We start from the raw sequence: 60,950 nt of genomic DNA on the forward strand, positions 1-60,950 counted from the left end.
ATGATCTCATTGTATATTTTTCCAAAAAGATTTTCTTAAATGAGTTTTAACTGAGGGAGTAAATACGCAAACAAAAAATCTTTACATCATTAATAGCTTGGAATTTAGTTTTGAGTTGATAGATAAAGCGGGGTTTGCAAAGAGCTATTTAATCCATTTAGAAGCAATAGACATAGATAGCATTGTGGCAATGGTAGTCAAGGATGGGTAGGCAATGACCTTTTTAATTCACTAAAAAGGCCATGAAGAGGAAGAGGAGGTGTAGAGAGAGAGAGACTTCAATCAATTAATCGTTAATAAAATAATCCTAGTAACCACCCACTTTGATGGAAATAATTTACTAATAATAAATTGTGTTATTAATAATAAATAATGATTCACTATATCAACGGTTTATTTGCAGTTTTTATATTTTTTAGTTTATTTTGTTAGTCTGAATATTTCTTTTTTGTTTCTGAGATGGTAAGTAGGAAAAGGTTTCCTCCCTGTAGTAGGAGTGGAATTTAGGATGTCGTGTTGTGGTAGTGGTGGCAATGAGATGGGTCGGACCCAAACTTGATCCGAATTCACCAAAGCCAATTAAAAAGTTAAAATATTTATATATTTAATTATATTTTAATATATTGGGATCCAAATATATATATATATATATATATATAAAGATTTTCGGACCGAGATCCGTACCCTAATAATGTTCGAGTCTAAGATTTGGATCCAGACCCAGTCCAAAATATTATCTAAAATTTTCCGTTATTATTATATAGATTTTATATCCGTTAGTACAACATTTTATTAGTACTTCGAAAATATGCCATCTCTGAAGATATCACCTTTAATGGAGCAAAATAAATAATCAGGATTCATGTAGCCGACCCCGATTAATTGGAAAAAATATGAAATGATGATGATGATAATAAGTACAACATTTTGTCAATATTTTTAAAAGATAACCAAATTACCCTTTTCATATTTTCAAGATCAACTTTTTTAAAAAAAATAGACAGTTTAGATAATATGTTGGAAGATGTACTATTTTTAAGACTTGGAATATTTCTTTCTATATATGGAAAGTTTAAAAAATCATCATCTAATAATCGAGAAAGTGCAACCGAAAAAAAAGAAAGGGGGTTTCTCCATATTTTGAAATCTTTTCTACAAGATAATCTATTATCCTTATACATAAAGATAATAAATTCGGTCATTGTGGTCCGACGCTATTATGGATTTATTACCACATTCTCTATAGGGCCCTTTTATCTCTTCCTTCTCCGAGCTCGAGTTATGGAAGAAGAAACCAAGAAGAAGGTATCAATCTCTTTTTTTCTCCATATCTATACGTTTTGATTCGAGATGATCAATTAGATTCAACGCTAAAATTACTTTTTCCCAAAGATTTTAGAGGTGCACTTTAAAGAGTATGATTAGGCCTCCAAATTTTGGGATATAATCTCGTTGACTTAGAGACCAACCTCCAAAGAAAAAAATAATAAAAAATGCATGAAGTATGTCGGAAAAATAATGTCCTACAATTGAACAAAGATCGTGAATTTTCGGACAATCTAATCTAATTGTTTAAAAACACAATTTTTTTTTTTTTTTTTTTTTAAATATTCATGTTGTTCTTCAGCAAATCGCAAACTTTCAGATTAAAAAATAAATCTTAACATCACCCATGAGATTAAGCATTCCGTATGCTCTCCATGAATCGCTTCAAAAAAAAAAAAAAGAAAGATAAACTATTAGATTTAAGGAAAACTAATTGGACAAATTTAAACGTAAAGATACCATGTGCAGCTGTTATTTTTATATTTTTGAAGGAAAAAAACATTAAAAATAGAAAAAAATTGAGGATGGAAGAAAGTAAGCGTGGGGTTTTTATTTTTGTAATTGAAGACATAGAACGAACAAATAAACCAAAAAAAATGGATTTCGATGCGCTCTCTTTCTAAAACCAGTGGATTTCGATGCACCGTCGACCCAATACTTTTTTATATGCACCTCCACAAACAGCTCCTACAATTTCTATCTAGCTACATGAACAACCAATGCGGCACTCTTTCCATCAACAAATCTGTCTTTCTCCAGGCAACAATGAGGTTAAAAAAAGGGACTCAATTCCCTCTAAATGCATCAATCCAAACTTTTTCCAACTTTTTTTATATCTTCTCTCGCAACCTTAGTCTAAAAAACCCATTTCATTGTGATTCTGCATCTTTAAAGCTAAGCCCAAAATTCAAATCGTAACCAATAGAAGACAATTTTTATTTTCTCCTTTTTTATCAGAAAATCATAGTGCAATCTTGGGACTCCATGATTGATCCAAAAAACACAGAGATTCCATGACTGATCCAAAAAACACAGAGATCAAAGAATTGGATGATTAGAAATTGTTTTAACACTCTACTCTATGGTCTTTTCTGGGTCACTCACAAGGGAATTGGTATCGGCATACCGGACAAGAATTTCTCAGCTCGAACCACGTGAATATGCAATTCTTATGGTATATGTGAGAGCAGGGCAGCACCGTCGCATCACCATAACAACTATTGATATTCGACAGGCAGATAATGCAAAGAACTTCTTCATCTACCCCGAGAACCGCCGTCGCTAAGGACTCTATTGCCATCTTAGCTGCTGGTCTTGAAGGACAATCCTCCTGTGATGAGGCCTCAAGCACTCTAAGAAATTCTGGATCATATGTTTGGCCGATAACATCTCCCTCCTGTTCGGTGGCCTCATTTTCAATTTCTACTTCATGGAAATCACTTTCAACTGGTTCTATCTCTTCATTACTAAAATCCACAAACACATTCAGTTCCAGCCCATGGGAGCCACAGCAGCGAGCCTCGACACACACACGATTGGCGATTTCCGAACAGAGGCTCGGAATGATCTGCCATGGTGCTTGTGCCTCCTGCAACTTCTCCCAGACAAAGCAATTTGCGATATCCATGGTTTGTAGTTCTCGGTTGGAAGCGGCTGCAGTGGCCAAGCCACGGACACTAATCAAATTTCGTGAAGGGATTTCTTCGCTCCCCATCATATTGCTCACATCCATCCACTCAGTAACAGTAAAATTGAAGTTCATGTTCCGATGGAGATGCGCTGAGTTGGGCACTCTGTCTACCCTCATTGAAAGGATGTAATTGATGTTGCTGTTGGATCCCATTGTAAATTGTTGCGTAATGAAGATAGAGAGAGGGAGAGAAGAAGCACCAGCTACAACAGAGAGTTTAAGGAAGAAAGAAGAGGAGAGAGAAGATAATCGATAAAGAGATGCAAAACGTCAAGAGAATGACGTTCTAAGACTTACAGTTATAGATTCTAAGACAGGAATATATAGAGAGAGAGTTAAATTAGGAGATATAGATGTCAAAAAACAAGATAATCTACTAGATTTTAGGAAACTAATCTGCATAAAATTAATTGTAAAGATATCGCAGGTGGTATTTTAATTTGTTTTTAAGAAAAAGAATATGTAAAATAGAAAAAAAATTGAGAAAGAAAAGAACGTAGGTGTAGTGCTTTTCTTGTTATTTTTGAAGAAAAAGCATAATAAAAATTGAAAAAACAATTATGGAGAAATAAATGAAAGAGAAAATCTAAAAAATAAAAATAAATAAATGAAATAAAAAGTGAACTGCAATATAGAAAAAGACTGCAGTTAGAGAGAGAGATTGAAGAATAGAAAGAGAGGAAGAAGAGACATACAAGAGATATAGACTTCGACAGATGGTGTAAGTACGTAGAAATCATGGTTAAATTAGAAATAAGGGACTCCATTTTAAATTAGAAGATATTCACATATTATTATGACCAACATAAATATCATATTAGTTTCTTAGCCCTAATTTAAATGTAATTAGGAAAGTATCAAAATTAGGGATGCATCCTAATATTAACGCTAATTTTTATAGCCAAAAACAAATTTATAGCCCTAATTTATTTAAATGCAATTAGTAAAGTATCTTTATAATTAACCATAGTTTGTACATCCCATATCCACTTGGGCTTCTTTGTTTTTACAAAAAAAAAAAAACATAAGAAAATTGATTTAAATGTAATTGGGGAAGTTTCCTAATGAGGAATGAATCCTTAGAATTAACCCTAATTTTTTGTACTCCATCATGAATTTTATATATTGGGTTCTTAGCCTAATTTAAATGTAATTATGTATCCTAAGTAAACATAATTTGTCGCATACCCACATGGATTTGTTGTTTTTTAAAATAAAAGACATAAGAAAATTGAGAAATTACATATATTAGGTTCACCCTAATTTAAATGTAATTAAGGAAGTATGTATCCTCGTAATAACCATATCCAATTTTTTCTTGAAAGTAATCATCTCGTTCTTAAGCATATCCTGAAATTTGGTTTGAAAAATAAATCTCGCCTAGCGACTGAGCATATAGTATGCTCTCCGTATGCTCCACTTTGTGTCTATGAAGACCAAATGATAGATATAAAATCCTTCTCTTACACAATTATCCTACGTATGGGCAAAATCTCTCTCTCTCTCTCTCTCTCCTTTATTTTTTTGGCCAAGAAATCTATCCACGCGTAAAATCAGTAGTCTGGAAAAATAATCTCAAAACAATGCATTAAAAGCAAAGAAAGTGCATGTCAAGATATTTGAATATAACACGAAGAAACTGCATGCAAGATATCTTACACAATTTTTTTTTTTTTTTTCTAGCATAAAGCCAGGCTTCAAATTCTTTAACAAAACTAGAGAGAGGGATCATATTATACTTGCAGGTAACACACAAAACAATTGATCATTATAAGATCACAAAAAATAAATAAGAGATGATAATCTTTCCTTAGATGGTCACATCAAGTGCTTTTTATAAAGCCAGGCTTCAAATTCTTTAACAAGACTAGAGAGAGGGATCATATTATACTTACAGGCAAAACACAAAACAATTGATAATTATAAGATCACAAAAAATAAATAAGAGATGATAATCTTTCTTTAGATGGTCACATCAACGGCTTTTCTCAATAAACGATGAAAATCCATAAGAACTAAAAGATTTGCCACACCGACCAAAGTTACCAGCAATATTGGTATAGGGGTAATTAGTAAGGTGATATTCGGTCTGTGTTAACGCAGGCCAGAAGGATGTCCAGATTGGTCGACCATGGAATAGGGGTGGGAAACAGGGCAGGTTGGACAGGCCCCATGGAGCCCGATTATTGGGCAAAGGTCACCTGATCGGGACCCAACCAGAGCCGGGTCGAGGTCCAAGTCATACATATATATTTATATAGGAAAAATCTTAATAGCGTGAATTTGAATAGCATTTAACCCCACAACAAACATAGCATATCTATTGCGGTTTGTATTGAAAAACCGCAACGGCCCTACAACAATCTTTGTGGGATCCCGTGTTTTTTTACGTGAAAAAGCCTCAGTGGCAATCTTTTTATCCACAATCTGAAAAAAATCAAACTGCACTGAGCCTATCGACGAAAATACTGTTCATTTTCGCCCATAGGCATTATAGTCTAACAGGTCAGGTCCCAATCCATTCAACCCAGATCCATCCTGGGTCTAGATCTAGCTTAGACGCAGTGAGGATCATGGAATACCCTATGGTGTACAATATATACCACAGGTATATGGTATCCGATCCCCTTAACATGAACACTCCATGCATTCATGGAATCGAAGGGGATAGTTCATTTTGAGAATGGAATCGAAAGGGATAGTTCATTTTTAGAATTCAAAGATATCATCCAACTTGTGATCATCAATAGAAAATGTACACCTAAATATACATAGAAATACAGTCCATGCTACTTCAAATATTCGTTTTTTCTTCTTCCTTTTTTTTTTTTTTTTGTTGTGGGCCCCGGATATCAGACTGTAAGAGATGCACCATTATCTTGTGCAGTAAGACCTAGTATCAAAGTAGTAGCATTTGGAGCCCTGATGAAATAAGGAGAAGACCCAAGTCAGCTCTTTTTCACAAATTATTCAGGGGAAACATGAGAAAGAATTAGAAATTACCAAGCATAACATTTTTACACAAGGATATCCAGAACAATGCATATGTGATAATAGAAAGATATTCAGGAAAACAAATCAATAACAGTAGCAGTTGGATGATAACAGTTTAAGACATTTAGAGTAAGAAAAGGGAACGTTATGGAGATGGCCTACCATCGCTTCAGGTTCATCCAAAATTTGCATCTGTTTTTCTATTTATTTATTTTTTAGGTGAGTGTGTTGATTATGAATGGAATTTCCCTCAAACAACTTAACAAAGAAGCAAAAGAGAGAAGTTTGTTGAAATATGGCATATTTTTATGATAGGATATTCTAACTTGAAGATAGAGAGCATCACAAAAGGGCCAAGGTGTCTCAAAATTATTTAATAACTATTTAACATCTTACCCATTTCCAACTATTCCAGCTGATGATCATGTGTATTTTAATGGGCTTTTTGAAATTAAATCAAAAGAAATTGGTAAAAAATTATCATCTCTTAAATGCATTTTGACAAATTTCCATATATACGATTTGTATTTTAGGAGACTCTTAAGATATAAAGGTCTCTTTCATTCAATGTAACCATGTCTTTTATTTACATGGGACTCCTTTATACAGAGGTATCTCTCTCCTTGGTCAAGATTTACACCTACTTTTTAGTAACAACACCCATATGTGCAATCAGACCATTCATCTATGTATATGATTGGTCTGGATTATATGAACAGGCGTGGTTCCTAAAAAATGTAACAGTTGCAATAACTAATATCTTGATTATAACTGTTTGCTAAGTATAATCAGTTAAGACATTCACAGATATTTTTGAACTGAAAAATCTCTAGAAATACCAAGGCAAGCAAAGTACCCGAAAGCCGAATGCAAATACTAGAAACCACATAAACAAGTAAATGATTAAAAAAAACTAAAAGATAAGGTGGAATTACCATGATTCTGGAGATGGATATACAGCGGCAGAAGAACCAAAGCAAGAGGCAAGCATATCAGTGTTTATTACACCAGGATTAAGTGCAACAACTGCCAATCCAAATGGCAGCTCCTTAGCTACTGAACCTGTCAGACCCTCAATAGCCCATTTCGAAGCACAATAAGGCGCAACCTGACAATTAAAAGTATGATACAAATTACAAAGCTTTTCTTTTTTCAACTTAAAGCCTTGCTTACATGAACCTTACCAAGCTCTAGTAGAGCTATAACCTGGTGCTGGTCCCGCCTACGCAGAGTTCCGGGAGGGGTGAGCTGGAGATGGTCCTAACCTTTGTCTATTTATGCACAAAGTGTCCGCTCTCAGGACTTGAACCCGCGCTGTTGCGCTGGCTACCTGAGCTTTTTACCATCACACCAAGTGACGGCCCCTTCTTAACAAGATCTGGTAAATTATATAATTTATTTTCTATAGCTTTGCAAGCTATAGTAAATTATATATTTTATTAAAAAAAAGTTGTCATAAAATCTAAGAAAAGAGAGATTTCATTGCGTAATTAAAAAGATGGTCATCAGCAACTCAAATTTAAAGTGCAGCTGAGTATAAGGTAGCTTTTGCAGCAAACTTTCAAGAAACCAAATGCCTTTCCACTAGACAAAAGCCTAAGGGACTTGAAAATCAAACATTAATTTGAAGCCTCATGATGTGTCATGACACCTCATGCACTGACATAGATGCACAAAGCTTGATTCTCGAAGCCTCCCAAATGCAACCGTGCACGCACACACAGTGTCTATTAGAGCCCATTTAACTAGATTTTTGTGATCCCTTCCATAGGATCAAAGGGTTTTTGTAATTTCCAAACCTCAAAACACTTTTCTTTCTACATTTTTATTAGAATTTAGCACAAAGAGCGTCTTTGAATAAACAAGAAATATTCATGACAGAACTGATTACCTCTGCAGCTGAAGACCTTCCCCAACCAGAGGATAAGTTAACAATGAGCCCTTTCTTGTTTTGTATCATAAAGGGCAAGAAGTGACGTAATATGTTGGCTGTACCTTTCACATTAGTATCAAGGACAGCATCAAACTCCTCCGAAGAAATTTCCCATATTTTGTTGTTTTTGTTGATAGTACCAGCATTGTTTACTGGGCAAAAACAATAAATTTCAGTTGGGGTCTAGTGTACCATCACTAAGGGATGACCAGGAGAAAGCATAACTGTAAATAAACATATCACGTACATCCATATTTCTATTAGAGCATATTACTACAATATTTGATATTGAAAAACTATAGCACTCAACTCGTTTATGAAATATGGTACAAAGCCAGGGACTCCATCTTTCGCCTTCAACGACAGACAACAAGATCATTCATACATGCCATGTAAATGCCAGTACTCAGGAACTACAATTAATAGTCACCAACCTAATTCAAAAACGGGTGGTGGATGCTCCAACGGAGTACCATATAGCAGAGACACATTGTGTGTGGTTTGCTTTCCCTTCAAGCGGTTAAGCAGCAAATCAGCTTAGCCATTTCATGATTAATGGTTAATACAGCCATATGTCATTACATATTGTATTGAATTGTATGAACCATATAAATTTATAGTATAAAAACTTAAATATGGAAGCATCAGTCATCAGACATTTACATACTTGTTAAACATCTTAATGCTTACAAATTCATCTATCCCAAATTCTTTAAAATGACAGGACATCATAACCAAAAGATTTTGACTTCAAAATTAATTTTCATAATCATATACCGCAAAAGTAAATTAAAAAAAATACTAACGAAAGATCAACCCTTCAATAATTTAGAGCATTAGGATTTCAGAGATTTGAAATCTGAAGTCCTTGCTGAACCTACGTAAGTACAACCTTCAATACTTATTGTTCCAATTAGTCATGAATAGATTAAATCACTTACTTTTTCCACAAATTTCATTCTTTTCAATAATGTGACTTTTTCCACAAATTTCATTCTTTTGAATAATAAGAAATTAGTCAGTATTGAAAACTACACAAGATCATCAAGCTTCACGATCATGACATAAATATTCCAATTATAAAACAAAAATAATTATATACAAACTCTGTTTAGATAAGGGAGCCCCTTTCTACCACCTGACCTTTCGATACCTTTCTCCTTTGTAGTTTGTACCTCTTTTGGTTGCATTCTTCATGCAGCTTGGTTGAACACTCCTCTTATCATTATCTATTATAGAAAACCTTTTTTTTTTTTTGGTAAGAAATAGTTATTATTTTGATGGACAATAGATGAAGTGGCTTAAACTTTAAGAGTAAACTATAAACAAAAATTAATAGAATTGGCTTACAAAGAGCAATAGATCAATCAACAATATCATTCATCTTGAAGCACAAACACCAAAATATTCACCAAGCATCCAAAGAAGATATCGCTATAGTCTCATCATACAACTTGTACCATACATGTTAGAACATTCACGAGTAATTGTCATTAAGGTCACAAAAAAAGTTCCAAAAGCCATTATGCCTTACAGTTCAATAACTTGCTAGTCAAAAAAAAACATTCATCTACAGGATAGAAAAAAAAAAAAGGGAGGAACAATCACACTAAGAAAAAGAACCATAAATAAATGTACGAGCAAACACCTATTATATCAGGTATACCCTTGGTGTCCACCATGACCTTTGCTAACTCCGCCACACTACTATCCGACCTCTACAATAAACATAACACTAATAAGATCCCACATGCATGTTGCAGCCAAAGAAAAATCAACTTCAGATACTACAAATAACAAAAGAAAACTAAAAAAGTAAAATGGAGAACAAAAATTGAAAAAATCCACAGCAACAAGAGATGAAACACCAGAAATTAAGATCAAAACATGGTATCAATCTAGAAAACTTGCATTCCAAAAGATGATCAGGCCCACCATAAAACAATGTGGATTACTTCATATGTTATTCAAATGGCAGAAACAATACTTGCTTTCTTATATCTCAAACTTTCAAAAAAACACAGGAATATACAGTGTTTGATTGTAACATGCCCCTTATAAGGCGGGGCCCTCTACATATCTGTAGTCATGTGCCAAGGAGGACTACAAACAAAGGAAATCAAATAGACATTTTGAAGGCATCCAAAACAGGAAATACCATTTAAAGGATGTGTATGCTGCAACTTCCCTACCAATATATACTTCTCCCATTAATGACTTCAGCATTTATTAAAAAATTAATTGGCCTGATAACTTATTATTTCACCCAAATTAAAAGAAAACATGTAATTACATATGTTCCCTTGCCACAAGATTGGTGACGATGAAATTGATCACTAGAAAAACCACTACCTAATAACCCAGATTCGTCCCACCACCCCTATATCACATTGGTCTAAATAGATCACATTGCAAACACCGACACCCCAGTCTTTCCTAAGTGCCACAACTCAAAATGGGAAAACTTTCCAGAGTTTCAGATGTAATCATTATCCAGGGCTTACATGTATTTTTGGTGCCTCTTTAGCAAGGTAAAAGGAAAAAAAGAAATCCTTTAAAAAGAAAAATAAATCCTTTAAAATCCTTCAATAATCAGTAAATTGATGGTATTGGTAGTATGAATTTCATTTTTTAACATTTAGCTATATAATATTAAATGGTAACTATGGAAACTTGCATGTTTAATAGAATTATTTCTCCTTTTTATAATCATTATAGCATTTCACTCAGTGTAGACAGCAAAGTTTTTCACATTACGTGTAAGCTCTTGATGTTGATCACCATAGAACATGTCCAAGCAATCTCCAGCAAAAGAACAGTCAAATTAATGGAGCATCCATTTTATACCCTGCAAACCATTACAAAATACTTATACCGCTCAAAATAAATTGACAATTTCTAAGGGTCCTTTTATATCACCCCAAGACGGTCATTTATATCCTTAGAAAATGACATAAATTGACCATATACAAAATAAAAAAAATTGCAACTTCATCACCATCATTGGAGCCTTAACCCAACTATTTGGGGTCGACCACATGAATCCTCTTTTACTACTTTGCTCTATCAAGGGCCATACCTTTAAACCATAAGTCCCCATATCTTTTCTCACTACTTCCATCCATATCTTTTTGAGCCTTTCCCTTGCCCTTTTAGAACCTTCTTCTTGAACTAAATCGCACCTCCTAACCAGTGTTGTATTGGGTCTACATTGTACATGGTCAGCCCGCCTAAGTCTACTTTCTCTCATCTTATTGCCTATTAAATCCACACCTAAGTTCCCTCGAATGTATTCATTTTGAATTCTATTCTTTCTTGTCTGGCCATTCATCAATCTCAACAACCTCATCTCAGCTACACTCATCCTATGGGTATGTTGTTTCTTGACTTCCCAACATTTTATACCATAAAACAAAGCTGGTCTCACAGTATTCCTATAGAACTTCCCCTTCAAATTCATTGGCATACAGCAATCACATAAAACTTCGTTTGTACATCTCCACTTCGCCCACCTAGCTCTATTCTATGTGCACCATCTTCTCCAATCTTTATTTTCCTAAATTATCAACTCAAGATATTGGAATACTTTTTTTTAATATTTTTGACCATCAATCTTAACTACTTCTTCATTTCTACTCTTATTATTACTAAACTTACATTCCATATATTATGTCTTAGTGCGCCTAATTTTGAAACCTTTAGAGTCTAGAGCATCCCTTCAAAGTTTTAACTGTGTTGGCGCCGCTTTTAGTCTCATCGATCAAAATTATGTAATCTGCAAATAACATACACTGGGCCTAGTTAACTCCTCCATAACTAAAATAAAAGAGATATCGGCTCAACGAAGAGCCGTGATGTATACCTATTATCACTGAAAACTTACTTGTCTTTCCACTAGTTGTCTGCAAACTAGGTGGCGCTCCCTCGTACATACCTCTCACCATGCCAACATAGAATCTAGAGACTCCTTTTTTTTCCAACACCCACCAAATTAGATCTCTAGGTACCATATTGTAAGCTTTCTCTGAATCAATAAAGACCATGTGGAGGTCTTTTCCCTTCTCCATGAACTTCTCAATCAATTGCTTATGTAGGAAAATAGCTTCAATTGTTGACATTGCTGGCATAAAACCGAATTGATTTTTTGATATATTCGCTTCATGCCTCAGTTATTGCTCAATCATTCTCTCCCACAGTTTCATAGTGTGGCTCATAAGTTTGATCCTTGATAGTTTGCACAATATTGTATGTCTCCTTCGTTTATAAATAGGTACTACAGTACTTTTCCTTTATACGTCTGGTATTTTCTTTCTTCTTAACACCTTGTTGAATAGTTTACTTTGCTCGTCCGATACAACGTGTTGCTCATGAGGAACGCCTTAACATGAGCAAAAAACATAGATTCAGGATTCATAAAAAGTTGAAGCAAAGTTTTACACCAGATGCCTAACTAACACAACCCTCCTCCGTTACGCAGGCTTGGGACCAGCATGTTCGGCAAGGGGCCGACCAAGGAAGAGTTAAAAAACAAAAAAAAATAGTTGCAACGCACACTTGAAATTTGAAATATTATATATTGAAACAAGATACACACACATCTCTAATGGCCCAGATTGAAGCTCCGGAAACAAATGGCTAGCATTATTTCTCACACATGTATGCTATGATACAAAGGCATTGATATGTGTCAACTTCGGACTAGACTGTATAGACACATCTAATGGCCAGATTGAAGCCATGGAAATTGAAGGCCAGCATCACATATTGAATTTTTTTTTTTTATGACGAAACAGGAGTTTAATGGACACTAAACTTCGCATACATGTATCCTATGATGCAAAAGCACTGACATGTGCATCAACTTCTGACTAGACTATGAGTGTTAGAAAAACCAGCCCTAAATTTGCCCTTTTAGACACAACACAACACACCACACCATCTAAAGAGAGGGGAGGTGAATTTTATGCAACATTAGTACTTCTATAGCAAGATTTCATGAACAAAGGTAGAAGTTTCTAAAGCATCAAATACGGATGTCGTATCCTTAGTGTGTTGAGACACGCAAAAAGCCATAGAGACATGTGCCCATGTATGCCTTGCTCCACATAAAATTAGAAGTAATGGATATGAACCAAAAATGCTTCCCATAATCGATGAATGCAGGCCATCCAGATCGCCTCCTCTCCTTCAAATTAGGCCATCGAGCCTACAGTGTTCTATAGGTCAGGAGGCTCATAGGAAAACAAGCTTACAATGCTCCTTATATATATATATATATATATATATATATGAAAATGAAAAAGGCACTCATGAGTGAACTTCTAAAATATTTCACTCAAGGTTCATCATCGTCTAAAGTCCATTAGACGGTCATGACTATCTAACAGTATTTGAATTTTAATATTTTTTATTTATTAGATTAACATCAAATTTTGTATGTATGTGCATCTCAATGAGGCACAAGTAAACAAAATATAAAAAAATTCAAACCACAAAAATGACCAAATTATCCGTAGTTATATTTTAGGGGTATTTTTATCATTTTATTTTTCAATAATTACATCATGATATTTTATTTTCGTGCGAATTTGTTAGAGGTACACATACCCCAAATTTTAGATAAATCGAATTCATAGAAAAAATATTGAAATTCAAATACTATTGGATAGTAGTGGTCATCTTATTTGTTACTAGTCCATCTCCTTTTTTGCTCTGGACCTCTGCAGGTGCACTCTTTGTTTCTTTTGTACAGTTTCTCTCTTGTAATTGGGCGCATCTTATAAGCACTCCATTTTGCATAGTTTATGTCCTGTAATTGGGTGTCTTATAAGACCTCCATTTTTTGTACAGGACCACTGCTACGTGGCCTATTTTTTGGTCGAGAGACCTGGTCTGTGGGTACTCTTGGCTGTTACTGATGTACACTTCTTCTTTTAGCAATACAAGTAGTTAACTTCCTCAAAACAATAAAAATCGTGGTCGTCTTATGGACTTTGGATGCTAATGAACCATGAGTGAGGTGCTGTAGAAATTCATTCAAGTGTTTGTAAAGTGTCATCCACACACACACATACAATGATTAGGAACTCCCCTCAGTTAAGGGACTCCACCCTTGGCCAAGACAAGTTACTTAGTCATGTCCTATACAAGGCCAAAAGCCCTAGATAAATTAGAAAAAGTAAAAATAAAATAAAATGACGCTAATAAAAGTTAAATAAAACCAAAAACAACTTTGAAAACACCAAATAAGCTTTAAAAAGTATTAAAATAAAATATAAAATTAGGGATTATGCTAAAAAAACTCACCAATCTTTGCAAAAAATTCCAAATTACATATAAAAAATTTATAGAACAATCCCCTATTTTTACATTTTTTGGGATTTTTTGAATTTTTTTTATGTACCCTGAGTTGTATACACAACTCATGGCAATTTTGCCTACCCATAGGGCAGGCCGAGTTACTAGCCCTAAGTCCACTTCCAAGACGGCTCGAGCGAGTCCCGTAACACTATATAATATATGTATACACATATATAAATGATTCACAGCAGAGGAAATTCCTAAGGCAGTTATGGACCTTGACAAGGACAAGCCCCAGGGCCAGATGGCCTCCCCATTGTTAATTTTCACAACTTTTGGAGTGTAGTAACCCCAGATGTTCTTGCTTTCTTTAATGAATTCTATCAATGGGGTCGCCTAAACTTAGCTATGAACTGTACCTTAATTTTCCTCATCCCAAGATAGAGGGGGCCTAAAAAATGAGAGATTTTCAACCAATTGGCCTCCATAATTCCTTGTACAAGATTTTGGCAAAGGTCCTTGCCTCGCATCTCCAAAAAGTTCTTGGAAAATGATATCTATCTCCCAATCGGCTTTGTCGCTAATAAGCAAATGCTGGATGGTATGGCACATGAGACCATACATTTTATGTCCTTCAATGGTGAGAAGGGTTTAGTCATTGAGTTAGATTGGGAAAAGGTTTATGATCATGTGGACTGGGATTTGCTCAATGAACTTCAGCAACATGTGTTTCAGTAGTAGGTGGAGGTCTTGGATTTGGGATTGTATCTCCAACCCCTCATTCTCTGTTATGACTAATAGTTATCTGGTTGGTTTTATCGCTAGTTATAGTGGGCTGAGACAAGCTGACCCCAGTCTCCCATCTTGTTCACCTTCATCGGGGAACACTTTTCTAGATCCATCTCTAGATTGTAAACCTTAGTTCGCTTACGGGTTTTAGAACTTCAGCTATCCACCCTACTATTTCCCACCTATTGTACGCTAACAACACCTTAATCATATGTGGTACTGCCCCAATCCAATTGAACCTCTGGATTTTTCTCAGAACCTTTGAAATTTCCACAAGGATGAAGGTCAACATGACCAAAATTAAGATGTTGGAAGTTAAGATGGCGAACTCCGAAATCAGTCTACTTGCCGATAACCTAGGTTGTAGGACTGATAGCTTCCCAGCTAACTATCTTGGACTTCCCAGACTTAGAAAACATTTTTTGGACAACGTTTTGGAGAAGTTTAACAGGAAGCTAGCCAAGTGGAAGGGCAGGGTCCTTTCTCTCAAGGGTAGAATAACTCTCAACAAGGCCACTTTGGCTAATATTCCTATCTACAGATGTCCCTCTCCTAAATTCCCTCTTCTATGCCCCTGCAGTTGGATAAGCTCATGGGAAATTTATTTCAGGCAAGGCCATTGAGGGTCATAAGTTTCACCTTGATGCTTGGGAAAGAATTTGTAAGCTAAAAGGCTAGGAGGCTTAGCGATCGGAGGATCAAAGAGAATAATTACCCTCATTGGGCAACTGATGGTGGAAATTCACAAGACCTGATGACATCCTTCAGAAGTAGATGATCCAAGCCAAGTATGGTCCCAATACTCTTAGATACAGAACCTCCGCAGCCTGAACATTATCGCCGGGAGCAAGACGGCTGTTAGGAATAACATTAGATTTAAGGTTGGTAATGGGGAACGACTCAGATTTTGGAAAGAGTTGAATGGGAGTAGTGCCCTTGGAAATCTGTTGTTCCTCCCTTATACTATTGCCTCTTCTATGTAGAGAAATTGAAATCCTTCAATCCTTGTCTCATGCCTTCTTTCCCCCCACAGGCGAGGACACTCTAATTTAGTCTCCTTCCCCCCAAGTAAATTTGATGCCTCCTTTTATTCTATTCTTGCCCCCTCTACGAAGTCCCTCTCCTTCTCAAATAGGTTCATAGTTACCAAATCTCTCACCGAAGGCCACGACCCCGATTTGGAACCTTGATTCAACAATTCCGACTAAGAATCTTCACGAAACCCGTTTTCGTGAAATCTAGAATCTTGATTCCTTATTTTAAAAATCTCGATTTCCATACTTATAAAATCTCATTTTCAATATTTGCTGATTTTCAATTCTGCAATTGGTGAATCTCAATTCTACACTTGTTGAAACTAGTTAGTTTCACATTTACTGAAATTCTACCACTCCCCCCCCCCCCCCCATCTTTTCTTTTTTTTTTTTGCTTTTTTATGAGAAGTGATGATTACAAGTTTTCAAGGCATCAAAGTACTCGAGCTAAACATCCAATCTCAAGCTATAGTCATCTTTTTTGGCATGAAATAACCAATAGGAACCAAAATGGTGGCCCACTTTTTTTACTTAATTCTTCAAAATATGCATGGAATTGATCCAAAGGGAAGACTGCAACTCCAAGATGTTAGAAATAATGTAAACGTGCATGTGTGGCATGTCGGTCAATGAATGGCATTGAAACATGTATTGTTTCCCTCTCAGTTCCCTCTCAATTCCAAAGATGTCGAAATCTCGACTCCATAAATGAAGAAATCTCGATTCCATATTGGTCAATTCTAGCTAGGTCGGAAACTATTCCAAAGAACCAGGAATCTAAATTCTATCTATGTAGGGATCTTGATTCTATTTTAGTCTAATCTTGATTCCTAAACATAAGAATCTTGTCCCCCACGTACGGACGTCGATATCAAAAACAAGAACGTTCTAGGCGGCGATTTTGCTCTTCCAATTCCTAAATTGAATTAATTTCTGAATCGCTTCACGTAACTATGAATAGGATATGGTTGTTTGTTCCTATACCACACAAGTTCCAAGCTTTTGTGTGGATTCTTTCTTAAGGGAAGCCACTCCCCATTGACAAGCTCCAAAGAGAGGGCCTGCCAATGCCAAACCAATGTACTCTATATCAAGAAGAGCAATCTGCCTCCCACTTGTTTCTCCATTGTCGAGTAACATACTCTCTCTAGTCGTATTCCCTCCAACTTTTCAGCCTTCAATGGGCTACCCCTCCTTCCATACCATAGTTGTTTTTGGCTTTCCTGTTCCCCCTTTTTCTTAAAAGTGATAGGAATTTGTGGATCATAGGAGTCTTCACCCTCTTTTGGGCGATTTGGAAGGAGAGGAATGCAAGAATCCTTCGTAGTACATCAAGACAATTCCATTCTCTCAAAGATTCCTTACTCTCAGACATTTATTTTTGGGCTACAAAATAATTCTAGCATATTGTAATATTACAATCTCCCATGCCCTTCATGATTAGGAGACTTTATTGTCTTGGCCAATATCTCACCTAGACTTAGCAGTGTAGGTTCCTCAAACTCGATACTGATGGCTTTCCTCAAACTCGATACTGATGGCTCCTCCCTAGGTAACCAAGGTTTCCTCTCTTTCTCAGGCTCCATAGGCGTCACCGACTGTACTAAGGCTAAAGCAGTGGCTTTACTTAAAGGCATAAAGAGAGTCATTCATCTAGTATCCCAACACTATGGTCTTTCAGTTGAGGTTGATTCAAGAAATGTCATAGCCTGGGCATTTAATGACATTCAGCCCCTTTGGACGTTATCATGTATTTTTTAACATATATCTTTTCTGTGCAGAAGAATCCTAGTGACCTTCAAACATATCCTCAGAGAAGCCAATTCTACTTTAGATAGACTGGCTCAAGAAGGCGCTCAAGAATTAGTAAGAATAAATGTCAGCCCCATATGACTTCTTTCTCTCTGTGTCTTTCCGCATAATATACCATCATTCCTCTCTCTCTCTCTCTCTCTCTCTCTCTCTCTCTCTCACACACACACACACACAATTTCGACCCTTTTGTCACACTCCTAGCCTACGAATCCTTTACTCTTTACCTTTTCTCTTACCCTTACCACTACCAAAGAAAAAAGAAGGAAAACAAATGAGAAAAAAAAAGAACAAAAACAAATTATAGAAGGGGGAATAGAAAACACAAAACTTTAGGTTGTTATGTAGGATATTCGGGGAATAGAAGACATAAAAATTTCACTCTTTCTTTCTCCCCTCCTTTACAATTACTTTACTTTTTCATGTTCTCTTTAACTGTATTGATGTAACTTCTTTATGTATCTTCTTTTTCCCTCTTTTCTCTTCTCTTTGCTCTCATATTCTTCCTTTCTTTTCTTTACATTCTCACTAACTCAGACTTCACCACTACCTCATTTCTCTCGTTCTTCTGTTCTTCTCCTAGTTCTTTTTCCTTTATTTTTTTTTGGGGGAGTACACACATATAATCCTTTCCTCAAAAAACAAGTAGCGTGATGATAAATATATATATATATATATATATATATATATATATAGGAATATGTTTTAATAGGGCTGCAGCCCTATCAAAGAAAGTAAAGCATCACTTTAACATTCACCGAGAATTGCAGTTCTGACATCTAAAAACCTTCAAATCGATCACCTCGGTCTTGACCATTATGATTGTGAAAAAAAATAGGATTTTAAGCCCTAAAAATAGTGCACATTGTAATACATTATATAAACACTCCATTTCACCCTAAAAATAAGTGTTCATAGATTCACAAGATCTGTACTATTTTTTTAGCTTCAAATTTTACAATCGGTGTTGGAAATTTATTTTAGAGAAATCATGGGAATTTCTGATGCCCAAAGTGCTTTCCAAACAAGGATTCACGGTGAGGTTTACTTTGTTTTCATAAAGCCTAGGCCTTATATAAACTATATGCATATGTGCACTTTGTGTGTGTAATGAAAATATGAGATGTGTATATAAATATATAGGCGATTTAACTATGAATCTTCAAGATGAGACCTTGTAGTTTATCTTATTTGCGGATGACATAGTTTTGATTGATGAGACTATTAACACAAAGTTAGAACCTCGGAAGTTTGCTTTAGAATCTAAAAGTTTTAAATTAACCAGATTAAGATCATATGTGGAATGCAAGTTTAGTAATAATAGGAGTAGAAACGATGAATTAGTTAAAATTGATAGTCGTGAAGTAATTAAAATATATTATTTTCGATATCTTGGGTCGATTATCTTTAAAAAATGAGAGATTGAGGAAGATGTTACTCATAAAATTAGAGTTGGGTGGATGATGTGGGAATGTGTTTCTAGAGTTTATGTGATCGTCCCATACCAATGAAACTGAAGATGAAATTCTAAGGACGGTTATAAGACCCGTCATGCTCTATCGGACAGAATATTGGGCAGTCAAAAAACAACATAATATCCATACAATAAGTGTAGTTGAGATGAACGAGTGGAAAGACAAGGAAGGATAAAATAATATATTCGTGTGAACTCATGGTGAGCTCCAATAGGCGATAAAATGAGGGAAAGTAGATTTTAGTAGAGCATCGACCTAGACCAGAACTGATTAAGTAGGGTGATTAAATTCAAGTGGAATGATCTAAAAGAAGAGCTAAGGGGAAGGACATAGATGGAAGTAGTAAGAAAAGATATGGTGGGTCTCACTGAGAGTATGGCCCATGATCGAGAGGAATGGCACAGCAAGACTAGTGTAACCAGAGAGTATGGCCCATGAACGAGAGGAACGGCACCGCCCCAAGACTAGTGTAACCTGATGATGATGAAAATGAAATTAACAAGTAAAGCAATGAAAATCATTGCCATGAGAACAAAATAACAAAGCCCATAAATAATAAATAAATAATTAAACGATTGAAAATGATGATTCCAGAAGGTTCCACTAACCACATCGGCAAGCACGAAAAGATGCTTGGAAGGATCATCAGGCGATAGTTGGGTAGAGAGAGAATGGAGCTTTTCCTGACTTCTGGAGCACCCAACAATGGTGTGGCCCCTTTTGGCCATTTCTAGAGCGAGAGCGCGCCCGAGCCCTCTGCTAACGCCCGTTATCAGCACCAGCTTTGCTGACCCGCCAGAGCTCAACGCGTTCACCATCTTATTATGGCCAGAGAGAGAGGGATTGGGTTGTGTTCTTAGTTATCGAAAAGGGGGAGAGAGAGAGACAGAGGGATTGGATTTTGTTCCCTGCAATCAAAAATGTCAGATAGAGAAGGGATTGGAATTTATTCCCAGTTACCACAAAATGAGAGAGAGAGAGAGAGAGATGGGTCTTGGGCAGTTGGAAGAGAGAGACGAGAGCTTGGAGCCAGGCGGAAAGGATGGGCCTTTTTGGCGGGAGGGAGAAGCGTTATGCGGGTAAAAACTTGTAGAACAGAGGAACCAGGCGACTGAGTTTTTAGAGAGAGAGACTCAGTTCTACAGAGAGAGACTTGAGTGAGATGGAGAAACCGACCCAGCGAGAGGCGCCACTCCCTTTCGGAAACGTCGGTTGCATATTCGAGGGAGGGGCCCAAAGATCTCATGCTCCGGGTGGAGCATAGTGTCCATTTACTTTCTTGGGCAAAACTCAATATTTTCCCAAATAAAAAGTTTATATAAACCCTTACAAACTTTTTTTGATGCTCAAATATCTTTAAATTGATCATCTCGACTTCAAGATACATGGTCATAAAAAAAAAAAAGTTTTCAAGTTTTGGAAATAATGTATATTTTAATATATTTTTTGGACCATTAATTTTTAAGATTTTCAAATTTTTATAGATTTACTCAATCTACAATATTTTTGAAGCTTTACATTTTATAATTAAATATGAAAATATATTTTAAGACTATCACAAAAAATTTCAATATTGAAAGATAATTCTCAATACTATTTAAGATGCATTTTACTTTGATTGTTTAGAGCCTAGGCTTTATACAAACCGCACATTTTTTAGAAATGAAAAAGTTTATACAAGGATGCAACCTTATAATGTACAACTACGGATGCACTTCAAAAATCGATCGGAAAACGTAGTTTTAATGTTGAAAAAACATTTGATTGATTATCTCGACATCAAGATGTATGGCCATGAAAAATAAAAAGGTTTTTAAGTCTCATAAATAGTGCATTTTACAATATATTATCTACATTGCCCATTTTCAAGATTTTCATATGTTTATAAATCTACTTGATTTTAACCATTTTTTAAATTTAAAATTTTATAATTAGCTATAAAAATAGATTTTGAGATAATCCTAATAACATTTTACATCAAAATTATATACCTTGATAAAATTTGAAGGTGCACCTTACCTCTACAGCTATGGATACATCTATATGCCAATTGTACCCTTTTAGAAGGCTTAATTGTTTTGACAAAATCTTTTAAGAGAAATGATCCTATAGGACCCCTCTCCCATCCATGTGTGCAGGATCCCAAATGATCACTATTAAATTTAGCATGGATCTCTAAAAAAATCAAGTTTCACACTCATATGATAACTTTTATAGATATCCATGTCAAATTTAATGGTGATTCTTTTGGGTCCTACACACATGGGTGGGAGAAAATCCTATAGGATCATTACTCGTCTTTTAAATCCCATACTGTATGTCAATTGAAAATTTTTGTAACGCCTTAATATCAATAGAAGTTGTCTAATTTTTTAAAGGTGAAATTCAAGTGTTAAAAAACTCAAAACTATGGAAAAAATAAATTCTTTTGAATATAATCATCTATGATTCTAGGTGGCTCCCAAACTTTCAAATCAATAAATATTCCATTATTAGATCTCTATGAGACCGAGTAATCGTACAAAATTCCTCTAGCGAGAGCATAAAATACACACTCGAGGGACAATAAACCATGATCAACAAAACCATATGAGCCCATGCTTGTAAGTATTTGATACCTTCCAATGCCAATGTGGGGGGCAAAAAACAAACATTTGGTTGTGGAGTTCTTACACGTTTATGGTGGTGGGCCACTTTGGATTCAATTGTTATCTTTAAATTTGCATGCATATGGATCCCATTGGGTGATGATCATCATCATACCTTTTTTCGAACTAATTGAGGTCGACTATTTCGAATCCTGGTTGGTCATTCTGCATACTCTCATGAGGTCATGAGTTTCCATATCTATTATCACTACTTCCAACTACGTTTTTTTTTACCTACTTTTTTTTCTTTTTTAACCTTCCACTTGAGCTAACTCATAAGTGTTGTACTAGGTCTTTGCCGCACATAGCTAACCCCACCTAAGTCTAATTTGTCCCATCTTATCGTCTATTAGTGTCACACCAAAATTATCTCAAATGTATTCATTCCAAATTCTATCCGTTCGAGTCTTGCCACTCATCTATCTCTACATCATCATCTCAGCTACATTCATTCTATAGGGATGTTGTTTATTGACCACCCAACATTATGCTTCATAGAGCCGAACTGTCACAACTGTTCTATAATATAGATTCTAAATTCATGGTAAGTTTTGGTAAAATTTTACATTGGCTGCCTACCTACCACAACCCACATCCTTTATTTGGATTTAGGACGGGTTAAAATAAAGTTTAAGGTCATCACCTTTCTTAGACTACCCATTGGGCGATTAGAATAAAAAGAAAAAGGTATACAATAACATAAAAAGGAAAAAAAAAAATGAGCCTACCATCTTGATGATAGATTATCATTGATAATTGACTTTTATAGTTATCTATTCTTAAATAAAAAATGTAATATATTTTTGTCAAAAAAAAAAAAAAAACCCAACAGACTCATATTGCACCGTAAATCATTTGGCTTATAGAATCTTCTCCTTTGAGCTACACATGAATATATTGGCACATAGAAAGTGATATACTGAAGCACAAGGGACTATATTCCATAAGCCAATAACTTTATGCTCCAAAATAAACATGCTAGCTAAAATATATCGGTTGTATAAGGCATTCACCTTAAATAACCAAAGTAACGTGCACCTTCAAATTCAATGTAAATATGCATCTCTAGTGCGAGAAAACTTATAATAACTTAAAAATCTATTTCCATTCGTAGATGTAAAATTGCAATTTCAATGAACGATACAGATGAAGTTGATCTATAGAGGTTTTATTTTTTTTGAAACTAACAATCTAGATAATGTGTTATATTATACACTATTTTTGGGACTTGGAATTCATTTTTTTAAAATCTATATATTTCTACGTCGAGATGGGTAGTTGGAGGATTTTCCGGCATTGAAACAACCATGGAAAAGGATGCAAATATTTACACGGTTTGCCATACACACCACAAAACTACAAATATTTACATGGTTTGCCACAAATAGCAACAACCATGGGGAAAGAGGCAAGCAAATTCACCAAACAACGAGGATTACAAGATTTAGTGAAAATACTTATCTTCCCAAACATATTGATGGATCGAGATCAGGGATCCTCCCTTCCTTCTCTTTCTCTCGCTACACTAAAAAGAAACAACAATGAGAGATATTGTTGGAAAATTGGTGGGTGAAATGAAACCTAAAAATGGAACGATTTTAAAAAGATAAGAAGGATAATTAGTCATTGGGATACGGGAAAATGAGTAGAGACAAAGGTTATCCCACTTGTTTTCTCGTATGGGAAAAAATGTTTTATAGAGTCACAAGGTGATTACACATTACTATAGTAGTGACTATATATACTACCAACAACTATAAGTTACATGTAGCCTCTTAAGTGTAAAGTGCATCATCAAGTGCTTTTGCGCCGACGCCCTCGCACACTCACATACGCATCACACGCTTTGTGTGCTCTGCACATGCATCATCTCTCTCACATTTGTACTAAGAGTATAAGGCATGTGAATGCCTACTCTTAAATATGCTCGTAAAATGATCTCCTCTTCGATATGGGCCAAAGAATCCACAACTTTATCTATCTACAGAATACAACTTCTAAAAAAACTACAAAACCATTTTGTTGTTTTGAAATACAAATAGGTAATTTTTAAACCAAAAATACTAGCAGATATTACCTAATTGGAGCTTACTTTCTCTAGCTTTCCTTCATCAATAAGATCTCTCTATTGGCCTCCTTAATTTTTCAAGATACTCTCTTAGTTTCCTTCATCTTGGCGTCCTTCATCGATAGGCGCTGTCCCTATTGGTTTTCTATATGGTGACCCAACTAGGGCACACAAAAATAATGATTCGATAAAAGATCGTGATTTTACATACTCACAATGGGAAGTAATATCAACCAAGTCTCTATAAGATAAGAATAAGCATAATCATGCATATTCTTTGTTCAACTCAACCTTCATTTAGGAAATAAACCTTTTATGGGGTGGTGATTTTGGTGCCGCCAACACCAACACACACTCCCCCATAATCCCATCTCCCTCCCTCTCTCTCTCGATCTCCTACTTTCTATCTCTACATTAGCTATGTGCCCTTTTCTCTTTCCCTACTCTTTCACTCGGCTCTCTCTCTCGTCGAACTCTTTCAACCCCATCTCTCTCTACCTCTCTCTCTCACACACATACACATACTGAAAATAGCTCGTTGCCCTTTCTTCCTCTTCTCCCATTATCTCCCTCTCTATTCTCTCTCCTTGAGATGGCTCTATACCAACTATCTCATCCCTTACATGGGACTCATCTCTCTTTTCTTTTTTTTCCTTTTCGTTTTTTTTTACTATATAAAAAATTGTAATTTTTACATGGTGAAATATATGTTTTAATGAGTATAATTAATAGATTTCTTGAGTTTTATATAGCGCATATACTATAGCTTTTTTATTTTTTTCGCATAGTAAAATCTACATGCTTTATTGTGTTTTACATGGTGAAATATATTCTATAGATTTTACCTTTAGCAAGGATTTCAATTGAGCAAACATTTCATCATAGACGGGGAGGAAAAAGCTTATGTAAGGTATCAAAGGTGTATTATATAAGTAAGAAGCGTATAAAAAATCAATCATAAAATGTTATTCCAATGTTGAGAAACCTTCCAATTGATAACTTTGATCCGAGATGAATAATATAAAAAAGGGATGATTACAAGTCCTGAAATAGTGACTTACCAAAAAAAAGTATTAAAATAGTACATCGTGTAATACATTTTTTGACCGTCTATTTTCAATATCTTAAAATGTTTATAGATCTACTCGATCTGCATCATTTTTGAAACTTTAAAAGTTCACAATTAGGGATGGAGTAGATTTTCAAACCATCTTAAGAGTTCCAAACACTAAAGCCACATCTTCTTATAGGGTTTAGTGGTGCGCCTTACTTTAATTGTTTAAGGTGGACGCTTAAAATAAACCGCATCCAAAATAAAATAAAATAAAGTCAAATAAAACCAACTAACCAATGAATAAAACACAATAATTAGAACGTGTTATAATGCAAATCTTAGACGATCAATAGGTTGTTAAGTCAATCTATCTCGTTACATGTACCATGGATGGGTGGGATATGAAAATATAATTGTCATTCTATATTTCAACTTCTTGCCGATTAGTTGTTCGAGGAATAGTCAGAACCATCTAATTTTGGAAAGAGGCTCAGGTTGTGATAGTAGCACACCCAATACCTTAGTTGCATATTGTGGCTATGGAAGCGACTAAAAGCTTAAAAAACTGCTAACCAATTAAAAAATGGCACTAACCAAATAAAAAATGCGTAGGAGCCTGTCATGCTCACCGAATTACCCAAAAAAAAACAAATATCCAATTTTCAGAAATTTAAGTTTAACTGAGGAATAAAATCATTGAAAACCCTAGGTGTCAGGCTTCCGAATTCTAATAGTTTTCCGGTTCTTTGTTTTCAAGAGTGCGCTGCATTTTTTTTCCATTGTTTTTGCCACAGTTTCTAAAACAAACAAACAAAACCAAAATCAAAACTCCAAAAAATAAAGTAGAGCTTGGATTGGTGTAGGAAGTAGCTCATTTGTACTTACCTTTTTTACATTTTTGGCAATTTTTCCAAACAAAGAGGCAAAATGGTACATTTCATTTATTTATTTTTTGGGTAATTTAGTTGGCAAGATAGGCATCCTACCCGTTTTCTCATATAGATTTATTAGTTACCTTTTCTAAATGTATTAGTAGGTGGTGTCTGCAGGATTGGAAACCACCTAGCCTCTTTCCTAAAATAGTCCCATTTCATTTGACCTTTGGGTCTTTGCATTTGGAAATAAAAAAGTTGAACCCCTTTTATTGCAAATGTGATTAATGTCCATTTGATTACACCCTTTTATGTATGACCAGGAGTTCAAAAAAATTGTGATTATTAACAATGAGAAGACGCCATTTATATGAAATGTGTGGTTTCTATGATAACTTTAAACAATCCAATTAAAGCGCACATCCAAATTTTATCATAACATGCAATTTTGGTGTAAAAAATTATTAGGACTGTCTGAAAATATATTATTATCTCTAATTATAAAATTTTAAGTTCTAAATGCTTAAAATCAAGTAGATCTATAAACACACGAAAATATTGAAAATCTTGAAAATGGATGGTCTAGATAATTTGTTGTAAGATGCACTATTTCTAGGACTCAAGATATTTTTTTTATTTTCATATTCATACATCGAGATGTTGAGATGATCAATTAGGGGGTTTTTCAATATTAAAACAATATTTTTCGATGAATTTTTTAAGTGCATCTTTAATTCTACATTTTATGGTTGCATTCTTATATAAACTTTCTCCTTATATGAAAGTCGCGATTGTCTATTACATTTATATGTCTAGATGGAAACTTCTACATTCTATATAAAGACAATGAGCATCTCATTTACGTGGGGAGTCGATAATATTTTTAAATATCTCTCTCCATTTCTTGAATTGATCTAAAGTGAATTTATATCACCTTTTCAATCATTAGACGCCAACAAATAATAGTTAGAATAATGGTTTTCATGGTCTAACAATCATGTTCAAATTTTGACAGACTTTGAGCAAATGAAACAACTGAGCGACACCAGACCCCAATGGCCCAACCATGCTCTCCTGGGGAGATTTTAATGATTTTAGTGCACTAATTGAATACTTCCTTAGTTTTAATAACAATAATTGTCATTGTTGGGGTGGGAACATGATGATTTATTAGTGATCATGTTGATTTCCCCTTAACTGGAACATGAGTGGGGATTAATGAATACAATTAAGAAGAGGAAGAGATTGGAAACATGAATATGTTAAAGGTTCATATGTGGGTTAGCAATATAGAACTACTTAATTATGCTGGTTGTTTAGGATTAGTAATACGATCTTTAGTTTTCATTGTAGACCCTTGTTCTGGACTGCTAGATCTCAATAATTAGGTTATTGTTGTCATTTGACTTGAGCTACTAGGGATGCCATATTATTGAAATGCCTTAGGGGGCGTTTGGCTGTACATACTATACCTATTAATACATTAATTTAACAACATTATTCTCTAGTTTATGTTGTTTTGTGGAAGGTGACTTATTGAATATGATTAACTGATGTACCAAGTGTACTAGACCTCCGTGGAGAATTTTTCTGATGTGGTTAGAGGTTATGGATATTTGTGAGGACTTGATGATTTCGTTCTTACATGTTTGTTGGGATGCCAATTACGTAGCTGATGGCCTTGCTGAGTTTGGTACGAGCCAAAAAATGTTTTTATTTAGGATGATTTGATTAATGTATACTTCCTTTATAGCCATTCAGTTTATTTATAAAATAACTTAACATAGTAAAAAGAAAAAGAAAACAATATTGTATAGAATACGTTCTCTGTTGTTTAGTAATATCTATTTTAAAATTATCTAAGATAAACTTATAGACAATTATAAGTTTATCTTTTTGAGAAGATGTTTTAACTTTTTAAAGATAATTTGTTGAGACTCGCATCTTTTTAGCGAGTAATAGCTAAAACTAACTAAAAATCACAAAAAAAAAGTTATCTAATTAAATATTGTTATAAAATACAAGGTACATACTGAACCACTAAGAAAACAATAATATTAATAATAATATATTAATTTCAGACAAAATAATATTATGAAGAAGAGAAATTTGTTTTTTTAAACATATTTTATGGCCGGTACCTATTTGAAATGGATTTTAATACCCACTGCTAATTTGAGACGAGGATAGATATTAGCACGAAAGGAAGTCTTTGCAATCTTTGCAGTGTGAGGGGTGTCTTCGTCAAAACTATGTCTTATTTGTTAATTTTAAAAGAAGTTTGGGCTATTTTAGGTATTTAGCTCCAAATATAAGCAACCTTCGCGGTTTCATCTCATCAATTTGCAGAGGGAGAGAGATCGCTCCTGTTTATGGTACATCTTTATCATCTATTTTCAATATTTATTTGATACTTTTCTCATATATGTACGCCTTTTTGCTCATATTTATACTGATTTATAGTGCATTAGTTATGTTTACCTTGATGGTTATTGATAACCTTCAAATGACCTAAATTTCACTGGTTTTTTTTTTGTCAATATTTGTATTCCTTATGATTTTTAAATTCTCAGCTTTGGAGGAAAGTTTCTGTTTTTTCTTTCTCTATCTCCAAAATCAGGGCTTTAGTCACTGGAAGGCCCAAGTTCTTGACTATGTGTAAATCATTTTTCAGCCGTTTTTAGTGTCCAGTCCATGGAAATTCGGACATATATATTGGCCCTGTTTAGGGCTTGTTTGATGCATGCTACTGATTTTCTGAATGTTTTTGAGTTTATTTATGTTGTTTCCAATTGTTCTGAGGTCATGGTAGTCATGGGGCTGTTTGCTGACACGTGTATATCTATACAACTATATTGTCTCATTGCTAGTATATAACTGCTTTTGTTATATTTTTTGTTTCAATCTTTGATTATTGAGAGTGGGATACCATGGAAGATGGTGTAGGTTGTAAAATTATGTAAAGCTCCTTTCTCCATTGTTCATAATTTTTAACGGAATGATTAGTTTTTTGGGACCTTTTGTCATATGCATTTCACACGCATTTTTGTAAAATAAGACAATTTGCATTTTTATTATTTTATTTATTTGTGTTTCACAATTACTCTCAAGATATATGGGTCCTTTTTTTTGGATAATTGCATGAAATGCTCAGTTAAATCCTCAATGAAACTATCAATTCCCTAACATGGATAAAAATTCATGAATTTTTGACTCCTCCCAGGGTAAAAGGTTGATCTTGGTTGGTTACCCTCTGGAAATTCACTACCTCTCCTTTGAATCTTTGCTTAACTCATTTCGAGAATAATTTAGACTTCCTACTATAAGTTCAATTGAATGGTATAAAAGAAATTTCACAAATTTTGACTCTTCTGGCCCTATTAGATTGATCTTGGCTGGCTATAATCTGTGAGTTATTTTTCTACCATTTGAATCTGTACCTAGCTCCCTTTGAAAATAATTTGGGCTGCCCATTTTAGGTTCAGTCTTCAGGATGCCGAGCTCTCTGACTGTAAACTGTCATTTTGAGCAAGAAGTAAACTAGGATTCTTTCTCTCTCTCTCTATATATATATATATACACACAAACACACACATACACACACACACACACACACACACACACACACACACACACACACACACACACACACACACACACACACATATATATATATATCTCCTGATTAATTTTCGTTGCCTGGTTCCATACCAGCTTCACTAGTTTCCTGGGCTACTACGATTAGCTTATTTTTGCGAAGAGAGATTGTAAGCACCTGTTTGGTGTGACTTATGATGGATTCTCCATCATAGTTTAACTAGCGAGTGTACTTTTTAGTATACATTACCAAGGTGGATGAAGCATATATGTAATGTAGCAAAATTTGGATGCAATTTCTGTGAGCCTGCTTTTTTTGTTTATCCATTTTTTGGGAATGGAAGTCATTATGATATTGGGTTGTAAGTTTATTGAATTGCAAGAAATTATTATTTTTGGCAACTGATCATAAAATTTGCTTTCTTGGATCTCGTTATCGGAACTGAACTGCTCATTAAATAAATAAATTATATAATGTTTTTTCTTTTCTTTTTATTAGGTAGTGCATTGTTAGGGATCGTGAACACCTTAACTAATCAAGTCCGAGCTGGATTCCTAAAGTAATATGATCCTTCCCTAAAATGTCCCCTGATATTATCTATATCAAACATTGTAATTAGTTATCTCAGCCTTCTTTCAGCCTCTAAATGGACAATTTTTTAAATGATTGATAGCCAACTCATTAAATAGCATAATATTTTTCCAAAATCTCTTTCAGACTACAGTATGGCCTCTTATATCTGCATGGCAGTATCGTTTGCTTAATACATTATCTTATAGACTCTTTTAAAAAATATACTTTTCAGTGATTCACTTGGAATTCCCATCCATAATTTTACAAACACATTTTTTGCCAGTATCTGTGGTTTTCTTGCATTTTTGGAACGGATTGCTTCATTTATTTGCTTCTTGGTCATAATTTTTTTTGAGTTTGATTCTGCAGGAAGCAGGAGGCACAATGTGTCAAGGGAATAAGAAGCTTGTGGTATGATGCATTTCTTTCTTGTCTTATACTTCTGGCATGTTATGCAGCTATCATGATCATAACTTGTCTTGGTTGCATTATTGCAGATCCTGGGTATTCCTTGGGAAGTAGATGATGAAGGTCTACGGCAATACATGAAGCAATTTGGTGAATTGGTTGATGTCATGGTGATGAAAGTAATATTTTTTCCTTTCATAAAAAATATTTGAAAGTAGTAGTAAATTCCCTCCAACTTATTTTCTACTTTTCATTATTACATGCTTTGAGAACTATGCGTTTCTATTTGATTTTTGACCCACAACCATCTGCTGATGACATTGGTTTCTTAGAACACATAATTTTTCATTATTTTGTAATTTTGCTTAATGCACTAGCCCTGGTTTGCTACCTATTTATTGTATTTGCATATTTGTTTTTTGCATGCCATTCCATAGAAATAAAAAGCATTGGAACAAAGTTGTATCGGGTTGACTAATATAACGAGGGATGGGCAATGCATCTATTTCTTGTCGGTTGGGATGAGCTGAGCATCTCAAAATTCATGTGTCATAGCCTTCGTTCATTCCTACACTTGCTACTTCATCCATTGGGTTAAGATAGTTAAGAATCTGAGGCTTGCTGGAGAGTGAGAACATGCCAATTGAGGCATTGACCATTGTGCAACCTTGACTATATATGGGCAAGAATAGTACAGTTAAGAGTGTAATATTTGTCCAAAAGACACCACAACTGGCCCAGAACTTATTGGGCTGATGAGGCGTCCTTAAGTTGTTTGAGCTCTGAAACTTAATTCGCATCCATTACAATCTCTATCAATAAACTTGAAGTGTTTGATTGCCTAGACTTGATATTATGGTATTGTCACAGACCATGATTCGTCTATTTTTTTTTATCCTTATGCGTCTCTATTGACATAATACATGCTGATCCCAATACTGGATGCTTTTGTAGCCATAATATTGATAGTTGATTCATGGTAAACCAGATTTTCATTGCCTAAAACATCAAACCTTTTGTAACTCGACTTTGGCCGACATTTTGGCCATTCATTTATGTAATGAAATATGAAACTTATATTCAAGTTTTTCTTTCTTTTTGTTGTGGACTTCTATATTTGCATGTAAACATGTGGAAGTTCGGAGCTACTTGTGTGGCTATTTGTCATTCTTTGTATGGCCAGGATTTGAAATAGGTTCTAGGATCAAATAGTAGCTGTTCCTTTCAAAACTTTAAGAATTGAATTTTTCTATTTTGAGAATTTTTTTTCTATTGGCTTATCACTCCAATTCACTGTGATGATTAGGATCGTATAACGGGGCGGTCACGTGGTTTTGGATATGTCACATTCTCATCTCCAGAAGATGCACAAGTATCATTCCAAGCGAGAAATATTTGTTTATGAAGGTTTCGTCATATAGTTCCTCATGTTGAATGTCTATTCTAATATTATGACCCTGTGATTTCAACAGAAAGCTTTGGCGGTAGAGCATTCTTTGAATGGGAGGACCCTCGAAATCAAAGTGGCAACCCCAAAGGTTTGTGCATCTTTGTAAAATAGTTCAAAAAAAGCTTGCACTTTCTTTACTATTAATCAATGTTCTTAGCAATATATGGGGTACCCATGATAATTTTGTATCCAATCTGTTTTTGCATCACTCTTTTGTGGGGAAATGTTGACACATTTGTTCTGTTTGTTTCGTCTGGGTAATGATTTGGCAGATTTGTGGATGTGTTTCAGGTTTCTTTCTTGACAAACCTGGATATGTTTTTCCATTCAACCCAATAAAACTCGCATATATTAGGAACATAAAGACATTTGAAAATTTAACCAAGCTTGCAATCCTTTGCAAATTATAGCAATGTTTTAAAATGGGGGATGTGTGTCCCGAGCAGTTGGGGGGCGATGTGGGTGCATCACCTTGATGCTGTCAATAAATATAAAAAAAACCAAAAAATCTCAAGAAATGGGTTAATGCATAGAAAAATATGGAGGTGATTTATGTGATAGTAGGTATTTAATTTGTTCATTAACTAGAATATTACATACCAGCTGTTAGAGACTCTGAATCTGATGATAAAAGATTTTAGAAATAGAAAGTAGAAAGTAGAAACTTGAAACTAACTTTATAGAAGGCATTATAACATTATCATAATTCATAATTTTTTCATTTTTTAAAGCTATCCATGTATTCTCTTATCTCCCTTTTAATATCTTCGATAACTTGTGGGCATGCTCTGCTATTCCCAGTAATACCGACTAGATATTCTTTTTTGTCGGAAAATACCCCCCATATAAATATTCAGAAAGAGTACAAATAATATAATTTCGATCTTTCAAATTTTTGAGTTCTGCGTATTTCCAAGTTGGATCCTTGTTACTCAAAGATTGTGAAGAAGACCTTGCCTCCTAAAAAAAAAAGTGTTTAGTTTAGGAAACAAAAACTTACCGATTGATTGAAATTTGGTTCAATATATTTTTGACCCTTGAAACCCTCGATAGGTCGACGAATCTATACTCAAACGTCTTCAAAACAATGCCCAAGCTAATTCCAATTGGCAACCCAACTAATAAGTAGAGCAAATCAACGATTTTTGTCAAAAACAATTTTCGCCAATTTTTTTTCCCTTTCAATTTGATCTAAAAACAGCCACATTTGTGGCTGTTTTTTTGTGGTTGGGGGCTGGTGGGGGACCAAGACCCTTCCCTCCCAAAAATACCCATGCTTGTGGGCACCATTTTCACCCACGAGCTATGCGGCGCATATGCGCTATGCACTATGAAACATATACGGTAGGATGCGGCAAATATGCGGGCGTATCCCACCAAAGTGCATATGCACCCCTATATGATGCACTTTTGGGGGGCATAGCGCATTATGGGCCGCATATGCAGCGATGCGACAACATTTTAAAACAATGAATTATAGATTGTTTCCTACTCTATAGTTGCAATTGTTATATTCACGAAGTTTTTCTTCAGCTTGACTTGCCTTGTTTGAGAGTATATCCTTGTTACCCAGTGCTTGAAATAATAAAATTCATTCAACTAGACCACCTTTCGCAAGCTAATTATTCAGATTTTTTTTTTTTGAAAAGAAAAGGTGATATTATATTAAAGCATAAGAGTATGATTTACCAAAAAGGCCATAAGATGTGGGTATCATTAGCCGTCATGACGATTGCTCAGTCATGCACTATCAAAAAATTATATCTTAAGTAACAAGTCTCAAGATAAAGCGGGGGAGGGACTAAGTTACAAAGAAGTTTGATGAAGAAAAAGTGGGGGAGGGGAAGGAGTGCATAAAGAAAAGAAATAGAGAGAGAATGAGGGGGGAATTGAGGAATGGGGGAGTATAAGGGAGGAAAGATATAGAGAGAGCATGGAAGCAGAAAAAGAAGGGGTCGGAGTGGGGGGAGATTGAGAGAGCATGGGGAGGAAAGAGATCCAGGAAGAGTTCTTTTTTTTTTTGGTCCTCTAGGTCGGGGGGGGGGAGGGGGTTGGGGAAGAGCAAGAGAGTGAATAGGGATGAGAAAGATAACATAGAGAGTGGGTAGAGATGTCGTCAAGAGAAGGGTAAGGAGAGAGAGAGAGAAAGTTTGAGAGGAGAGAAAGAGCATAGAGAGAGCGAGTGTAGATAGAGAGGAGAGTCCCCGAGGGGGGGGGGGGGCAGCAGAAGACGAGAAAGAGAGCCAATAAAGCATCGAGAGTTGGGGGAGAGGTGTGGGGTTTTGTGGCCTTTAGAGGCCTAGAGAGCTTGTAAAAATGATAACTTTATAGCGGAATATGCACTTCAATGGGAGTGTGTGCGTTGTCTGACTATGGGTTGGGCGGTTTAAGATATTGGTTATCTCTAAAACCCTTACCCCTGGGCATGTGGCATTATCGATAAGGGTTTACAGTGGGTCATCACTTGTTGAGGTTGGAGAGATGCTTAGGGATGATGTTTGTAGGTCAGGAGATCTGTGTGGTCTCATGTGTGCACTTGTAGGCCTCTAAGGGCAAGGGCCAAAACCTCAACCAACTTTTGTACGGCATATGCATGTGACAAATCGCATTACTAGGAAGCAGCCCTATAGAGGGATACGTGTACATGTGCATAAAGAGCCCCTTTTGCATTGTGGTGACAAGTGCTAGACTTGTTCTTAAACGAGGGGACTGAAATCCATATGTTAGGTTATAATTTTACTGTTTATTCACCAACTTTGACAAGCCAATTATCAACTCCTGCATTGAGATTGTAGGTCATAGGTCTTTGTTGGGTTGGATAAGAGAACAATAGTTGATCATTGTTCTTGGGTTAAGCGGAGTGCCCTTGTTGTCGCTATGTTTGACCCATTAGTACCAGTCTACTTCTATAATAATTTATTTTGATAATATGTGGGGATCAAGGATCCAACCCCACATGTGTGTGCCATCCATGAGTGGGACCTGTGGCCTTGTGGGGCATAATATCTCTAGGGTGGCATGCCCCATTTATTTTATGTACCACTTTTAGTTAAAAGTTTTCTAGTTTAGTTAGTTAGGGAATCTCTTAAAATTAAAATAGATTTCTTTTATATTTAAGTGGAAGTTTTAAAGTAAAAGATTATCTTTGACTTCTTCTAGATTTTGGAAGATCTAGATAATACTAAAAGTAATTATAATTTAAATTTAAATAGAAGTTGGACTTAGGCAAATTATAAGGGGATAAAGTTGCTAATTACTACCCAAAGTTATGATGGCTGATTTGTGGGACGGATGGATTATATTTATTCTCTCTCACCCCATAGATTCCTAATATTTTAATGTTCAAGTTGCGTAAATAAGATAAGGCATACTTGGAGAAATCCTTTACCAAGTGAGAGATAATTTTTTTTTCTAGTTAAACCCTACTTGAGCCTTTTTGTAAAAATTATGACATAACCTCTCTCTCTCTCACGCCATAATATATTTTTCTTTCTCACGTGAAGAAAGTATCCCCTCTCTCACATCAAGAAAATATCTCTCTCTCTCTCTCTCTGTCAATTTTAAACCACGAGTCTCCCTTCTCTTGCCTCATAGAGTCACCCCACCCTCAAGAAAGGAAAAAGGGTGGTGGCATTTTGACACCCTAAGTGAAGACGTTGCTGTTTTTGAAGAAGAAGAAAGGTACAACCAACCAAGAGAGAAATAAACCCTCAAGCCTAGCCCTAAATTTGATCCTATAGGGTTCCTACAAGCTGTAAATAGGTTTCTATGCTCTCTAAAAGCCCAAGATTGAAAGGTATTGTCTGAAAAGCTTCCTTATTTAAGAACTTCCAGCAAGGCCTAAAGGATTAAAAATGTGCAATGGCTCAGGGAATCGGTTGTGGGGTGTACCAAGCCCTGTGGGGGTGACTCAGGCATCATCTAGTAAGTCTGCTTCGTTGATTTAATTATTTTTCAGTCGTATTTTATATTTTTTCCTTGAATTTCAAGGAAGATATTTCGTACTCAAAACTATAGTGGAAGATTGATTGTTTCTCCTACATGGTGTTTGTTTTTTTTGCAGTAATAGTAAAGATCCCATGTTGTATTTAGGGTTCTAATTTTGATTTATAACAATGTATAACGGTTTATGTAAGTGGAATTCATGTATATTGAATAAAAAGAATTTTTTTTTTTTTTGAATTTACGACCTTGAGTTCCACATAGCCAATCCCTTCAAGAGGGGGCGAAAGAAGACTCATTACAGAGAGAAAACCGAAAGATACATGATTGGTATCCCACATACTGGACTCAACCCGAGAAGTTGGAACCTGGAGCCTTGTAAAAGCAAAAAATAGAACGTCTCAAACTCTCAGAGGTTACAATTGTGCTGCAGTGGGTGTGAGTATGGCTCCATTTTTTGCGTACGTGTCAGCTATCGAGTTTGCCTCCCACCAGGTGTTATGGAAGTTGACTTGAAGTGGCCTGCATAAATGAGCAATATGGACAAAAAGTATGGGGGTGAGTCTCCAAGGGCTGTGTGAGTTGCTAGGTGCCCATAAAATAAGATTTTTGGAGTCTACTTCAACAATAAGATGGTTGCCCCAACAAGTAATGCTCACCACAAGACCCTCCCCCTTTTCCTCACTTGAAAAAAAGGTTGTAACGTCAACATTCTCAAAAAATAAGATGGTTGCCCCAAGTTGGGTTGAATCTTTTGAGGGCTTCAAGGAGTCTTGTTGCTTTGGCCCAACATGAATCACCAAAACCAATGTGAATGGAAAAAGAGTATAGGTTAGATCCTTCCGAGTCTTTGCAAATGCCACCAACACCACATGGGCACGCATGCCCTATGGAGCATCTATCAATGTTGAGCTTTCTGACCCCATGGGGTGGGGAAGCTAAACTTTGGACTGAGATGGTGTTGATTGAAAGTTACCCCTCCAATTGGATTCAGCATTTGTTTTGGAAAAGCCCTTGGGATGCTTGCAATTGTTAGCTCAAAAAATCGTAAGATCTCTGGGTTTTTCTTCAGTTGCACTCTCACTATTCTTGATTTCTCGAAAAAATGTAAGATTTTTTCTCCCCCGATAAGGACCCGAGAGTAGCTTCAATGAAGGCTCTCCAAAGCAAGTGGCCTGCCGAGGTGTGGGTGGATGGGGAGAAGTAGGAAGAAAGGAGGTGTTTGATGGTCCTTGGGTTTATTCATTTCCAATCAAAGTCTCTTAGATGTTTGAGCCAAACATCGGAGGCGAGTTTACAATGGAGGAAAAGATGACAACGAGTTTCTCATTCCTCTCAGCAAAGAGGACATGTGCTTGTGAAGTTGTAACCTCTTCTCTTCTAAGGTAGTGGCGGTTGAAGATGGTTAGCCGTGTGATTTTTTATTTGGTCTTCGGGGGGGTGGGTGTGTGTTTGGGGTGGTTTGGGTAAGTCGGGCTTTATTTTGAGAGGTTTGAGGGTGTGATAAGGCAGGGTCAAGCGCTTTATAGGAGGAGGCAACTAAGAAAACCCCTATATGATCTTTAGCCGATATCACCCTGTGACCAGATCCATTGATAAAGAAAGAGGCTAGGGCCCTACAGAGAGATAATAGGTCCTTCCATCCATGGTGATGAAGGGCACGTTTGAAAGTGGGTGTTCAAGCTTTGCCAATGCTGTTATGTCAAAGTAATGGGCAACAATGGCACTGGGGTTGAGAGCTATTGCATACAGATTTGTCCAAGTTGCCCTAAAGAGTTGGTTGCCTATACAAGTTTGGTTCCAAAGAAGAACTTTTTCTCCTGAATTAAAACCTTATGAAAGGCATGAAAGCTCGTAGTATGCAAAAGCATTTTGTTTCACTGGAAACCAACCTAGTAAGTCATTGCCATAATTCTAAAGGATAAATTTGTGCCATAAAAGGTTTTGGTTGGTGGTGAAGTGGCAGCACCATTCACCAATGAGAGCCCAGTTTATCATCTCAAGGTTACAAATGCTAAGGCCTTCAACCTTTAGAGACTTACAAACTTGATCCATAGGTGTCAAGTGGATTTTATGGTTGGAGATGTCTCCAGCCCACCAATAATTTCTCATCACTTTTTTGAGATGGATGAAGATGCTAGTAGGCATTTTGAAAAGAGAGATAGCGTAGATAGAGAGAGAACGTAGATTGGGATGTTGGAGAGTGTGGGTATGATGAGAGCTACCCTCCAAGAGATACCCCCCTTTCCAAGAGGCAAGCCTTTCTTTGGAAATTTTCAACAATGGGGTCCCAAAAGCCGTTTCTAAGGTTTCCTAAACAGAGAGGGAGGCCAAGATATTTGGCTGCGATTTGGTCATTAGCACAACCCCATGTATTGGTAAGGAACGAAAGACGGTCGTTTGACAGATTGATCCCCATCAGTTTAGATTTGGACATGTTGATTTTCATGCCAAAATCGAGTTCAAAGCATCTTGGAAAAAGCCACAGGTTATCAACTTGTTTGATGATGGCCTTGCAAAATACCAATGTGTCATCTGCGTATTGAAGGTGACAAATCTCATCTCGAACCCTAGAAGGTTTGCAGCCTGAGCAACAAGAGGTCCATAAAGGATCTATCTGTTTTTAACAAGACCACTCTGGTTTTGGTAGATGACTTGGTCCAGGACGGTTCTCAGCCACGTGGTGAGAATTCGGAGATGATTTTGCATGGGGAGTTAAGGAGATTAATAGTTCTTAAGTCTTTGACGTCATCTGTGTTGTGCTTTGATACCACTTGTTGTGCGCGGAAACTCTAAATCCGACAGGTTGATTTTTGTCAAATAAAGTATGAGAAATAAAACAAGAAACACATACCACAAGAACACAAATATTTACGTGTTTCACCCTATAAGGGCTACATCCACAGGCACGACAAATTGAAATCCACTATACCAATGAAAGTTATATCCTAGATTTTGGAACAAACCTCAACAAGAACACAGTCGAGCAAACCCTTTTAAACCTATTCTCCCAAACGGCACCATGCCGATCTCTCATCTCTATTCCATAACTAGACCACTGTCTAGGAAGAGAACAACTTTGAGAGCAAACGAGATTTTATCTCACTAAAAGGGGAAACAACCCAAAATCTCTATGGGAACCGCTTCTCTACAAGAAACCAACCTCACTCTACAGGAGTCTTCAGGAGGCATCATCAATGTTTATCTTCATAGGAAGCTTCTTCTCGCAAAGAGGAAATTGCATCTTATGCACAGGAGCCTCTACCTCCCTCTCTCTCTAGAGGAACCACCATTACCATATGGTGACCCAAATTGGGCACACAAATTCTCTAGACTTTCATCCCATATATATAAGATTAGGAGTCCATACTAAGTAGGAAACTTCCTATTGATGTTATATATACTTCAAAAGACTAAGAGATATATCCATCAAAGAGTCCTAACATTATTGGATTTCTATTTCCTTTAGAGAACTTATCAAATAGCAATCTCAATCCCACATAACAAGGAAATATCTCAATCCCATATAATATGAAAATATCTTAATCCCGCTTAATATGGGAATTCTTGAAGTGGGTGATTTTGGATAGCACCAAATCCAACAATCTGTCGTCTCAATTTTGTATGGGGGATGAGGGCAACAAAGGTGGCCTTCATTTCTTTGCTAATGATGCCTCTGTGGAAGAACTCATTGAAGAAAACAGGGATGTTAGTGCAGAAAGAGTCCCAGTACCTAGAAAAGATGGCAATCGAAAAACCATTAGGGTCTAGTGCCTTGTCTTTGGTAAGGTGGAGATGGCTTGCGGGATTTCCTCCACTTGGAGTGGTCTTTCAAGCCTCTATGTGGAATAGGGGTCCAAGGTGAGAAAGATCAGCGAACTGAGGACAAACGCCATAATGGACCGTGTAGACTTTTTAAGATAAAGGTAATGGCAGAAGCCATTCGCTCTAGGTCCCACAAAAAAACTGCTCCTCAGTGCATCCTTGGTTCTACTTATAATAGAGAAAGCTACATTTAGAGACCCATTCTTGTTTTACTACAAATTTACAGCTTACTGGACATGAATGAATGACAGTAATCTTGAAATGGTGTGGATTACCATGCCTCTTCATATTCTGGTTTATAAGTTTTAAAGGGACAATTTTAATTACGCGAAGAATGTGGGTCTCTTGACATCAGCTTCCATGGTAGTTTATCTGGCATAATGGTATCCTATTGATCGTTGTAGCATTATTTAATCATTTACTTGTTTTTGTTTCCCTTTTTTCTTTATATGTTACTGAGATAAACCTTGCTGGCAGAATTTGTTGTGCCCTTGTTTGAAGTTTCTCTATAAATTTAGTGTTATGGTTCTGGTGCTTTATATGGGGTTGGCTGAAACTGATTTAATAGAAAACATAGAAACAAAACATTGAGAACACTTATATAGGAAACTTAAGTTCTACATTTTTAGTTTATCTTGTTCAATATTTGGTTCCTTGGCATACTGAAAGTTTATTATGAAATTTCTGACCCCTTGCAGGAGGAAATGGTGCCATCAGGAAGAAAAAGTACTCGCATTTTTGTAGCCAGAATACCTCCAAGTGTGACAGATGAGACATTTCACAGGTTTCTATGCATCCTGTGGTCTTTTATTTTTTCATATCTTGTGTGTTGCTGACCCCAAATAATTGGGATAAGGCTTGGATGATGATGATAATCTTGTGCATTGCCATTATGATAGTATACTTATTTATTTTGGGATAATTCAAAATATTGGCAACATAATTCCATGATTCACTAATAACAATATAGTAGGGAAACAATTGTAGGATGCAAAACATAATGAAATGAGTCCAAAATGTCATTCGAGAACTAGACTCTAATGCTTTGGAGGGCTCTGAAAGAAGGAAATTTCCACTGACCAAATCATTCTGTTGGTACTGAAGGAATCACCCTCAATGGTTAAGATACCTGACAATTTACGTGTCATGTCTGAGACCAATTCATGCTGGACCTCAACCACCTTTACGGTGATAACCACTGAGGCTACCATCAACATTGATTTTCTCGGATCCTTTGGAGCAGGATGCGAACTCGTTAAGTAAATAAAATCTGATTCTTTATTGGGAAAACAAAGTAAAATAAAGGTTGATCCATGTTAAAAAATTGTTATGTAGCGGAAGGAATCACGTGTTTGAAATTCATTTCTACATGGTTGTGATATAGCAAAAGAGCTTCACTTACATCAAAAGTGTCTGATCTTTGGTCTTAGTGATGATGAGAGTGGCTAAATTGAAGATGTTACACATATCTTATGTGCAAAAATTTCTGAATTTGTCCATGCTAGTAACGGTCAATAACAGATATCAAGGAAAATATTAAGCTCAAGTCTAAAAATATCAGTAATTGGGAATTCAACTCAAAATTACTGTTGATGGTCTTGGGGTTGAGAATTCCTTCAAATTTGATTACGTTAATTATGTTGCTAGGTGATAATTTTTTCACAATCATCTTTACAATGGAGTGGGGCACTCTCCTGTGCCATACGTCTCATGGTTTTGGCGCCTCTAGCAGGAGAATAACTGATCTTGTTGGCCTCTCCAAGAACGTGTAAAGAAGACACTAACTGATAATTAACAGATCTTCAGTTTTCCCTGTATAGCGTCTGCTGCGACACAATTGCTCTGTGCCTCATCTAATCTTATTTTCTTCCACTTTCCTTCAAAATTTTCTGAATAGTACCACACTATAATATCCTGATATTTCAGGATATTGCAGTATCTAATATAATACTAATCAGGAAAGTTTCTAGACCCTGTTTGATACTCCTGATTCCTATCTTCTAAAATTCAGATAATAGCTTCATATTTGAATTCTAAAAATTTCAGGTCTGATTTGAATTTTTGGTGATTTAGAAAATGCTATCTTGTGGGCTCTGGTTTCTCTATCGATTGAATCTAATGGGATTTGCTATTGTGCCTCCTAATGATCTAAATCCTTAAGCTTTCCCATTTCTCAAGGCTGGGGCTCCATATCCCCCCATTGCCTCTCTCTCTCACATTTATTTTCTCTCTCTAATATTACCTTTCGATATGCAATGCCTTCTGTAGTAAGCACAACTCTCTCTCTCTCTCTCTCGCCCCTCTCTCTTACATGGAAGTTCTCAAATGGTAGCTGTTCCTTCCATCTGCCTGCAACTTCTCCTCTGTCTGCCATTCTGCAAATGTATGGAAAGAGAGAAACACCAATGAATTAGGATTAGAGGAGTGGAAAGAAGGAAAGGGAATTTCTGGTAGAGAATTGTTATGCGATGAATGGGGTTGATTTAGGGAAATTATGGGTTTTAGTGGGATTTTTGGGGTTAAAGAAGTTGGAGAAAGAAGTTGTTGAAGTTATTGGCACAAGGAAATTGCAGGAGATGCATTGTGAAGTGAATGATATTGACAAGGACGAATTGAAGATTGATGGTTTGTCCATGTCCAAATTAAAAATGAAGAAGAAGAAGGGTTTTGAATGGGAAAGTGCTGTGAGTGAGATGGGAGAATTTTGGAGAGCATGTGTCTGCCGTAATTTATGAGGATAAGTTCCACAGTGAAAATTAAACGGCATGAGAGTTATGGGCATGATAGGAAATTTAAGTTGGAACCTTGGGATTGCATAAGGAGAATCTCATTGAGAGTAAGGGTTTACCTTCTTTGGCTGCTCATTCCCCTCTTGTTTCTTTAGTGTTGTTTTTTCCTCACTTCCTGTCTTTTACCAGAAGTTTTAGAGGCCGAGATATAAGGAAGATTCTTCTTGCTCTAGATTTTGTATTTTATTGTAATTGCAGGAAAATGAGAGAACATAGACCTTTTTTGGAAAGTAGTGATTGCTGATACTCATGCTTGGCTCAGGTAGCATTGCCATGGCACCAAAGTTGTTTGATAGGTCACCTGAGAGAAATTTAGTTTCATAAAAATCTAATATTTTGATGACCAAACAGTAAAAAATATCAAGTCTATAAGAATTCTGAAATACAGATTGATAGTCCAACAAACACATGAAAACATATATTAACTTAATAACTAATTTAAAAAATATGAAATCCAAATATCAAAATTGTGTTATGTCAAACATACCCTTAACTAGAGAATCTCATATTTTTCAATGAAATGCGTAATATTTTTCAATGAAATGTGCAATATTAGACTTGCCTTGGTTGGTAAAACTTTTGTTAGATGACCAATTTTCTGAATGTGATAGAAGCTGGATGGGTTTTGCAAGGTTACTATGTTGTGTATAAGTTCAGAGAGTGTTATATCCATAATTGGATGTGTACTGAGTTGCTAAAACTTGTGTTAGATGTCCAATTTTCTGAATGTGATAGAAGCTGGATGGGTTTTGTGAGGTTCTTTGTTGTATATGAGTTCAGAGAGTGTTATATCCTTAAAATGGATGGTATACTGAGCATTCTCGTAAAAAGTCTGGTTTCCCACAAAATTGCCTATGATAATAGGTGACCAGACATTTCGCTACACAAACCTCTCCAAATGTTGGGAACCTCGTAATCCCTTCATAGACAAGTCTTGAGCAACAACTTCTTTCCCAAGTACACACTCCACAGACATGCATAGAATAAGGGACCCCCTTTAGAATCTCACCTTTTGCCCATTTCAATTAATGCGATTACCTGCCTTTTGCAAGATCCATGTATCTCTGACGCATCTGATGCCCTATGCAAGTGCTGCAGCTTCCAATTCCCTGTTTCCCAGCCTTGACACCATATTTTTTGCAGCCACCTTCAGTTGCCATCTCTTTGGTACTCTTGTAATTGCAATCTTCAGTTCGGCTAATTGAGCAAAAAAAACAGAAAAAAGAAGAAACCTCCAATGCCACTTTTCCCAAAGAGTGACTTTTGGGCTGATCTTATCTTAAAGTTGAGAACAAACCCCAACCCCCAACACCACCCCCCCCACCCCACAAAAAAAAAAAAAAAAAAAAAAAAGCAAAAACAAAGACAAAATCCCCTTGGGGGATTTGTGAACCTCCTGTCACTCTAAGGAAATTGATAGTTCTTACCTACTTTCACTGAGGCCTACATATAGAATAGGACACGAAGTGGATTTGGTAATTGCTTTGTGTGGCCTTAAACAGGCGATCTGTCTCTTCTCGAATAGAGTGACACTGTTTATAGTGAGGATCTGGATTCACCTCAAGTTATGCATCACATGCTCTAGCGTAATTGCAATTCTGACCAAGAATTGGGATGTCAAGATGGAGTAAAAGGCAAGTTCTATGTCACAAGCCTTAAATTTTGCTGCTTGAACTATTTGCCTCATAAAAGTCCCAAGCGTCATTATATTGGCTGTTGTTCCTTGGATTACTGCTTCGGTATTGGTTAAATTCAACAAATCTTATGCTTGGGCAGCACCTTTATGCTACATCTATGCTTTGCGTTCATTGGCTTTGTTATTTATTACACAACTTTCTTTTTGTTTGGTTTTATAGGAATGTAATGTGTATTAGTTGACTGTAAGGAAATTTGATTGGGTATAGGTGATCATTGCAGTTATTTCGCGAAATATGGTCTAATAAAAGATTCCTACATGCCAAAGGTAAATTTGATTTGTCACCCACTTGGTCATTTTCATTTCTGTGATCTTTTTGCATGCATTCAGTTCTTTTAAACTGTTTTTCATTATAAAGTATGTCATTCTTTATGTTCCACTGAATTTCTTCTACTATATTCAAATTGGTTGTTTAACATGAGTCACTACTTCTGCAGAACCTGCCACTTGGCTGAATTTAATGGCATAAAATAGTTAAATTTTATATTACTATCATCTGAGTAATAAAGTCATGGAGTCAGTGATGAGCTGTTTGCAGGAGCTTGGAAGTTGTAAAGGATTGAAGGTTATTGATTTCTCTGAGAACTTAACTGATGTAGATGTTTTCTTGTTGATATTAGTGATTTGGTGTAGTACAGTGCAGTTTCTCTATGTTATTGCTCATGATTTTTATTTTTTATATGATGAGATCTCAATTATGTGTGTCTGGAAACCTGCTTCATTGCATACTATTGAAAAATGTTTGTCAATCTAGCATAATGGACCATTCACCCAGATACTTCTGCACTAGGAAAATGCAAAATACTTTTGAGGTGTTTGGAAAATGTTCTAAAAGTTCTAATTTTGTGTTAATATTGTTGTTTCCTAGAGTTAATAATTGGTAGGGTAGTTTATCAAACTACCCATAAGAGATGAAACAATTTAGCAATTTAACGCTTTACCCATACTTTTGATTTAATTTCAAAACACCCATAAAAAACACCTGGTCTTGAGTTGGAATAGTTTCCAACGGGTAAAATATTACGTATTTAATCTCTTATGGGTATTTTGATAAATTTACTGAATTAGTATAATGTAAGAGAGATCACAAATGGCAGAATTAAAAGGTTGAGTCCCCAGGTGCCATCCGGTTGATTAGCTTCAAAAGAAAAAAAAGAAAAGCCTAGGTGGCATGTTGTACCTTAGCCGTGTAATGTACCCATGTCGTTCCATAAAACCGCTGTATCCTCACTCAGTACATAAATGACATTCAAAATGCAAAGCATTTGAAAATAAATGTCTGCGACAAACTAAGATCTCTTGAATTCCCAGGTAGCTGGGACCCCGTATATACCTTATCCGTGTTTATATATGGAAAAAATACACCCATATCATTCTATCAATCACTGTATACTCCCTCAGTACATAAATGACATTCAAAATACAAAACATTTGACAATTAGCATCTGCAACATAATAAGATCTCTTCAATCTCCTGATAGGTGGGACCCCTTCTAAGCAATTTGATGAATGAATCTGTCAAGAATATGAGGTCCTTCAGTACCCTTTGCCAAAATACATACCTAGTCAATGCAAAATTCACTCGGGCCAGTGTAGAATCCTTAATGCAAAGACATGCTGTATGGCACCTTAGGCTCATTTCATTTGCATTCCTTATAACATTGTCAAAACCCTGCAGGCCTTCGTTCCTTCTTACAACTCTATCAACTTGGTTTCATTGGGCTTCACGGCTATGTCGATTGTGGAATGCTTTCTTGACTTGTTGAGTGGTGATGAAGCATGTATTAAGGAGGGGATACTGTAAACAAATAAAATAAAACAATACTTTGAGTACTTTCTTGACTCTTTCCTGGTTGCATGAACATACCATCCTAAAGGGTACATACTATGGAGACGGTTTCCATGCCTAATTGTGATAAATTTAGGATATCTGTAAAGAAAGATGGGAGGATCTCTAGTGGATTATGATCCAGATTTAGCTAAGTTCATGATGAGAGAGATTTGATGTTATCCTAGCCCTTGGCCTTGTTCTTAAGGATTTCTTTGGTTGGGACTCTGATTTTTTACTTGGTTTGTGGAGGGATCGTAAAATGCTCGTAATCATCTAGGAATTCCCTCATGCTATATGACTCCACACATAAGGAGGCATTCTGAATGTAAATTTTTGTGGATGCTTCTTTGATAACCCGTCGATCAAGGGTATGGAGCAAGATCAGAGGTGGTCCTAGAACATTGCAAATGGTGCTCTCGAGCCTTCTGCAAGTGGGGATACCAGACATGCCCCAGCCAAGGCACTCATGATTAGGTTATGGAGTGTGCAGCCAGTTCTTATTGGGGTGTGACAACCTGATAGAGTAATTATTGTAACATTATTAGATGGTCTTGGTGGATGATGCCTTATTACTCTTGGGCCTTGGCGAATCATGGATAGAAGAATCTTTAACATTGTTTCACCCTTGGGCCCTGATGTTTCACCATGTCATTAGTTCTTCTGATCGTGAAGCCAGCTTCTTAGTGGGCATGTGGGAAGCAAAACCTCGCTCATTTTGGGGGGAGATCTTGTTTTTTTCCCCTCATTCTTAAATGGTCATCTTGTTGGTTTTATTTGTTGTTAAAAACATCGGACTAGTGGGTCAAACCAGTCACCCACTGGTTCTGTGTTGGATCAGCCACATTGCGCAGCATAAAATGAAGGAAATAACAGTTGAAGTTGATAAAAAAGAATGATTCAAAAATTTCAAATAAAAAAGATATTCAAGCATGTTTTTTTTTTTTTTGGTTGAGAATGTTAACTTTGTGTTGATAGGGAGAAAAGTACATTCGAAAAACGAAAAAGGCCCAAGTAAGCAGGGGCTAAAAAAAGGAACCTCAAGGGTTCCAAAAAAATCATTCTCTCAGCAAGATAATGCAGCAGAACGAAACATGTACAGAGGGATAGGAGAGATAGAAAGAAGGGTAGCAGGGATCACAGGCGAGGAGCTACCGAGTTGGGGGTCGAGGCCTCCTCTTTGGCACAAGAATCAGCTGCGAAGTTAGCTTCTCTTTGGGTATGGCTCCAGGTGATCTGATAGCCTGAGCAGCGAAAGAAAATTTTGTCAAAGAGGTGTTGTAGTCTCCAGGGGCAGGGGGATGCTCCTGAGGCCAATCTATCACGTTTCGGTTGTCCCCTTCTATTAAGAAAGGGGGAGGAGAGCTCTGGCCTCAGCTGCTGTCGAGTCCAAAATCTCGATATGGTAGGAGTAAGAAAGGATAATGGTACTCTCCGAGTTGCGAAATAAACCGCCTCACTCCTGACAGTCCCGGGTTGCCCAAAGAGCATTGATCAAAATTTAGTTTGATTTGGTCTATGCTGGGAAGCCGCCAGAAAGAGGATTTAGAAAACTTAGTGGGGCAGAACACGAGGAGAGACTGCCAGCTCTGATGGAATGCCAAGGAAGAAATGGGGTGGAAGAGTTTGCTGTTGCTGGCCCAACATACTCGAGCATGTTTATCAAGAATAAATGATATTTTATCAAATACAAAAATAAAAACAGATTTATTATCAAAAACCAAAATTTGATGACACCCACCAAAAGATTGATTTGGGAGGGATGGATTTAGCTGAGTTAAAGAGAGAGAAAAGGATTGATTCGGAGAGGGAGGGAGGGAGGGAGGGAGAGAGTATAACTGAGACATGATATAGCATCAACATTATTTACATAGATAATAGATCTTTCAACTTGCTTTAGGAGTCTTGTTTGAAAATATGAAAAGATAAACATTCTTTTCATTTACAAATTTATCCTGTGGGTTCACAAGTTTGGTCCTTTCATTTCAATGATGATAACTATGGAAAAAGTAGGACATTGGGGTGGATTAGTCATTATGTGTTCTGCATGACTCATTTCTGATCTATTACTAGCATATCTGAATGTAATGGAAGAAATCAAGATCTATTAGAGAGTTGGGGTAATTTAGTTGGATATCTTTATGACTTTATGTGTCTCTACTTGAATATTGATGCCACACCTTAAACTGAAATCATAGATTTGTAGTTTTTGTGTTCTATTGGTAGTTCTGAAATTTGAGAACTATGCATCCAGGATCCATTGTCAAGGCAGCATAGAGGAATTGGATTTGTTACTTTCGAGAATCCAGGTATGGTACGGACTCCTTTTGAGAGGCTTCTAGATGCATCACTAAGTGATCCTGTACAATTGGTTTAACTTAACGGTTAATGGATTTGGTAATGAATCAATAATTTATAAAGGTAATAACCAGTTCCTATCTTGTCCTAAACAGAGTCAGTTGATAAACTTATGTCAGAAACTCATGAACTCGAAGGCTCCACCATAGCTGTTGACCGAGCAACTCCGAAGGTTTGTGTTTATCATACTGAGTCATGCATGTTGGATTTTGTTAGGGCACATGTGTCAATATAAAACAATAGCCACAATCCCTTTATTATTATTTCCATGGTGTGCGATGTTTTTCTCCACATCATCAACTCGGGTTGTGTTTCAGGATGACACTAGAGCATATCGAATGTCAAATCATCATCTAAGGACACCCCATTTTCTTGCAATGCCACAAATGGGTGGATATACTCCTGTTGTTAAAGATTTAGCAGCATTAGGGCCCATCCATCAACCGAACCAGATAGTTCTACCTAGCACGTTTCCAGCCCAAGAAGTCCCCTTAACAGGGCAGATTATAGTTGCAGGTGATACCAGTTCATCAGGACTAGGTAATGGACAGGTTACTGTCCAGGTTCCTCGACAAGTGGAAAAGAAAATGTTTGTTGGTCGCATTCCTATGGAAACGACACCTGAAGATCTGCAGGCATACTTCAGCCAGTTTGGTTATGTTACAGATGTGTATCTCCCAAAGGTTATCTTTTACCACCTTTTCCTGGGATCTTTTTCTATATTCCTATTTGTATGCATTATATAATTGGTTCGTCGTGGTATACAGGACGCAAAGAAGATATCTCACAGGGGATTTGGCTTCGTCACATTTGCAGATGAAGCGGCAGCTGCACGTGTAACCCGTACGAGACACTTTATTCATGGCCGTGAGGTACAGTAGTGGTCTTTTACTTCAGAACTGTAAATAGGTTTGATCAAATATATGATTGCCTTATAGATGAACTGAAGTCGCTTGGCAATGCAAGTGCATTTAAGTTTCTTGAATGTTGATGATGAATTGACGAACTGAAAAATATTTTTTCTACTGCTTCAGATTTTAGGATTTGAGTTGTCCAGAAATGTGTCTTTGGATGTTTATGTATGACAATCTATGGATGCTTTATGTTCTCATTTCTGTTTAGAGAAGCGGTGCAGCAATTTAGAATTTTATAGTTTGTTTAGGTCTTTCTCTTTAATTTGAAAAGTGGAGGCCGAGGCTAGGATCGTATAGCTTGTGGATTATTTTTCGAAGTCTTGACTTTGCCGGTGCTATCATAGATGGATATCCAAAAAAATAAAAAAGAATTCCTGTCATTGAATGGAAGCAATACTCTATGATATGCAAAAGCCTTGACTTACATTTGGAGAATTTGTAGTTTGCTTTGTCTCTAAATCTACAATCTTTTTCTCATACTGAAGCGCTGCACATTTTGTTGGGGCAGATTGCCATTGAATCTGCAACTCCTTCAGATCGAGTCCCTTCATCGCTGGGGAATGACAGTGACCTGCCTTCTGAGATGGTTGGTGTTGCAACTGAAAATGGTTCAGTGGCTCACTCTGCTCCACCTGCTAAATGGGGAAAGAAGCTTTTTGTCGGGCGCATCCCTATCGAAGCAAATGCTGTGGATGTACGGGTGCACTTCAGTCAATATGGACCTGTCTTAGATGTGTATTTGCCCAAGGTAAAGTTATTACTTGTTTGCTGTTTTGTTTGAGTGCTGTACTATGGGTATGGGGATCCAAAATCAGAATCACAGTTACGAGGCAAATTGCCCGATAGCCCTAGTCTGGCGCTATAATTTAATGCACCATCTTTTTGTCTATGGCATATTACCTTTAACAATGTTTGATTTCCTTTCTCTGCAGGATGACAAAAAATTGTCACATAGAGGATTTGGTTTTGTCACATTTGCTGATGAAACTTCAGCTGAATATGCTTGTCAAAGAGAACATAGAATTTTAGGTCAAAAGGTATGTCATTCATGAAATTATCCATACTTTTACTGTTTATGATATCAAATGACGCATGATTTCCTTTCATGACAGAATTTTAGAGGCCAGGACTTGTTTACTGCATGGCTTATAACAGAAAACAAATTTCCATTGCTATGATTTTGGCTTGTCAGCATCAATGTTGAGCTCTTTTCTTCTTCTTCGTCTTCTTTTTCTTCTTTTTCTTTTCCTAGTTTTTTCTATTCAATTGTTTCTCTTGACTAGTTGTTGCCAGTGGTGCGTACTGCCGATTGTGATATATTTAATTTAAGTATGGAGACTTACATGGATGATGGAACCACTGGCTGCTTTTCTTACTTGATGTCAGCCCAACATCAACCCATGAACCTCTTTTAACCTCTATAGGAATATTACCTACAGAAAGCCCAAAACTTTTCCCTTGATGTCCTGGGTTGGTAGTATGGTAATTCAAGTAACATCCACCATTCACCCTGACGGATGGTTGGGGTCTTGATGATTAACTGTACCAGGGTGCATACCCTGTAGGTCCAACCACTGTTAATCATCCATCAGTGGGAATACATGGTGGGTGTAAGCCTCTGAGTAACATATGCCAGCATCCGTTGGACCATACCTTCTCTTACATTTTATTGCTGTAAGTCTTCATTTTTTTTGTCCATGCACTTGTCACAGATTGTACTGGACCGAGCTGCCCCTATAGAGGATACACAAACGGGCATGCACCCATCTTCGTCTGTTGCAGTGGAACAGCCATCGGATGGGTCAGCTCAAACAATTGTCGTAGATGATCGCTTCAAAAGTTTCGCTAATCAAGACGCCTACAACATGATGGTGAGATCCTGTTCTAATTGAGAAACTTCATATTGGAGAAACTTCATATTGGAAAACTCTGCTATTTATTTAGCAATTTAATATAAATGCAATAAACTATAATTCAGAAATCTTATCTGGTTTTAAACTACAACTCAGAAATCTTATCTGATTTTCTTTGTAAGATTGAAATAATTATCTGTTTTGAACTTCGGAAAAATCTAATTTACATAAGGGAAAGCATATAATAAGACTATTTATCTTTGTACAATAAGGTAACAATTACCTTTAGCCATCAGATGTGTAATTTGATGGCTGGGATTGTGGCATTGACTTTACTCAAAGTCCGAGGAAATTTTTCTCCAACTTGGCTCCAAGAAACAATACACCCCCTGATGCTCAATTTCACATCTGAAGCCTAGGGGTGATAGTGACATTTTTGTCCCAAAGGTAATTGATTATACAGCATACAATGCCTTCGTGTATTCAATCTAACTCAAAACTAGTACTCAGGAATAAGTTTCCCTTTTAGAACATTGTGGAAGAATATGTAACTTAGTTTCATGGGTTTTGACTATCTATAGTACATATATTAAGCGGCAGTTAGAGGGTGGACATGAGTCGCAAGAATAGAAGGGGACCCTTTTTGGAGAGAGAATGTAGGGCATATGCCCTATAAATAGAGGGAGTTCAAGCCACCTTTATGGGTTATTTTCCTATTTTTAAATAAAGTGAATCCTATCTTTTAAGTGTAGATAGAGAGAAATGACGGGAAGAGTTGTGGATAGAGAAATTCTATGACTTTGAAAGGAATTTAGGATACATTTGAAAATGATGAGAAAGAGATATGGATAGATAAAATTTATTGAAATTGAGAGATTTTAGGAGAATTTTTCTTTAATATGGTCATTTTAATAAGACATATTACATAAATAGAATATAAAAAATGTGCATTTTCTCAAAAAAAAATGTGCATTTTCTCATGTATCAAATTGGAAGGTTTTAGGAGACTTTCTTTACAAGATAGTTATTAAATAGGGCATATTACATGAATAGATTTAAAAAGTATTATAAGTGATTTAATAATTCATTTATTATAATAATTTCATTGTACATAATTTTATTAATCATATATATACTAATTATATGAGGTTTGTATAAGGTGCCAACCTTATACGATACAAGCAAGGCGCAACTCGAAATATTTCCGGAAGATGTAGTTTTGGTATTGGATACCTTACGATGACTTGAAATCCATGTTCAACCCTAATTATGAAATTTAAAATTCCAAAATCGGTGTAGATCAAGCAAATCTACAAACACTTAAAAATCTGAAAAAATAGACGATCCATATAACTTGATATAAGATGCACTATTTTTGGGACTTGAAGTTCTTTTTTCTTTTTTCTTTATATCCATATATCTTGAGGTCGAGATGATCAATTGGAAATTTTGTTTTTTTTGTTTTTTGAGAGTCATCAATTGGAATGTTTTCCAACTTCAAAACACTCTTTTCTACTGGATTCTTGAGTTGCACCTTACTTCTAGAATATAAGGTTGCAATCTTACATAAAAATTTTCCATTGTGTGCCATGTTATTACTTTCCGGAAAAATAAATTGTATGTTTCCTCAACAAATTTCAATCTTTGAGGATTTTTATTTTGATCCTACTTTTTAGAGGTAAGCACAGTAGGCAAAGGTTTCTTTTCCTGATGTTAGAAAAGATAGAAGGTGAAGTGGAATTTGTTTCATTCATTTAGGGGTAAAACTTCTGGAGAGAGAGAGAGAGAGAGAGAGAGAGAGAGAGAGAGAGAGAGAGATATCCTTTTGAAATTTAATCAAGTCAGCATCCAATGCTTATTCTATTTATACTTCCCGATCTCTTTTTCTTGTTTTGGGGCCAGAGTGCTTTGAGAGGTATTTGCTTTTGCTCCGTATGATATGGTTATGCTAAATACATGAAGACACAGTTATTGTTATTATTACTGCTTTTACTGTGGTACAGAATGAGTGAAGACAGGGTGCCTTGAGACTTGACTATAAATATTATTTTTCACTTTTCAGAATTTCGCTCTACTACTTGGACATTAGACATTTTTTTTGGTGGATAGTTTTGTGTTAAATCATTTTGTAGCTTTTCACTCACTTTCTAAATCATGATTGAAATTACTCATATTTTTTAATTGTGCATTACTCAACGCCAAAAGACATTATGCTCCTGTGAGTATACCATCCATTTACTCCCTTGGGTAAAACCTCATATGGATATGACCTCTTCAACCCACAAACTAATCTCAATAAAACAAATTTCTTAATTTCACCATTTATATACTTAAAAATAGTCACAAGGTTGAATAAAGAACACCTCTTCAACCCACAAACTAATCTCAATAAAACAAATTTCTTAATTTCACCATTTATATACTTAAAAATAGTCACAAGGTTGAATAAAGACCATCTAATTTTTAGATGATGAAATATAGGTATTAAAAAATGCAAGATTCAAAGTTTTCTTTTTTTTGAGAATAATCATGATTATTAGGGGTTCCCAAATTTCCAGATTGAAAAGTTCTCCCAAATAGGTCTCTGACTGAGGGAGCAGATGTACACTTTGCTCCCTCCCACAGGAGCATAGTATTCCTGCTCTTACTTAAATTTATTTATCTTGTAATCTTTATTCGCATAGTTCATTCTTTTGCTGGTTGTTCGCTTTGATATAAGAGTTATTTTGATTCTTTTGTTGGATAACTGACTATTTATCAAGCTATCTTTTGGATCAAGATAACTGACTATTTACCAAATATACAAGTTTTTTCCTAATTTTTTTTATAGTGAGATTAATTGAGCCTTTTAACATATGATTTAGAGAGATGAGATTACCTAGATTACTTTCATTTTTTGTTCATTTTCTTTTTTCCATTGGGTTTTTTTTCCCGTACACTAACTTACTTCTATTATCTTATTTTAAGAGCTGACCCCAAATAGTTGAGATAATGCTGGAATGATGATGATGATTATCTGATTTTAAGACATAGGAATATAAACATGCGAGATCTTAGGGACGGAGAGAGAGATGCACGGGTAAAAATTATTACCCATGTGTTTTAGGTTTTATGACAAAACATCCAGGTGGATTATCTCTCTCCTAAATAAAAAGTTAAATGTGTAAATATCTTAAATTTAGTTTGTGTAAATTAAAAGAAAGGGTGTACTATCCTAGAAGGTTGTTCCAAAAGAAATGGGTTGACAAAAATAAAAAAAGCATCTTGAAAAGCTGTAATTGTTGGACTACTAAATGCTTCTTTTCTTAGGATGTACAGCTTAGGTCTTAAAGTCTCTAACTCTTGACATATCTGAAGAGATCTTTTAAATAGAAACCATGTCTACCTATGAAACCATTAAAAGCAATTAATTAACTTGATTTGAGATCTGCATACAGATCTTCTCGTCTTCTCTTCTCACCATTTTTCCATCTTTACACGAAATAATGGTATTCTCCATGATATTCTATCTTTTCATTGTTTTTAATATTTATTGTAGTTATTTTTATATTAATTATTTGATTGTTTTAACCTGTACAGCTTAAGTCTTACAGTCTCTAATTCTTGACATATCTGAAGAGATCTTTTAAATAGAAACCATGTCAACCTATGAAACCATTAAAAATGATTAACTTGAATACTTGATTTTTAGATCTGCATACAGATCTTCTAATCTTCTCATCTTTGCACAAAATAAATGGTATCTCCATGATATTCTATCTTTTCTTTTTTTTTTAATATTTCTTGTAGTTATTTTTATATTAGTTTATTTTTTTTGAGAATCTTAACCTGTACAGCTCAGGTCTTACAGTCTCTAATTCTTGACATATCCAAAGAGATCTTTTGAATAGAAACCATGTCTACCTTTGAAACCATTAAAAATAATTAACTTGATTTTGAGATCTGCATACAGACCTGATATTCCCTTCTCGCCAATGTTGTCAGATTCGCTTCGGAGTCTGCTTCAGTTTGGTCGGAAAAATGAAGCAATTCAGCGCTTCGACTGATTTGGGGGAAGACTTCGGTTTTTTTTTTTAATCTAAATTAAAAATATTTTTTATAATTTTATACAAATTTAAAATAAAAAATTAGAAATTTAATAATAAATTAATTAACTACTACTTATATATTCAAACCAGTTAACTTTTAAGAGAGAGAATAAATAAATTACTCACTACTTATCTATTAAAACTAGTTAACTTTTGAGAGAGAATAAAAAGCAACTGGTTAATGGTAAAATAAAAAGTAAGACTTAGTAAAAAACGCGACAGTCAAAGCAAGCTCCTTAGTTTTGACTTTTAAGAGAGAGTGAGAAAACATTTCTTTTATCATTGGAAACATCGTGCAATATAAAGTTTATTATGGACTGATTTTTTTTTAATGCCATGGTATATATTACATATTATCATATTTGCCCTTCGTTCTCTTTGGCCGAAGCATCATTTTTGGGCCGAACCGACCCTAATTTGGCTGATGCAACCGTAGTGGGTCGAATCCAGCGGAAGCAGTTGATTTTTTCTTCGTTTCACTTCGGTTCAGAGTGAATAACCGAAGGCTTCGCCTCTTTGGCCGAAGCAAAGCGAATTTAACATCATTGCTTCTCTCTATTTTTCCATCTTTGCACGAAATAATGGTATTCTCCATGATATTCTATCTTTTCATTTTTTTAATATTTCTTGTAGTTATTTTTATATTAGTTGTTTGTTTGTATTTTTTGAGAATCTTAACCTGGGGTGAATGGGATTGGAACTCTTGATACCACATTGTAGCTTCACCTACATTGACCACCGTGCCAAGAGCACCGATCCCATATAAATTCTCGTTTACATCTTTTATTATTTCATTCCATTTTTTCGTAGTAAATTTTTGCTGACTGCCATCTCAATCATTCTATTTGTTCTTTATGACAATCTTTTGGTTTTCAAGTATTTTTCTATTTTCTTAAGTGGTTTACTTTTTCCTTGGCCAAGTCAACCAAGCTTTTTAGATTTAATTATGTTGTTTTATGATTAACAAACTATTAGCTATTTTCCTTCTCTGTTAGATCTTTAGTGTTCACTGAAAATTTCGTATCTTCACTCTTAGGATTGAAATTGTCCAGAAGGTATGCTTTCCATTTCTTTGTAATTCATTACCTTATATGTTTTATTGTTGAAGATTTCCAAATGTTGATTTTATTGTTGTAAATAAAGGTGTAGGCCCTTCATCATACTTCATGATTTATGCATTTTCTGCAGTTTAAACAAAAGAAGGAAAATAAAATATACCCCATGCCTGTCTCGCTAGAAAACATTGAACAAAGAATAGAAAAGGGTAAAATGGTAAGCTAGGAATTTCACAATACCATTTCGATGATTGTAAATTCACTTAATGAATGACAAAAATGACCCTGGCTTCTCAGCAGAATTTATTACACATTATAGCCTTCACACGTGACAATGAAATCCGAAACCCATTTCTATGAATGCAAGCCCAGAATTTAACCCCCACAGAAAACTAAAGAATTCAAGTTTGTTGTTCACTGTAATTTCAAAAAAAAGAAAAAAAAGGCTCTAGGTTTTGAAGAGAAGTTAATTATGCCCTAAAACTTGAAGAAAACTAGAATGTCTCACAAATTTATAGTAAAATAACTATATAAGAAAGATGTGTTGTAAGATGGAAACTCTATCAGCTAGTTCAGGGAAGCTTTTCTATCTTTTGTTCTTTTTAATGTTGAGCATGTGTATATGCATGCATATGTAAGTGTTTTTGGTTCCACCCAACCATCTATCTCAATAATATGTATGGTGGATGCTTTACCGGTTGATAGTGTACCATAAATTGGCTGTGTGTGGTTTTTATTTTCTCCCCTAGTATTTTTGCAATATATAATTCAGAACAAAACGGATTGGATTTATTTCTTTTTGTTACTCTTTTTGTTGTTGAGCATGTGCTTGCATGCGCTCATATATGTGTGCGTGTTGTTCATCCCAACCATCCATTACAGTAATATGGACGGTGGATGCTTGCCAGTGTGTTGCGTACCATAAATGGGCCTTGTATGAAGCCTTTTTCCTTTTTAGTTTTTGCGAGCATATTGACTTGTGTAATTTAGAAAATAAATATGATTTTATATCTTTGTCTTTTTTGTTGCTGTTGAGCATTGGTGTATACACACGTATGTGTGTGGGTTCATCCCAACTATCCATCTTGATAATATGGGCAGTGGTTGCTCCGCGTGCATATATTGTGCCATGCACAGGTTGTGTATGGTTCATCTTTGCTCTCGTCAGTCTGTTGACACCATTTATTTGGCAGTTCCAACAGTTGAGAGGTGGTGTGGATATGGACCCTTCGCGTGGTGCTCAAGTGAGCCGCGACCCTAGAAGAGCAGCCCGATACCGGCCGTACTAAGGTGGAATTTCTACTTCTCTTTGGGACATGTACATTGCTCGATTCCTGTAAAATGAAGAGCTGGCTCATCAGATAGTGTACCATTAGTGTTTGAAGGCTTAAACAAAGTAAGTCTTTTTCATCAATATTTGGATCTGCATCACATCTGCGTAGTGAATTTTCTATTGTTATTCTTGAAAAGTTGGTATTTTTCTTTTTGACTGTAGTAAAGAAACTAAATTAGAAGATGGAATTTTCTGGACCTCAAGAGTGTTCTTGAACGCATGTTTATCAGGTATGATAGACTAGAGCTGGTTCCATGTACATTGCCTATGGGCTTTGTTTCAGTAAAAAATGTTCTTTTGTTTGTTAATTTTATTTGGTTCTCTTACATTGTCAAAAAATATATATATATATTTGGTGGTCTCTTAAACATTTTAAATATGTGGGCTTGGCCCTTGTGCCTTGTGTTAGCTGAATGTTGAGCAAATTTGAGACAAACGACCAATAAATTTAAATTTTTTACTATGCAAATGTAAATTGTGATATATTTGGTTGGGAAATTCATCAAACCTGACCTTCAAGATTCACTTTTTAACATTTTACTCTTTCCCTTTGTTCTACTTTCAAAAGGTCATCTAAGGTAGGTAATCATATGGCTTTACATATTGGAGGCAATTTTCAATTCATCCCTGCCAAACCAAAATAGTTTTTAGAATAACCCATGTGAATATTGGTATCCGAAAATACTAGTACCTTGTTAATTTAGGTGAAATTTATCGAAATAGGAGATGAATTATTTAACATTTTAACTAATATCTTTTGATTTAATCTCAAAATGCCCCTATCAAAGGACCACATGGTCATGAGTTGGAATGGTTGTGAATGAGTAAAATGTTGGATAATGGATTTCTAAATGGTATTTTCACAAATTTCCAATAGTGAGATACGTAGTACTTGCAAATATCAATATCTCCATCCTGAGCGAGATATTGGTAATGAAAATGGCAGTATTTTGTTTTCCTTCATTGAAAAATCTATTTTAAAGCACATTATTGCTATTGTTAGTTGATGACCTTATGAAGTTAGGGAAAATAGTCAGAATTGTTTATAATGTGACCATTTACTTTTTATACAAGAAGACACAATTACTTACAACTATACATTATGAAATTTTATAGCTTAGGTGTTTCACAAAGTTCAAGAAAATTTATTTTGAAGTTTGAGCTTTGGTCAATAGAATAAATACATCCATCTAATTTTACATCTATGGTCAAGATTAATTGTAAGCACTCGTAGGTTTGGTGGGGTCTGATTTTTTTGAAGCTACTACGCAATGCTTATGGGTGGAAATGAACAATGTTTTCATCTATAGGTTCATTAGTCTGATTTTTTCGAACAGTGAGGATTAAATACTGTCATGTATGTGGCGGTTAAACCGTCGTGGATATAGCAAGTATGTGGCAGTCAAAAAACACGTGGAACCCACATTGACTATACACTGTTTTTTGTTGTGGCTTTGTTCAAGGGGCGAAAAACTGTAGCAATTCGCCTATAGGCCTTTTTAAGACTTTTTCCTTATTCATATACATCTATGTATATTAATAATATTTCAAATGTTAAATAGTGCGTTTCTTGTGGACGGTGTGATAAATCTCGCTTCTATTTTTGGCCATGTATCTAAAATGGCGGCTGGAAAAGAATTTTGTTTTACAAGGGATTTATTTCTTTGTATGTTCCACAGTACCATAAAAAGGACCAAGCCCAACCCTATTCCCCCAAGTAAAATTAAGAAAAATTCAAGGGAAAAAAGATAAAGAAATAGGATTGGCCAGCTGCCTTGGCTGGCCCAGGCCGGGCCCTCAAGATACACTTTGTCGCTCAGGCTCTAGTTTTACGGGGCTTGGCTACCCAGCCTATTGCCACCTCTAGAGGCAATGTACCATGGGCACTCGTTTCATTTTAATGGAGATGGATGCAGTTTTTATGCTGGTGGGCAGCATATGTTCTCTGCATCTCACACTGTCCAACTAAGTTGGGTGGTGGAGATTGTATAGAGCAAGTGGTTGGTGTTTTATGCATGGCACCCCGCATAAAACAATTTAACTATTGTAATAATATTGTACATAAAAAAAAATTATATAACGTTGCAACCTTGTTAGGGTGTACTTAAACAATGATGAAAAAGAGCGTCTTGGAGTTGGAAAACTTCTAATTGATTCTGTTTACAAAATGTATGGATATAGAGGGGAAAAAAAGAATTTCAAGTCTTAAAAAAACTGCATCTTATGACAAGTTATTTAGACTGTATATTTTTAAAATTTTTTAGTGTTTATAGATATGTTCTATTTGTATTATATTTAAAAGTTAAAATTTAAAATTTCAGAAAGAGAGTTGAATACGAATTTTCAAGCCATCATAAAGTTTCAAATATTAAAACTACATCTTCTGACAAAATGTTGATGTACTTTACTTGTATAGTAGAAGGTGGGTTCTTTACATACCTCACCCTTAAGGCCAACTCTTAATATTTCCCCCCAAAAAAAAAAACATTTTCAAGAACATGTCTGTGCGTTTGTGTGCGAGAGAGAGGATGACAATACGAATTGGGATTTTGGGAAAAGGAAAGGCCAGATTATCGGTGGTTTTGAACCTTGGTGGTTGTTTAGGTTGATAATGTAGCATGTTAAATGCTTCCCACTAAGTGTGCCATGAATGCCTATTAAGACTCCCTGAATGAGACAACCACAATTCTTTAAAAAAAAAATACATTTTTTGTTAAGAGTCCTTCCCATGCTTCTCTTCTGGAAATGGTTTTTGGATCTGAATCGCATTTTAAATAGCTGCAAATCCACATTTGTATCAAATCTAGTGCTCTAAATTAGATGTTATCTTTGAAGAATTGAACTCGACAGCTCAAAAAATAATATTGGTTTGATGATCCTTGAAGAATTGAGAACAGCCCAAAAAATGATACAAGTCTGATGGTCTCTGAAGAATTGAAATGAATGGTCCAGAAATTGGGTACAAAATAATCTATTGTTTAGAACCTTCGCTCTATACAAACTGCACATTTTTTGGAAAAAGTTTATATAGAGCCGAGGCTCTAAACAATCAAATTAGAGCCCACCTCAAAAAATCCACTAAAAGAGGTTGTTTTGATGCCCAAATATCCTCAAATTGATCATCTCGACATCAAGATGTATGGACATGAGAAAAAAATGGATTTCGAGTTTTGGAAATAGTGCATCTTGGAACGCATTTTTGGATCATCAATCTTCAAGATTTTTAAGTTTTCATAAATCTGCTT

At 35.7% G+C, this 60,950-nt stretch overlaps 2 protein-coding genes across 14 annotated transcripts; one reads left to right on the forward strand and one right to left on the reverse strand.

Annotated features, from left to right (window-relative positions):
- Positions 1–5,691: 5,691 nt before the first annotated feature.
- LOC18427746 (NAD(P)-binding Rossmann-fold superfamily protein) lies at positions 5,692–20,462 on the reverse strand. Of its 4 annotated transcripts, none has more exons than XR_016043771.1 (6): positions 19,962–20,462; positions 9,610–9,661; positions 7,902–8,095; positions 7,195–7,427; positions 6,946–7,118; positions 5,692–5,938 (listed from the first exon to the last, which is right to left on the reverse strand). XR_016043771.1 is itself a non-coding variant. In XM_011622687.3 (5 exons), the coding sequence occupies exons 1-5, from the start codon at positions 20,169–20,171 to the stop codon at positions 5,869–5,871; spliced, it is 699 nt and encodes a 232-aa protein (XP_011620989.1). In that variant the 5' UTR covers positions 20,172–20,462; the 3' UTR covers positions 5,692–5,868. The 4 variants fall into 4 exon arrangements, 2 of the variants coding, with proteins under 2 accessions (XP_011620989.1, XP_006836855.1); XR_016043770.1 differs by having other exon boundaries at positions 9,592–9,661; XM_011622687.3 differs by lacking the exon at positions 7,195–7,427.
- A 7,873-nt stretch (positions 20,463–28,335) lies between these two features.
- Positions 28,336–58,013, forward strand: LOC18427747 (uncharacterized). 10 transcript variants are annotated; one of them, XR_016043774.1, is made up of 17 exons: positions 28,336–28,370; positions 30,092–30,152; positions 30,536–30,577; positions 30,664–30,753; positions 31,881–31,946; positions 32,047–32,112; positions 40,490–40,575; positions 44,485–44,543; positions 48,359–48,413; positions 48,558–48,634; positions 48,780–49,145; positions 49,230–49,334; positions 49,885–50,124; positions 50,309–50,413; positions 51,089–51,247; positions 57,566–57,768; positions 57,868–58,013. XR_016043774.1 is itself a non-coding variant. In XM_088851139.1 (16 exons), the coding sequence occupies exons 7-16, from the start codon at positions 40,560–40,562 to the stop codon at positions 57,659–57,661; spliced, it is 1,278 nt and encodes a 425-aa protein (XP_088707265.1). In that variant the 5' UTR covers positions 28,336–28,422; positions 30,092–30,152; positions 30,536–30,577; positions 30,664–30,753; positions 31,881–31,946; positions 32,047–32,112; positions 40,490–40,559; the 3' UTR covers positions 57,662–58,013. The 10 variants fall into 10 exon arrangements, 6 of the variants coding, with proteins under 6 accessions (XP_088707265.1, XP_088707262.1, XP_088707264.1 ...); XR_016043772.1 differs by having other exon boundaries at positions 44,498–44,543; XR_016043773.1 differs by lacking the exon at positions 30,092–30,152.
- Positions 58,014–60,950: the final 2,937 nt, after the last annotated feature.

This window comes from Amborella trichopoda, chromosome 11, assembly GCF_054954075.1.
Source record: "Amborella trichopoda isolate Santa Cruz 75 chromosome 11, AtrichopodaSantaCruz75HAP2 v2.0, whole genome shotgun sequence".
Taxonomy (NCBI): Eukaryota; Viridiplantae; Streptophyta; class Magnoliopsida; order Amborellales; family Amborellaceae; genus Amborella; species Amborella trichopoda.

Bases quoted from the DNA above. Each gene is read 5' to 3' on its own strand.
- LOC18427746 (XM_006836792.4), bottom strand. From the start codon at position 20,171: ATGGTGAACGCGTTGAGCTCTGGCGGGTCAGCAAAGCTGGTGCTGATA. The intron at 8,096-9,591 runs GTGTTTGCTCGT...GTTTTTGCCCAG, and splicing joins GGGTATACCTGATATAATAG to TAAACAATGCTGGTACTATC. The intron at 5,939-6,945 runs GTAATTCCACCT...TTATTTCATCAG, and splicing joins TATCCATCTCCAGAATCATG to GGCTCCAAATGCTACTACTT.
- LOC18427747 (XM_006836793.4), top strand. The intron at 32,113-40,489 runs GTTTGTGCATCT...GACCCCTTGCAG, and splicing joins TCAAAGTGGCAACCCCAAAG to GAGGAAATGGTGCCATCAGG. The intron at 48,414-48,557 runs GTATGGTACGGA...TGTCCTAAACAG, and splicing joins TGTTACTTTCGAGAATCCAG to AGTCAGTTGATAAACTTATG.